This window comes from Pipistrellus kuhlii, unplaced genomic scaffold (genome assembly GCF_014108245.1).
Source record: "Pipistrellus kuhlii isolate mPipKuh1 unplaced genomic scaffold, mPipKuh1.p scaffold_m20_p_4, whole genome shotgun sequence".
Classification (NCBI taxonomy): Eukaryota; Metazoa; Chordata; class Mammalia; order Chiroptera; family Vespertilionidae; genus Pipistrellus; species Pipistrellus kuhlii.
The window spans coordinates 58,160,429-58,232,517 of record NW_023425540.1 but is presented as its reverse complement, the minus strand read 5'-3'; the positions used below and the strand labels follow the sequence as shown (position 1 = coordinate 58,232,517).

At 40.1% G+C, this 72,089-nt stretch overlaps 1 protein-coding gene across 2 annotated transcripts; it reads left to right on the top strand.

Annotated features, from left to right (window-relative positions):
- The first annotated feature begins 36,372 nt into the window (after positions 1-36,372).
- On the top strand, positions 36,373-64,436 carry LOC118703220 (neuronal regeneration related protein). Of its 2 annotated transcripts, XM_045571840.1 has the most exons (5): positions 36,373-36,596; positions 36,805-36,848; positions 38,219-38,280; positions 58,231-58,308; positions 62,682-64,436. In XM_045571840.1, the coding sequence occupies exons 3-5, from the start codon at positions 38,266-38,268 to the stop codon at positions 62,805-62,807; spliced, it is 219 nt and encodes a 72-aa protein (XP_045427796.1). In that variant the 5' UTR covers positions 36,373-36,596; positions 36,805-36,848; positions 38,219-38,265; the 3' UTR covers positions 62,808-64,436. The 2 variants fall into 2 exon arrangements, with proteins under 2 accessions (XP_045427796.1, XP_036265859.1); XM_036409966.2 differs by lacking the exon at positions 36,373-36,596 and having other exon boundaries at positions 36,748-36,846; positions 38,214-38,280.
- Positions 64,437-72,089: the final 7,653 nt, after the last annotated feature.

Genomic DNA, 72,089 nt, shown 5'->3' with positions numbered 1-72,089 from the left:
ATTGAGAGGTTGTAAATCAGGAGAAAAAGTCATCTCCATGCTCCCCCAAAGGGAAAACCACATTTATGCTTTGTTTAATCGAATACTTGAGAATAAAGTGTTCTGTTTTGTTATAAAGTGAGCCTTTTGATTAAAAAAGAAGAATCTCTTATTCTTTGATTCACTATGGAGGGACCTGGAGAGCATCGTGCTAAGTGAAATAATTCAGTCAAAGAAAAACAAAATATCACATGATCTCACTCATATATGGAATCTAATTAACAAAATAAATAAGTGAACGGAGAGGATCCAGAGACATGGAAGCATGGAATAGAGAGTGGAATCTTGGAGGGATGGAGGGTGAGAGGTAACCAACCAAAGACTTTGTATGCATATATGTATAACCTGTGAACCAGACAGTAGGTTGGTGAGGGTCTGGGGCAGGGGAGGGTACAGAGGGGCTGGACAAGGTCGATGGGGAAAAAAGGGGTCATATGTAATACTTTCAATAATAAAGATTTTTAAAAAATAATAAAGTGATCCTTTCCTCTTCTAGGCACCATCTTAATAGATTAGCTTTACTCATGGAACTGTAAAAATTTTATAAATGTCTAAGTGTGCATAGTAAGGCATGTTGTAAATGTTTTCAAATCGTCACAGAAATCTTTTTTTCTCTTGAAGTTCTTTAGTTTTCTTTAGGGTTTCTGAACATCCAAATAACTTTTACTTGATTATATCAATCCTATCTATTAATAATAATATTAATTTTTATCTTCTACTACTATTATTCTAAATATTGTCTTTAAAACTTGCTACCTTAAAAGTAATGATTCCTTTGTGATTTAAAAAAAATAATAATAATCAGCAGCGATTTTGAAAATGTATTTTCATGAAATTTGAACCCTTAAATATGATAAAATTGGTTGAATTGTTTTGATCAATATGCATTTACATAATATTTAGTAACTTCCAGGCAAGATTTCATCATGTTCATTACTTATTCTTTAGAGTCATCTGAAAGAAAGGTTAGAGTTGTTATTCTCCAATGATTGACTAACCTGAGGATATGTAATAAAGTTAGTGATTTTTTCCATCTTAGAAGAGAGTCTGCACTAAAATTGGGACTGGAATAAAGAATCTCTGACTTTGCAGCTGTTCAACATTGAGTCAACAACTAAGAGGTGTAAGATTTTATTTAGAGGGTATTTTTAAGCTATAGTCAGGTACATGAAGTTATTTTTTTAAAGATAAATAGTTTTAATTATCTTACATGTAGCCTTGTAAAGACATCAAAATGTGCCAGCCCACTTTTTATTTTAATAGACTTTCCAAGTAGCAAATTCCCCAGCACAGTCTGTTCCCTCTTCTCCAGCCAAAAGCCACATCAAGTCTGGCTCTCACTGGAGGTCCAGGCAGGACCAAAGCAGGTCTCAGGGCTCTGCTTCAGTAAGAATAATCTCGGAGGCCCTTACTCCCACACCAGAAACCTGTTACTAAACCACATCCTCCTACCCCACTCATCCACATCAGTTTGGATTAGATTTATAGCCCAATCCAATTTGGACCAGAATTTGGTCATTTCTGAGGGCAGGATCAGTGGAATTTATTCAAACATATAATAGAGAAGAACCGATTCCTCCCCCCAAAATAAAAAGGACAAATTTTTGGATTGGCACCAGAATCCAAACAGGCTTAGAAGGCCTGAATTAGATGCTTAGTCTCTTTCCCATGTTAGATCAAAACGTCAAGGATTAAAAAAGAATTCAAGGCTAAGTTGAAATACAAGGCTGGTGGTTATTATATATATATATATATGTGTGTGTGTGTGTGTGTGTATATATATATATATATATATATATATATATATATATGCTGAGTAATTCAACCCCCACCAATAACACTTGGTGAGAAATTATTTTCTTCCTTTTTCTTCTCCATACCCCTTGTCAAGGCTGCTAATTTGCTATGATAGAATATGGATGCATAATTATAAATCTGTTATTCCTCATGGAAGAGGCCTGTGACTTCTCTGCAATAGGCCTGTCATTCTTGATGAAAGGTAGCTCACATTTTTAAAACCACAAGAATCTCCTGTCTCTCCCTGTATAGCAGTACTCTGGAAGAACAAGGAGTATAACCATGTTGTTGTCATCAGAGATAGCGGGACATAATCCATAGGGTTAGTTGGGTATATGTATTCTTTGACTCAAGGAGGTGAGTGGTAGGACACATAGCAATTTCTGTCCCTAATATATAGGCCTATGCATATTCTTCTCCCCCAGCCCCAGCTCTTTATTTTGAAAAGTTTCAAAACTGTAGTAGAAAGGCAATAATAATATAGTAATACCCATATTACCATATTATTGATTTACAGATTTTTAGCATTTTTTTGTATTTACTTAATATATTTTCTTTTTCTTGGCTATCTTTCCATAATAAACACACACACACACATTTATTACTCTCAGTCACTAATTCATTTATTTGCTAATGCGTTGGAGAGATAATTACAGGTATTGTAATACTTTACCCCCAAATATTTGAATGTGTGTATTTAAAAAAAAAAGGACACATCCTATATAAACATAATATAATTATCACCTATGAAATTTAATATTGTACAATGCTATATCAAATGTACAGTGTATATGCTCCTTTCATTAACTGTCCCAGTAAGGAACTTGACAGTTGTTTTTTTCCTTTGTGAAGTATGAGCTCCAGAGCAGAGCAGGTATTGCATTTCATTGTCGTGTCTCTTTAGTCTCTTTTGCATCTAGAACAATTTCCCAGACTTTTAAATATTTTATCTTTATATGCCTTTGGCATTTTTAAAGAATCCAAGCCAGTTGCTTTGCAATTATTGATCAATTTTGATTTGTCTGATTGTTTCCTTATGATTATTCATGGTGGATAATGTCCTTCCCAGTGCATCAGGAAGAGAGCTCATATTTTAAAATTACTTATTTTTTTAAAATGTCTTTTCTGTGTAGCTATGCATATATACAGCACATATATTATTAAATTCATTCTTATTTTTTTCTTTTGTGTCTACCATTGCTTTTTATCTTCTTCCTTCCAAATTTCAACACTAATCCTGGTGGGGGACACAGCATAAATAGCATTGGGGAAAAAACTCTATAGGGAAATATAACTGATAATACATCCAGGGGATTTTTACTTGATAGGCTTATTAATAATGTTAATATCATTTCTTTGTGACAACAATAAATATTAATAGGTATTTAAAATATCACCTGTCTTTCCCACTTTCATCAACATAAACTTAACATCTGTTAGAAAGGGAGAACGCCGAACGTTAGAATATTATCATGTAATTAAAAGGAAATGGATGAGGAGGGAAGATCATTGTAAATAAGTGTACAGAGTTCAGTCACAGCAATTTGTTGTCTAGTTTCTGTGCATTTCAGACAAAATTTTTAGTTGGTTCCTGTGATTCTGTATTCATCTAAATTTTAAAAATCTCTCTGAATTAGTCTTCTCTACCTTTGATATGATCCCCTGTCAGTTTTTGCCAAGATCTTCTCTATTTAAAGCTTCTCCTTTAGAGGGTTCACCTACTCTATTTTACTTTATTTCTTATCCAGATAAAATAAATCCCTATTATTAGATTTTACCTAAGTAACAACTTCTTCCTCTGAACTCTGACTATTTGGCTGGTACCAATGGCACTTGCTAATTTCCACTGACTTGCTTCACAGCTATATTAAATTCACCTTACCTAAAACCAATTTTATTATTCTTTCTGAAATCCCAATTTTTGTCTTTGGCAACACCATTATCCCAGTTTTTTTATTCCACTGTTCCTTAGTCCCTTACAGTCAATCAGTCAACAAATTCTGTGATTCTTCCCTCATATTATTTCTTGCTTCTGTTATTTCAACTTCATTCTTTGGTCCTGTCTGGTCCAGTATTGCTCAAAGGGACATGCTTCTCCTCCTCCTCCTCCTCCTCCTCCTCCTCCTCCTCCTCCTCCTCCTCCTCCTCCTCCTCCCCTTCCTCCTTCTCCTCTTCCCTGTACTTCTTCTTTTTGTATCTTGAGAACATGTATGTCATGGGTTGTCTCTTCTTAGCTATAAAAAGAGGGTGGGATTTCTTTCTCTCTGCTGTCTCTTCGGTGGGTTATGTGGGTTACATTTAGGTTGAATGCTTATTTCAGTTAAAAATTGCTTTTTTTCCCCTCTTCTGTTTCTGTGGAGACTTTTTCTGGGTTGGGAGGAGATTTTATTTAAACAAATCTTCCTAATAATATTCACTTTGAGTTTGAATGAGCTCTCATGAACTCCACCATGAACACTATAAGCGAATGGGGACACACGGGATGACAGCAGACCACATGGCATGCAATGCCTCACTGTTCCACAGAACTTTACTTACAAAAAAACACAACTTCAAAAAAGTCAATAGCAGAGCATCAAACCAAATTCTTGAGCCTTTCTATGTGTAGGGCCCTGTGTGTCTGCAGTGGTTGTGTGTCCAAAAAGCATGTCCTATTGGTGATTCTGTTATGGATCCCTGACTAACAATCACTGGCTTACAGCAAATACTGTCTAAACCCCTGGCCCTCAGCTCTATTAAAATGCTTTAAACAATGAACATGCCAACAGCTTTCTGCGTGCTTATTACTTTTTAAGTTATATTCCATTAAGTATAAAATCTCATTACCAACAGTTTCTAAGAAAATGACAAAATTCTTTCCCTGCATTTCATTATATCTACCTTTCCAGATGTGAACTGTTAAGTTTGGAAACATTTTATTTGCAAATAATTTCCCAAGTAAATAACATCATCCATTACCTAGTTCTGAATTTATGGAACCAGAGTAAGTGACTATAGCTTCTGGATAACCTTAAATCAGAAATAACTAGTATTGTGCCCGAGTATATTATTCCTTAGTGGGGATTTGGAGCCAACCTCAGACTTTCATGCAAACATTTGTATATACAATTCAATAGCAGATTAGAAAAACATATAGGACATTTAGATAGTAGTAACAGCAAGACTTTGGGAGAAAACTAAAGAGAAAAAGGTTAAAGGAGTCATATTATAGAATCAATTATCTTAGGCCAAAGATTTTCAATATCCATCAGTCCCACTTAGGATTTACCACTGACAATGCCCAGGAAATGTTAAAGTAACTATAGTATTCCATATTGTCCAAGCTATGGAATTATATATTCCATTTCCAAAGATTCTTGTATTTCATTTTTTGAGGCTTACACAATTTAGTTTCTCATTTCTTATGTTTTTACATAAATAGGAGCTTACTTTAGTCATATTTGCTAAAATTAAATTTTACCTTTCATAATCCAGCTCCACCAAAAGAAATTAAATCCTTTTCAAACAACCTTTATAATTCTAATATTAAAATATCCAAATTAGTTCATTGCATGTATAGGGAAAACTATACAACTATCAAATTAATTCTTAAGTAATAGTGTAAAGTCCCAAACAATAGCAATGTATGAGAGCTACAAACTGAGTGATTTTCTGTTCTTTGCAGAGTTGGTGGTTTTTCCTATCAGTTTTTATTTTCTGCACGTTCTACACATTTCTTTGTTCTCCTTTTACTTAAACTCTACTTTCCTTCTTCCATGTGTTCTATTGTCTAAAATCTACCTCCCGCTATTAGTCTTTTTTCTAAGACATCCGATTTTTCAAAAGAGGATAAAGTCCCACACTTATCCTGGCTTTTGCATTCGGAAGGCTATTTCGACTGTTGAGGTTGCTACCAGCTCTCTCATGTCAATTATCTTATTCGGTGGACTCATTTTATTTGAAGATAAAACTGGCACAATTTCGTATTCATTTGACATCTGAGACCCTGCAATGCAGAGCCCGGCCCTGCTGGCCTTCCCAGTTTAGCTGCAGAGACTCTAAGAGCTCCAGCAAGATTATCGGTTTTATATTTAGTATCAGAAAGTGCATATTTAAGTGGCAGACTCCATAAATTCAACGGAAGACAGCCCATGTAGAACACAACACCTCTAAGGTCTGAGATCCTGCTCAAATCATCTTTTCCCCTCTAAATTCTAGTGGATAGAAGCCTGTATAACCATTGGGCCATTATTCTTCCATCTGATTTTGTTATAAGCAAAAAATCCAATTGCGAGAAAGTAAAATGTCACCATATGAATACAAGCTATAAGCTTTTCAGTATTTTTCTCTGGCACCTGCATGGTGCCTAGCACATATTAGGCACTCAGTAAATAGACACTTGTTGAATGGATGAAATATTGAATCTCTGTTTACTTTTCCACTCTTTTCCACAATCTCTGTATTTGCCACAAGTGAGTTTTTTTAAACTTTAATTAATTAACATCTTAATTTAATTCTGTGGATACTGCTTTTGTGTTTTCGTATCTCTTAGGTGAATAGTGATTCATCAGACTCCACTATTCATCTTAACAGTATTGATGCTACTGGTTCTTCAGATTTTCCTTCAATTATCTATTTTTACAGTAGGAATAGCAAACTCTTAAGTAAATTTAGTTCTTTAACAGTTTGGTGATTGTTTGATGGTTTCATGCAAGGTGAAATTGTCTTTGCAATTTTTTGAGAGCCGAGAAAGACACCACAAACCCCTTTGTCGTACCTATGTATAGGTCATATCAAAATATTGGTCGATTAGTAAGAGGTTATTATATTCTGAATGTTTGAGAGACTAAGACAAGTGAGTCATCAATTAGCAGTTATTTATTTACCCATCAAATATTTACCAAGCCAGACTGTGACACCAGTGCAGGTTTTGAGTAGGTATTTCTTTCTAAATATTTCCCTTTGCTATGACTGTCCTTGTAAACTCCATCTCACAATATGATGAAAAATAAGAATTATGTGACAAATTAGAAGATCTGATCCCTGTCTTGGCTCTGTCTTCTTGGCTCAGTGACTTTGTGATACCAATTAATGTGGTGGTTGCAGTGAACAGAATAAGTGCCCCTCAAAGATGTCCACATCCTAATCCTGAGAACTTGTGAATATCTTACCTTATATGGCAAAGGGACTTTGCATGTGCAATCATGTTAAGGTTTTAAGATGGGGAGGTTATCCTGGGTTATCTGGGTGGACCCAATGTAATCACAGGGTCCTTAAAAGATGGAAGAAGGAGGTAGATGAGTCAAGAAGATATGAGGACAGAAGCTAGAGTTGAGAGATAAAAAGAGAAAGAAAGAGGGAGGGTGGTAGGACAGGAAGAGAGAGATGAGAGAGATCTGAAGATGTTATACTGCTGCTTTGAAGATGAAGGAGGAGCTATGAGCCAACGACTGTAGTTAACTTCCAAAACTGGAAAAGGCCTGCTATATCTTGATTTTAGCTCAGTAAAAGCTCTCTTGGACTTCTGGCCTCCAAAACAGCAAGATAATACATTTGTATGGTTTTAAGGTTGTGGTCACTTATTACAGGGTCATTGAGGCTTTATTGTTCAAAGGCCTGGCTTTGCCTCTGGTTTTTTACCTCGAAATGGAAATAATGGAAGCACATCCTTCCTTAGATGATTGCTTAGTTATTCTTCAGTTTTAATACGTATTTCATTGCACCAAGCATCCTATATGTTTTCAATTGATTTTAAAACATCCATTATAACTGTCATTTATATATTTTTTACCCATTTAATTAGCTCTTCCTGGGAAAATTAGCGACATTTTACCAAAGCAATATACTCTCAAAGTAATTCATATATTTCAATGCATAGTTTCCTAAATAAAAATATAAATGACTGGCTTTCAGAGTTAAAAGATATACATTCTTTTATTTAATTATTAATCACAATAGTAACAAATTTACCTTTACCAAGTTTAGACAAAGTAAAAATTTAAAAGTCATAGTCTACATAGGGGAGCTGTAGCCAAATCACAAAGATGATTCAAGCAATTGTGGGAAAACTTTGATGTCAAGAGAAATGGTTCAGAAAATTCAGATTGATTGTCTACACAGCTTAAATTTGCCTAACGAAGGCCAAGCTTCTACCACGCTCCACTGTGCAGGGCTTCCTTTTGAAACGGCGTCAGCAAAATCACCTTGACGTTTCCTACAGGAATCAGCAGTCTTGCGTAGAATATAGCCAGTCCACTCCCTGGCTGCTGACATCTTCATTTTATTTATTCCTGTGTATTCATTTAGTAATCACCCATCTGTGCTTTCCCATCTATTCACACAAAATAGAAAAATTAAAAGAAAGCAAGGTAAAGGTACAAGAGGGTAGAATGTCAATGTTTCCTTATAAAAGTCATTGGAGGCCTGGTGCATGAATTTGTTCACCAGTGGGGTCCCTTGGCCTGGCCTGCGGGATCAGGCCAAACCAGACTCTCCGGCATCATCTGAGGGGTCCCAGGTTACTGGAGGGCACAGGCCAGGACGAAGGACCCCACCGGTGCACTGTCAGGGCCAGGGAGAGATGCATGAGGTTGGCCACCCAGGGAGGGACCGCAGGAGGGCTCCAGAGTTGTGTCTGGCCTGTCTTGCTTAGTCCCAATCGGCTGGACCCCAAGAAGCAAGCTAACCTACCAGTTGGAGTGTCTTCCCCCTGGTGGTCAGTGCACATCATAGCAAGCGGTTGAGCAGCCTTAGTATATCATTAGTATATTATGCTTTGATTGGTTGAATAGATGACCAGATACTTCACATATTATATAGAAATTATATAGGATAATAATGCTACTGGAATCAAAGATATTTAAACTATTTAACTATTTTAAGACAAGACAATTCATTACATTAAATTTTTATATGAATCTGAATAGAAACACTGATTAATTTCTGTTTGTTAAAGGGTCTGTCAATTGCATTTTGACTTGAGAACTTTATTACAATAGACATTCACTCATCAACTTTTCTTACTATTCTTAGTTATAAAACATTATGCAAGTAATGAGAAGAAAAAAATGTAATTTGGTTGGAAACAAATTTCATTTGAATTCAGAGCACCCAATTGACTGAGTGTCTTGTGGAGAGCTCAGTCATTTGACATACCTGGTTATAATTTTTAATCAGATTCCCTCTTCCTTTCAAAGGCCCGTTTGTGTCCTCTGGATAGTGATGCTCAACTTTGAAGACCTGTAAAAACTAGAAATAATAAAGAACTACCAAATAATATGAAGCATCATCCTAAAGGAACTTTTAAGTCCTAATGTGGTTTTAATATATGCAATGTAGCCAACTGCCATATTACAAGTGACACAACATATTACAAGTGACACAACAAAAACATAAAACAAAGTTATGTTTGAATTACCAACAGAACTAAATTTTGTTTGTTAATTTCATTCAAATATTTTTTTTTCTATTTTTTCTTCTCCTTTCTTTTTTCTTTCTTCTTTCTCTTATTTTCAGATGCTGAAAGACTGCCAAATGTTTTTTCCTACTGGGTCTGTCACATCTTCCCTTCTTCCTTTCTAGTGAATGATAGATAATATTTATATGAGCGAAGTATCTAGGAGAAAACTATGCTTTAAAGAGTAGGAGTAGAATTTAGTTATCTGGCTTCTTAAGACCATATCCTTTTTTGGGATATCAGCTCATTTATTTTTATTGTACACCCAAATTTAATCTGTGCAATCTTTATAGTATTTATCTTTTAATTTTAAGATGTTGGTAATAACATATATTAAGTATTTTAAAAAAATATAATAAAATTGGTTTAGTTGGTTATTTAATTATGGCCTATCTCATTCTATACAGGATGTCTAGGGTAGTGTAGCAGACTGTCAATAAGATAACACAACTTAAAAAATAAAAAATTTGACTAGGAGAATGAGAGTGTCAGTGCCTTTTTAAAGTATAACTTTATACAGACTGTAAGAGATTATATGACTGTAAAACCTGGACCAGAGAATGGGCACTAAACTATAAACTATGTGAATTTCTTATTGTCAATCCATTAAAATATATATATATATATATATATATATATATATATATATATATATATATTTTATATATATATTTTATATATATACTTGTTTGTCTAGAGAAGTAGTTTCTTCACACCTAGATCTAAAGCAAATTATTTATGAGATAAAAATTTCATTTCTCTTCCTCTCTTCCTCTCTCTCTCTCTCTCTCTCTCTCTCTCTCTCTCACACACACACACACACACACACACACACACACACACACACATAAACTCTAGGGCATTGGAGCTGATGTGTATGTGGCTTCAGAATCTTTTTCTACTATGACCACTGAGGAACAACAGTGACAGATGAGGAGTGATTGTGGGGACCTTAAGCAGAGAACACCACCTGTGGGGACTTGGGAGGGAGCACAGTGTGGGAGTATCCCTCAGGGTTGAAAATATAAGAGATGTTTCGTAAACCCACAGGTCTAGTGGTGCTGCTGGCTCAGTGTGGTCCACTCCTATAGATAAAATTCTGACCATTTCCTCCCTTAGGGGAGATTTAACATGGCCAAATCTATAAACATCCTAGTTGTCTGGAAGTACTATCTTTAGATGCAACCGTATTCATTTTGTGCTAGTATACTACATTCATTATATTTTCTTCATAATGAATTTTCAAGAAGAGTGCCAAATAACTTACATGTATTTAGAGGAGACTGATAAGTTGGAAGAGTTTTCTCAAATCTTCATATCTGAGGGGCATATGACAGGCTTAGTGATACATGGAGGAGAAAAAGAAAACAATTAGTGAGTCCTTAATATCTTTAAGTATTTAAGATAGTCACGTTGAAGATTTTTCTGTATCATTTAGGATGACAGGAGGGGAGCAGAATGAGAACCAATAAATGGAAGTAAGCACCAAGGACAGATATTTAAATAAATATAAGACAGGCCCCTCTTGCAACTAGAGTTGTTTGAAAATATAATGGGCTGCTTTAAGAACTGCATAAGCTTCGTGACATTGGAAGCCAATGATCGGAAGCTGAATGAAGATTAATGAAGGATAGGGATATTATTTTTAGAAGAAATTGGACAAAGTGACCTTTAAGACCTTTTCTGGCTCCTCAACAACTTAATAAATACATAGTGATTTATCCTTATTTTTCTCTCTAGCCTCTGTCCTTGCCCTCATCCTCCCTCTACATCTCCTTCTCTCTATCTATCCAGCTTCTTTGTGTAGCTTACATAGATAAACTAGGGGACTCAGAAAGATAGGAAAGTACATTAGCCTTACTCTTGCCCCAGTGTTGCCTCTCTCATTCCCCTCCATTCCCATTCATTGCCATCAATAATTGATATATTCCCCAATCTAATTAACTGTGCTTAGCAATCACAGCTTCAAATCCTCTTTCTTCTCCCTTCCACCACCTCACCACCCCAAGACATTTCTGATATGTGAATTCTGGACTCACCATAGTGTACACATATTTTTACCTACAGCAGCTTCCAAAACAAACGTGACTACATCAAACTAAAACATTTTACACAGCAAAATAAACTATCAACAAAATGAAAAGACAACCCACTCTATGGGAGAACATATTCACCAATGATCTATCTGATAAGAGGTTAATATCCAAAATTTATAAAGAATGCATACAACTCAATGCCAAAAAAACAAACAATCTAATTTAAAAATTGGCAAAGGATCTAATTAGACACTTTTCCAAACAGGACATACAGATGGTCAACAGACATACAAAAAGGTCCTCAACATCACTAATCATCAGAGAGATGTACATTAAAACTACAATGAGATATCACCTCACGCCTGTCAGAATGGCTATCATCAATATATCAGCAAAAGTGTTTGTGAGGATGCGGTGAAAAGGTAACCCTCACGCACTGTTGGTGGGAATGCCGATAGTATGGAGATTCCTTAAAAAGTTAAAAATTATGCTGCTTTATGATCCAATGTTTCACTATCCAAAGAAACACAAAATATTAATTCGAAAGAATATATGCACCCCTAGGTTCATTGAAGCATTATTTACAATAGCCAAGCTATGGAAGCAACCTAAGTGCCCATCAATAGGTGAGTAGATAAAAGAATGATGGGCCGAAACCGGTTTGGCTCAGTGGATAGAGCGTCAGCCTGCGGACTAAAGGGTCCCGGGTTTGATTCTGGTCAAGGGCACATACCTTGGTTGTGGGCACATCCCCTACAGTAGGGGGTGTGCAAGAGGCAGCTGATCGATGATTCTCTCTCATCGATGTTTCTAACTATCTATATCTCTCTCTTCCTCTCTGTAAAAAAATCAATAAAATATTAATTAAAAAAAGGTTTTGTGACTTAAAAAAAAAAAGAATGATGGTACATATGTATATACCATGGAATATTACTTGGCCATAAAAAAGAATAAAATCTTGCCACTTGCAATAGCATAGATGAACCTATAGGATGTTACACTAAGTGAAATAAGTCAAAGAAAGACAAATACTATATAATTTCACATATGTGTGGAATCTAAAGAACAATATAAATGAACAAACAAAATAGAAAAAGACTCATAGATATGAAGAACAGAGGGGAGGGGATTGGGAAACTAGGTAAAAAAGGTGAAGGCATTGAGAGGTATAGATTGGCAGTTACAAAATAGTCATGTAGATGTAAAGTATAAGCATAGGAAGTATACTCAATAACATTGTAATAACTATCTATGTATGGTGCCAGGTAGGTTTGAAAAGACGAGGGGAACACTTCATAAAGTAAGTCTAACCACTATGCTGTACACCTGAAATTAATACAAAATTATATTAACTGTAAATTATAACTTAAAAACTTTTTAAAAATGTCAAATTTAAAAAAGAGAAAGAAAATGAATAAAAAGATTTGAATAAACACTTCACAAAAGAAGAGATATGGATGGTCAATAAGCATATGAAAATATGATTAACATTATTAATCACCAATGACATGTAAATACAATGAGATACCACTACATGCCCATTAGAATGGCTAAAAAAGTCTTAAAAATATGATATTACCAAGCGTTGACAAGGATGTAGAGCAACTGCGGCTCTCCAGTGCTGCTATCAGCAGGTTTTTAAAGAGTTAAACTTATATCTACCATATGACCCAGAACTTCTAATCCTTGTATTTGTCCAAGAGAAACAAAAGCATATGTGCACACAAAGACTTGTACACAAATATTCATAGCAGCTCTATTTGTAATTGCTCCAAACTGGAACCAACTCTAATGTTTATCAACAAGTAAATAAATAAACTAATTCTGTTTTATCTACATAATGGGATATTACTTAGTAATGAAAAGAAAAAAACTATTGATGTATCTAGCAATATGGATGAATCTCAAAATCATAGAAAAAAGGCAGGAAAAAAAGAGTGTATGCTCTAGAATTCCATTTAACTACAGTTCTAAAAAATATATAAACTAGTCCACAATGACAGAAAGATCTGTGTTTGTATATGGATGGGATAAAATTGGGGAAGGCTTACAAAAGGTCACAACTAAACTTTCAGGGGTAGCAGAAATGTTTGTTATCTTGGTTCTGATGATGATTTCGTGGAGATTATATATATATATATATATATCAAAGTGGGTCAAATTGCATACTTTAAATATGTGCAATTTAATGTTCATTAATTACGCCAAGAAAAAGTTGAAAAAATTTAAATATAAAAAAATTTGGATTGGATATTTTCTACCTTATTTTACTTCATCAATTTAAAAATCAACTTGTTAAGATATGTAAAAATTCTACTGGAATTTCAACATATTGAGCCATCTTTTGGGCAAAATTGATTTAATCTCCAACAGATACCTTACCTAATTCTCTTATTTTGTTATATCCATTAAGCTGGTAACACGAAAGATAACAATAACAAATTGAGTTGAAAATATGAGCGAAATAATCTCCAGTTGCATATTTTCCTGACATATTGAATGTAAGAGCTAATCTTAGAAAGATTTTTAACCTTTTAAGGAAATTAAAATTTCAAAATATGAAACTAAAACAGGAATTCACACAAGGACACCTGAGCTGCCTTGAGGAGTCAGTGCATCTTCCCTCCTCTGTCTCTCCTCCCTCACCTGAGCTGATAGAATAGAGACTTTGACTGAAGGTATCATGACCAATTTGGTAGTTGCTAAGTCTATTGAAAGTGTCACCTATAGATTGGGGTTTGTTTCCTGATGATTTTGTGTTACAGTTAGGCCTTCCTACCAATAGTTCACCCAAAGCATAAAAAGAAAAAAAGTCTTCATTAAAAAAAATACAATGTAGTTCTTTGTTTTTCTACACCCACTTACTTAAATTTTCTACTTATGGCATATATTATAGGAAATTTCTGGTTTTTCTGTACTTTACTCATTTAGAACGTTCAGATGCCCAAAGAATCTATTTTCAGCTCTATTTTACAGAGGAGTCAAAAGTTTCATATGGTCAAGTATAAAAGAAACTAAGCACTCAAAATGTAAGAGTCTAATTTAAAACACAGATTCTTTCCAAGTTATAAATATGTTCCAAGGTTGGCAGAATATATGATTACATCTCTAAGGATTGCCATTTATATTCCAAACTGCACAGAGATTAATGTCTTTTTAGACTGGTAGCTAACAAATTGCATTAGGTAGAGCATTTTGAGTGAGTTCAATTTTGTGGCCAGCTTACAAGTTGCACTAATAAGCTGACAATTCCATATACTACAGAATTTAGTGATTTTCATATGGAAATTCCAGGGATATAGCCATAGAAATAGGAATGCAGAATTTAGTGATATGGATGAGCAGGTTAGAGTAAATATTTGGAGCACTACAATAATTATAGCTGTCATTTAGTAAGCCATTACATAACATTATGCACTGATAAACATATTAATAATGATATCTAACATTTATGAAGTGTTTATTCTATATAAGACACTATCTTAAACCTTCAAGAACATTTGCTTATTAATTCTCACAATTATAAACATGGATTAGCCTCATTTATAGGTAAAGAAACTGAGGCAAAAAAAAAAAAAGACTTATTTTCCAGTCACATGGTTAGTAAATAGCTGAATCTCAAGGAATTAAATCTTTAGCACATGTGTCAAACACAAGGCCCGCGGGCCAAATCCGTCCCGCCAGGCCTTGCAATGTGGCCCGCACCGCGCTGTCATCACTGCACTCCGCTGCGTTTCCATCACAATGACAGTTTATGACTGTTCAGTAAACCATTCGGCCCGCGATTTAGGCTGGATTTTAGATTTTGGCCCCTTCTCAGATTGAGTTCGACACCCCTACTTTAGTGCATCAAGCCACTTATTTTGTTCTTGGCCTCTGACTTTTTATTCCTACAAGCTGAACTACCCCTCCCCCTTCTGTCTTAGTCTATTCAGGCTATTATAATAAAACTAGAGGCCCAGGCACAAAATTCGTGCACTGGGGTAGGGGGTGTCCCTCAGCCCAACCTACACCCTCTCCAATCTGGGAGCCCTCGGGGAATGTCTGCCTGCCAACCTGATCACCCTCTAACCATTCCCCTTCCAGCCTGATTGACGCCTAACTGTCCTCCCCTGCAGGCCTGGTCCCCCCAACTGCCCTCCCCTGCTGGCCTGGTCACTCCTAACTACATTCCCCTGCCAGCTCGGTTGCCCACAACTGCCTTCCTCTGCTGGTCTGATTACCCCTACCTGCCCTCCCCTGCAGGCTTGGTCCCCCCCCACCCCAACTGTCCTCCCCTGCTGGCCTGGTTGCCCCTAACTGCCCTCCCCTGCCAGCCATCTTTTGACCACATGGAGTGGCCATCTTTGTGAGGGCATGACAATAAATTTGCATATTACCTGTTTATTATATAGGATTAGAGGCCCTGTGTGTTAAATTTGTGCACGGGTACTGTCCCTAGGCCTAGCATGCAATAAGGGCCATCTTCCCCAGCTGCCGGCAGCCAGCCCTGTTCCCCACTACCACCCACCCTGGTTCCCAGTTTGCTATCGGGTGATTGGAGCCTGATAGCCGGGGGCGGGGGGACAGAGAGGCCGGCTGGTCCTGCCCCCTTGTGGCCCTGCCCCCGCCGTGGGTTGCCCTCTGTATGTGGGGCGACCAGCAGGGCGGGGGCCTTTTCCTGGTGCTTCCCTCGTCCCCTGCCTCCCACCTCTGGGTCCCCATTTGCCTTTGGATGATGGGAGCCAGCCGGCCAGGGAAAGGGACTGAGAGGTGGTCAGTACACCTCACAGTGACTGGTCAAGCCTTCATTCTGGGCGTTCTGCCATTATGGTCACTAGACTTTTATTATATAGGATGCTACAGACTGGGTATCTTATCAATAACAGGAATTTATTTCTCACAGTCCTGGAGGCTGGAAGTCTGAGATCATGATGTCAGCGTGGAATTCTCTCCTGGGTCACAGATGTCTCATTGCCATATGGTGGGTCAAGGGGTAGAGACTAGGGAATCTCTGGAACCTCTTTCATAAGGCACTAATCCCACTCATGAGGGATCTATTGTACTTACATGACTTAAGCACCTCCTAAAGGCCACACCTACTAATATCAGGTTAGTATTAGAGATTGGGATTTCAGTTTATGAAATTTATGGGGACTCACACATTCAGATCATAGCACCTCTTATCCTTCCCTGCCCTGATAGCTTTTGCCTTTCAGGTTACAGAGCTCTTGAATTGCAAAGAAGAGCACTTGAGATCTAACAAGTGCCATGAACACAGATATGATCTGATTCTTTAAGCTTTAAATGGAATTGGTCTGAATTTCACAATGTTCTTAATTTTTTTTTTTTTCTGGAGATACTGGGAGGGTATATTATTTATCTATTGCAGCATAATATAACATAATATAATTTTTCCCAAAACATAATGGTTAAAGCAATAATACTTACTGATTACTTTTCATGATTTCTCTGAAATCATGTGGAGATGGCCTGCCCATACTGTACAATCTCTGGGCTCTCGGCTGGAAAACTTGAAGACAGAGACCAGGAATGCTCAGAAGACTTGTTGACCCACCATTTTATTTTTTATTATTTTTTAAATATATTTTATTGATTTTTTTACAGAAATGAAGGGAGAGGGAGAGGGAGAGGGAGAGGGAGAGAGAGCTAGAAACATCGATGGTCAGCTACCTCCTGCACACCCTCTACTGGGGATGTGCCCACAACCAAGGTACATGCCCTTGACTGGAATCAAACCTGGGACCCTTCAGTCCACAGACTGATGCTCTATCCACTGAACCAAACCAGTTTCAGCATTGTTGGCCCACCATGTTAGAAGTTGATGCTGGCTGGGTGATAAGCTAGGGCCAGATTACACACATATGGCCTTTCCATGACACCTGGGCTTCCTCAGATAATCATGGTGTGGTTCCAAAGAGAAAGCAGGAGCTAGGGGGAACCATATTGCCTTTTTTTTTGCCCTAGACTCAGAAGTCATGCACCATTACTTGCACCTCATTCTATTGGTTGAGACACTTAATAAAGACACACCAGGTTCAAGAAGAAGGGACAGACTCCATTTCTTGATGGAGATGTGTCACAGGGGGAGGGAAGGAAGAGGGGTGTGGACTTCTTTGTAAGATAAAGGTTACTACAGAAAGCAATAGTGTGAAATTAGAAACTTTTACAAGTCACTAATGACCCTTAACACCTTCTTTTGCTGAGTTAATTCCATTAATGAATTGTCTAGCTGATTTATATGCTCTCTTCCCATTCTATGCCACATATAAAAAGACTTGAAATCAGTCTCCTTCAATGATTCATGCACACAAAGAAACACACCCCTATCAAACAAGCACTCACAAACAAAAGCACTCATTAAAGTCTTTTCTTTGTAGCAATGGATAGGATGTACATTGTAGCCAAACAAATAACTAAAAATAGAATATTGAAAACCCCTAATCTGAAAAATTCTATAGGCTTTTCTCTTTCCTTGTTTCACTGTTTTCTTATCTGCCTTTTCTCTCTTAGGAGTAACAACTTGAAAAACTTCCCATTTTCTTATAAAAATTACTTTGCCTTAGCTCCCCTGAGTCTCCAGCACATAGACTCTCCTTTGTGTACAAAGACCCACTAATACATTCTGCTCAACCACAGGCCATTTAAACCTAAGCCTCACCTTTCCTCCTCCTTCACCTCTCCCACAAGGACAAGGATCAGCGAAGAGATTTAGTCCTTCAGTTATGTAAATTATTCCCTATTCCCACCCCTGTCTTCTCCATGGAAAAGGCAGTTGTGATTTTAAATAACATTTCCCCCCATCTGCATTGCACTGGCCTGCCTGCATTGAATTACAGCCAGCACTATCCACTTAAGTTTTCCATCGCTGATTTCCAAAACACTCAGGGCAAGCTTCAGCTTCAGACATTATAAATATGCCTAAGAACAGAGCTTTTGAGGCAAAAATCACCATTCAATCCAGAGAGAGCCTCCAAATCCCCATTTATATTAAACTGAATAAGTAAACTCCACTTTGTCCTCTTTCTTCTAGCACAATTCTGGGTCTGTTTGGTTCCCTTTCCAAAACCCAAGCTTAAATCCTATGAATTTTTAGAAATATACTAACTTAGGATAGGCCTTTATGGAAATATATATATGCAAATAGACCAAACGGCAGAACAACCAACCGAACAGCCAGTCACTATGATGTGTGCAGACCACCAGGGGCTACACGCAGAACATGGCAGATGTTGACAATAGGCGGCAGAGCATAGAAAATGGCGGGGGTTGGCCCTGGTGGGATGGTGGAGCAGGTGAGTTGAGGAGGGCATCAGACCAAGCTGTCATCAAGTCAAGCCTCTGGTGGTTACTAAAAATTCTTTGCTCCTGTACACCATGGTCCCTCCCAGCACTCACACCTGCTGCCAGCGCCTGGCACAAGCCCTGCTCTCTAGGCACCATCAGCATGTGCAAGTGGCAGCTGCCGGTACCAATCACCCCTCAGGGCTCCTCCACCTCCCACTGTTCTTGAGGGGTGATTGGGGCAGCAGCCACCACTTGCACCCACTGACCATACCAGCCCCACTCTTACCTGCTGATGGTGCTGGCCCCATTCGCTCCAGGCTGGGCCCCCATTCGCTCCGTGCAGTCAGTGCGTATGAGTTGGGCCAGCACTGTCAGCATGTGGGAGCGGCAGTGGTGGGAGTGGGGCTGTCAGCAGACAGGGGACTGTCATCACAGTGGGAGGGGCCAGGTGGGGGCATGGAGGATGGGCCCACCACAGCCTCATGGCCTATAGTTCCTTTTAAGGTGCATGAGTTCGTGCACTGGGCTCCTAGTCTAAATATAATAGAGATGCTCTCTGAACAGTCTCTAAACAGGCTCTGAAAGAATATTGCTTCCCACATGGCAGCTACTGTACAAATTCTATTTTCCCCATAGTCATGTCCTCACTGTTCCCCTAATCCTGTTCTTAGCAAGTCTGCCCAGACATTCTCCGCTTCATTCCAGCCCCACTGAGAGGGGAGCACCATGTATTCCCACACACCTGCCTACAGATGAATGGATCACTGGCTCAAACTAATCCAGTCAGATAGTTTTCCTAAGACAGAGGGATAAGACAGTAAGACAATAACTGACTGAACAAGGCAGAGCAAACCTCTCAGCAGAGAGAGAAGCACAAAGCAGATGCTAAGAGATTTGACATGGGTGAAAACCATTTGGCTTCCAGAACTGGAGAAAGAAATCTAGTTGTAAATGCCATCTCGTTCCTCCTTCCAGGCTCTTGAGAGGTCTGACTACTCCTGTTGCCCCTGGGGTTGGTTGGCTGAGAGAGCCCAACAATGAAACAATAGACTTCAGGTACTTTGCAGATGAACAGAGGTTATTTTACACAGAAGATGAGAAATCAAATGAAAAGATTTTTCGTTAATTTACTTACCTTTTTTTCTGGCTATATATGTTGTAAGTGGTCACGAATTATAAATCAAGGAATTTCCATAAAGTACTGATATTCCTCTCTGATATTCTGGGGCCATAAAAATGATAAAACATGTCTTAATACTGAATGAAATCTTGTCATTGCGAACTTATCCTAGGTAATCAAAGAACTTCTGTGAGAAATAGCATGCTGTTGAAGTACCTCTGAAAGCATTTTCCATACCTTAACCCTTTAGTAGGAAATTTTATTTGAGGGAGCTCCAGAGCAGGACTTTGTAAGATGGTAAAGAATATGGGACTTGTGAATTATTTTTCAAGAAATCTCTCCATCTGTTCCTTAGGGTAAGTGTCACAGCAAAACAAACAAACAAATAAAAACAAACTTGTAAAGTATTTCTGAGAAACGTGTGCCCATTTCAAGAAATGGGGTAAAATGCATATTAAATTAAGAAAAGTAATGGAGTGTAGGAAAAGCCTAAATCACAATTAAATAATTGGACTGTGTATAAGGCTGCATGTGAAATTCTTTTTTCTTTTTTCTTTTTTTTAAGATTTGATTCTTTTTTATTTCTTTTCTTTTTACAAAAAAAAATATTTTTTATTGATTTTTCACAGGGAGGAAGGGAGAGGGATAGAGAGTTAGAAACATCAATGAGAGAGAGAGACATCGATCAGCTGCCTCCTGCACACCCTTTATTGGGGATGTGCCTGCAACCAAGGTACATGCCCTTGACTGGAATTGAACCTGGGACCTTTCAGTCCACAGGCTGATGCTCTATCCACTGAGCCAAACCGGTTATTGCTGCAAGTGAAATTTTTTACAGAGATTCATTCCACTGGCCAACAATGGACCACATGATGCACAAACAGAACATGGTGCCGAGGAAAGGAAGCAGGTTCCACACTCACTATGAAGCAAGCTCCTTAAATTCGAGCCCGTTTCCTCATTTGGAATTGGAGGATTAGGCATTATTTTCTACAATGGGATGTTGTGAGGGTTTAACAATACAGTCCATGTAAAGCACTTGGCATGTGCATTGATGTGCTCAATAAATCTCATAATACTGCCGAAACCGGTTTGGCTCAATGGATAGAGTGTCGGCTTGGGGACTGAAAGGTCCCGGGTTCGATTCCGGTCAAGGGCATGTACCTTGGTTGTGGGCATATCCCCAGTAGGGGGTGTGCAAGAGGCAGCTGATCGATGACTCTCTCATCGATGTTTCTAACTCTGTATCTCTCTCCCTTCCTCTCTGTACAAAATCAATAAAATATATTTATAAAAAAATCTCATAATACTTGTTGTATAGCAGTTGTTATCTTCATCATTACAAATGTATCTGGAAATTCTGGTGCAGTTTTCCTGGTATCTGAGAGTCTGAACCTGGCACACCACCTGCCTGTGCTCACCAAGGCCATTTCCACCGCGCGCTCGCTCTCTCTCTCTCTCTCTCTCTCTCTCTCTCTCTCTCTCTCTCTCTCGCTGTGTGTGTGTGTGTGTGTGTGTGTGTGTGTGTGTGAGAGAGAGAGAGAGAGAGAGAGAGAGAGAGAGAGAGAGAGAGAGAGAGAAATCGATCTGTACTAAATCCTATGGTTTTGGCCATCATGTTTCAATTTCTTTGGCTATTTTTTTTTTTATCTTCAATCACCAGCAAAACAGAGAAGCTGTTTTGATATTTTACTGCCTAACCTTTAAATTTGTTAGCAAAACAGTCGGATTCCTGGACCTTCCCTACCCTATTTATCTTAATCATCCACCTATTTCACAGGCAATTGGATGACAATCAGACTAGATGGAAAAAGTGACCCAACCTGCTCGTAGAATATTATTGGAACCTTGCCATACTTCATGCCCCTGACATATTTCCTTTTCTCTCCTCCACACCTACAATCTGTGGAACTTAGCCAGACTTAAGTCATATACCTTATCTTCAGAAAGTTTTCTTTTTCTTCCTTAGATTAGTCAAAATTAATATAAACAGCATTTTGGACTTAAAAATTAAGTTCAATACGTTTCTGTTCTAAATACACAAGCAGCCACACCTTGCTTAACTTGCAACCATTCTGTGGCACCACCGCCTTCACTCAGGAGGGTCCCTGCCCCCTAGAGTATTTTCCCTGCCCCCTAGAGACAACATCTAATCTAACCTATCATCACAATTAGTTTTGCCTGTTTTGCAACTTCCTATAAATGAAACCATAACTCTATCTCCCTTCTGAGAGATTTTCCATGTCATTGTATACATCAGTTAATTTTTATTGCTGAGTATTATTCCATCATATGACTAAATCACTGTACCTACTCAGTCTTCTGTTGATGGATATCTGAATTGTTTCCACTTGCAGGATATTTTTAATAAAGGTACTATTATTGACTTGTAAATGTCTTTTAGCGGAGATAGACACTCATTTCTCGTGGGTGTGTACTTAGGAGCAGACTAGGTCATGGGATAGGCATATTTTAGCTTTAGTAAACATTGCCAGTTTCCAAAATGGTTATTCCAATTTTGCTCATTCTTTGTAACAGCTGTGTAGTGTTATATGATTTTTCCATGGTTTATTTAAACTAGCCCACTATTAATAGAAATGTAAGTTGTTTCCAAACATTTGCTATTACAAAGTATGTTCCAAATATTATCTTTTTACATAAATCATTTGTACATATATAAGTTTGCCTATTGGAAAAAGTATCAGAAGTGAATTTGCTGGACCCAAGGATATGTGTATCTGTAATTTCAGTGGATTTGAAAAAAAAATTGTCTCCTTGTGTTTCAACTAGTGCATACATATGCAAATATTGCTCCTGTCAATCAATATTTGATGTTGTCTCACCTCATCCTCATGGACTAGGTAAGTCATCAGATGTTCTGAACTTGCCTGTCCCATAGATATAAATCATGTTTGTTTGTAATTCTAATTCAAAGTCTCTTATTATAAGTAATATTGAGTATCTTTTCATAAGTTTAAAAGCATTTGTATTTCTTTTTCTGTGATGTCTCTTTTAATATACTTTGCCCATTATTCTATCAAATTGATGGACTTTTATTGACTCAGAGGAGCATTTCTCTCTAGTGTAGAAACAATTAATGCTTTTTCTGTAATGTGAGTTACAAATATTTCCCCAGATTGGTGATTGCCTTCTGAATCTATATCTATAAAAACCTAAGCGACCGAATGACCGGACAACAGGTCTACCAGTTCCTATGATTGCACTGACCACTAGGGGGCAGATGCTCAATGCAGGAGCTGCCCCCTGGTGGTCAGTGCACTCCTACAGTGGGAACGCTGCTCAGCTGACCTATGGGTGCCAGCTGCAGGGCTCATGGCTGGAGAGCGCCATTGTGGTGACATGAGCCTTTTCCAGTTGGGATTTACTGGTATGAACCCACAGCAGGTGCAGCGGAGCTGGAATAAGAAGGAGCTGCAGGCAGTGTTGGACTGTCAGTTTCAGCCCAATCTCTTCAGGCCACACTGAGGGACCCCACTGGTACACGAATCTGTACACCAGGCCTCTAGTCTATTAATAACTTGGAATATTTCGTTTATATCAGATTTCTAAAGCATTATTTCCAAAGCCCTTTCCTATACCACCCACAATATGCATCTTGATCATTACTCATGAATAAAAATAAATTATACCTTAAATGCACTCTCTGGATTATTAAAATAATCTTGCCCGATGTTGTTCAGTGGTTAGAGTGTTAGCCCACGCATCAAGAAATTGAGGGCTTGATTCCAGGTCAAGGGCATGTACCTGGGTTGCAAGTTTGATCCCCTTCCCCTTGTGTAGAAGGCAATTAATCATTGCTTTGGGTCTCCCTCACATCAATGTTTCTCCCTCCTTTCCTTCCTTCCACTGTCTCTAAAACACCAATGAGGAAAAAATATCCTTGGGTGAGGATTAACAACAACAACAAAGTAGTGCTCTTGCCCTAATGCACACTCCAGAGAATCAAAAGGAAGCCTGCATATGAAAAAGTGATTGGCAGACACACAGAACATGAGTGTGGCTGCTACCTTAACAATTTTTTCAAGATAGCAAAAGGCAAGTTGCATTCTTATTAAGATTCTATGTTAGGGACATTTGTTCAGCTTTGAAAAAATGTTTCTATGTAGTAATCAAACGCCTCACACTACCCTAGGGCAGCCTACAAGTCACAGAGAGATTGGCAGGCATCGCACACTGCTCCCAAACTCTTGGTCAACTTAGAGTATTTTGTAAAATGAGAGGTAGCCCTCAAAATGAGGAGAGGGACCTAATGCATTATTCTAAATGGTGATATTACTGAAATGCTTAAAACTATCAGTATCAGTCTTCCTGAAGATATCACTTCACCCACTGACCTCTCCCATTCAAATCCTAGTGTTATAACCTGACACTCATTCACTCATTGTCCCTTCCATTAGATTCTCTGCAGCCAGGGACCATTTATTTGCAACAATTTTCTATTGCTGCCATAGCAAGTTACCACAAATTTAGCAGTTAAAAACAGCCCCTATTTTTTTAATCTCACAGTTCTGCAAGTTAGACGCACAGGCCACCATGCCCAGCTGGATGCCTGCTCAGACTCTCTCACTACAGAAACCTGGTGTCAGCAGGCTGCTTTCTGGAGTCTCTGGGGGTGAATCCACCTCTAAGCTCATTCAGGTTGTTGGCAGAATGCAGTTCCTAGAGATTGCAGAGCTGAGTCCCTGTGTCCTTGCTGGCTGTCAGCTCCTTAAGGCCACCTGCATGCCCATCTCATTGCCTCATCCATTTTCAAGCCCACAACAGAGCATTGATTCACTCTTACATTTTGAATCTCTCTGAATTCTCCTTTTCATGGCATCTCTCCCTCCTCCATGCTGCTGCTTGAAGAGATTCTCTGCTTTTAGAGGCCCATGGGATCCAATGGGCATAACTAAATAATCCAGAATAAACTTACTCTCTTAAGGTCTATAACTTTAATTACATCCGAGAATTTCCTTTTATCATGTAACGTGACGTATTCAGAGGTTGTGGGTATAGGACATGGGCATTTTGGGGGGCCATTAATCTACCTACCATATTATTCCTTTTCTCCCTTTGATCTTCTCCTCCTCCTTCTCCTCCTCCTTCCCAGGTTGTGGGTTTGGTCCCCAGTGGGAGTGCCACACAGGAGACAACAGATCAGTGTTTCTCTCTGACATTGATGTTTCTTTCACTCTTGCTCTTGCTCTCACTCTCGCTCCACCATCTAGCACAATGCTGACATGTAATTTAAGGAGAGCTGAATGATATGCAGTTGAATGATATTTTTAGAATTCTTCATTTTGAGTCTTCGGTCTAAATTCTGGGAATATATATTGAATCAAGAGTTTGTCAGCTGGTTTATAAACTCCTAGAAAACGGGAGTAGAAAAAACATACAGGGCTTTTTGTCCCCTTTCCCCTGCAGCCTGGGGTGAGGGGCCTGCCTGGGTTCTGCGTCTCTGGTCGAAGCTCACCTTTGGGGTTGACCAAAGCTCCTGAAGGTTGCTATACAATGCAGGACTCTGGGGACAAAACAGATAAAAGTCTGTGATGACACAGTGCCAAATTAGGATTCACCAGGGTTTTTAGGAAAACAGAAAAGAATAGTAGGCACTTTAGAGAAAGCAATATATTTTTAAACAAAGAAATGTGTGGTAGAAAAAAATTTTAGATCATTTGAAACCTTAACTTTGGTTCTGGTGTGTTCTTGATAGAGAACACAGAGATGTCTTGCAAGAGAATTTTAATCATAATCTACCCAGAAAAAAATTCTTATTGATTTTTGTTGGACAACTGAAAAACATAGATTCTCACCCTTTCCCTACAAGTTTCACTAAAGACAAATCCTCATGGTTAAATATTCTCTGTGGAATAAATAAGCATCTCCAAATTTCTTGAGCACAGAAATTTGCTCCCACATTTTGGTTTGAATAAAATAAAAGCACTATATCATTTTTTTTGGCAAGGGCCAAGCATTAATTAATAACCTATAAAACTGTTTATTGTATTTGTTTTAGAGAAATAGGTATTTACTAGGTTTTTTATATGCTTATAATTCTGTCTCACCCCTATATTGTACCTTCCTGTAGCAAAGGATTCATCTGTAATCTAAGAATATAGTACATACTGTGCTGGGTACATAGTATTTTCTTTAAAATGTGGGGTTTTTTTTAATGGGTAAAGACTCAGAAAGCAGAATGAAAGTTATATGTACTGTAACTTGCATACTTTATTGTCTTGTAGATGCTGTATGAATATTCTATCTAATAAAAGAGTGACATGCAAATTAACCATCACTCTGCTACACCTACCAGCCACGTCCAGCAGCCAATCAGAGGGAGTATGCAAATTAACCCCAACCAAGATGGCTGCGACCACAGAGAGCAGGAGGGAGGCTTGGGTTTCTCTGGCAATGGAGGAAGCCAAACTTTCCACCTGCCCTTGCCAGCCTAGGCCTCCACTCAAGGGTACAAAATTTCAATTATACAATAGAAGATACATAAGTTCCAACAGAAATGGCGGCAGCCACAGAGCGAGCAGGAGACTTGGATCTGTTCAAGGCTACAAAGTTTCAATTATGGAAGATAAATTCCAGACACTTGGGTCACTGGGGGGCATGGCTGGCCTGCAAATCCGCCACAGGCCCCTTTCCCAGGCCGCCCTAAGCCCCAAGGGAACCCCCACCCTGATCTGGGACACCCTTCAGGGCAAACCAGCTGGCCCTCACCCATGCACCAGCCCTCTAACCTATCTAATAAAAGAGTAATATGCAGATTGACCATCACTCCAACACACAAGATGGCTGCCCCCATTCAAAGATGACTGCCCCCATGTGGACACAAGATGGCCACCACAAGATGGCCAGCAAGGGAGGGCAGTTGGGAGGCACAAGGCCTGCAAGGGAGGGTAGTTGAGAGGGGCCAGGACTGCAAGGGAGGGTAGTTGGGGGCAATCAACCTTGCAGGGGAGGGCAGTTAGGGGTGACCAGGTCGACAGAGAAGGGAAGTTGGGGGCAAACAGGCTGGCAGGGGAGCAGTTAGACATCAATCAGGTTGGCATGGGAATGGTTAGGGGGTGATCAGGCTGGCAGGTAGAAGCAGTTAGGGGCAATCAGGAAGTCAGGCAGGTGAGCAGTTGAGAGCCAGCAGTCCTGGATTGTGAGAGGGATGTCCGACTGCCTGTTTAGGCCCTATCCAATGGGCAATCTGACATCCTTAGAGGGATCCCAGATTGGAGGGGGTGCAGGCTGGGCTGAGGGAAACCCTTCCTCCCTCCCCTGTGCAGGAATTTCATACACTAGGCCTCTAGTACTTAATAATTGAAAGAGTTTACATGTAGTAAACTTCTGAACCTATCAATATTATGTTGACTTTAGTTGAATACAGATAAATATGGATCGTAAAATGGATCATCTAAATATCATTATCTACTATCTAATAAAAACTAAAACAGCAGCAACCATTAGTAACAGGATAACATTACTTAATCCCTTCTAATAGAAATGCCTATTCCCCAGGTCTTCCAACTGCTGCCTCCGTCTCACTCTTCATGTCTTCACTTAAGTATCAATTCAAAGAGGCCCTGGAGGAATACTTCTCCCCTCACCCTGTCCCCAGTCGTTCTTTGCCACATCACTTTCTAAAAACATTTTTATTTACTTGAAAATACATTACTCACTAATTTACTTATATCTTGGATTTGTTATTGTAATTGTAGAATTAAGTTCCATTAGTAAAGTACCTAAGTCTATCTTGCTCACTGCTCTATCTCCAGTACTTAGCACTTAGTCTTGAACTTACTAAGTAGATGCTCAATAAATATTTATTGGATCAAATGAATGGTGCCATAGGAGAACTAGGGCTGTCAGGGAAGCTTCACACAGGAGGAGTGCTTGACCTGAGGCTTGTAGGACCCTGTTTAGGATATAGGATTAACATTGTGTGAGTGAGTACCTGGAAGTATGACCATTGGCATAAACAGAGGACAGAGGATATTCCCAAACTTCCAAGGGAGATGATAACTCTAGTTTAGGATAAGGTGACTTTATGATGCCTGCGGGCCATTATGGTAGGGATATGCCAAGGGGACATTTAGACAAAGGTTAATGGGTCTGTGTTGGAGACCAGTTTCTGCTATTTTTATCTTGAAAAGCCACCAATGGAGTTGCCAGTGAACTACTTCTGAACATAGGTCTTTCAGGGACGACTTTAATATATAAGTTCCTTTTTTTTCTCATCTGCAGCACATATTGTGAAAATTGCTGAAAATGTGCCGAAGCTAGACTTTAAAACATAAAGCTAGACTTTGAAAAGCTTAAATCTTGTTTATCTCATTAATCTATCTCATAAATCTTTCTTTATATATGTTACAAAAACACAATTCCACCTAACCTCAGGTTTAGCCTACTTCAAGCTGAAGTATTAAAATTCTTGACTGCTTGGATTCCTGAGGATGGGGATGTGTTTATATATCACTGATTGAGGTTTTGTTATGTGTGTCCTTAAATCCCTGGTGTGGGGGGAGATGTTAAAGTAAATTGCAGCTTACAAAAAGTAGACAAAATAATTCAGGACACGTAAAACTGCAAAACTGTTAAAACTAGATTTGTTGACAGAAGAAACCAAGAAGTTCCTGAATTTAGCAACCAATGAAGAATTAGCACTCCTATCCTATATAATAAAAGCCTAATAAGCAAATTGTCCCTTCAGCAGTCATTCGACCGCTTGCTGCAATGTGTGCTGACTACCAGGGTGTGGTGAAGAACATGGCGGACGTCAGCAGTGTGGCACTGGCAGTGGGTGGCAATGGAGGCGCTGCTGGCCCCAATGGGCCCCATCGCAAGCAGGTCCGCGGCAGGATGGTGGAACAGATAAGGGGGCAGCGCCAGGCCAAGGCGGGATGCCAGGTGGGGCTGCGCGGCTGTGAGGCTAGGGGTGCAAGCTGGGGCCTAATCTCTGAAGGCCACCAAATTCAGGCACTGGGCCTCTAGTAATTTATAACAAAGGAAATTTTCTTCCTTGTCCAGCACTTTTAGGAAGAGAGCAATTACCCATTTCCTGGGCCTTTGGCCCTTCTCTCCCACCAGCATTAGAAGTACACCAACCTCCATGGAGGAGACCTCAATGGACCTCTGATTTGAACAAAAGGTTGTAAGGAGGAAGCAACAAAACTCTGGGGGAAGAAGAGGAAGAGAGGAAGTGGCAAAGCTCTGGGGAAGGGAGACCTAAGAAAAGAGGTTTCAGATGTGCATCTCTGGGTGGGCTCAGTATGTGGGAGGCAGCTTGAGATGGATAATAGAGAACCACCTTGCACCACCCTCACCACCCTTGTGTTATTGATTGTTGAACCCTAAGGTTTTTCTCTCTAATGAACGGCTGAGGCTTTCATTTTCAACTCTTCAGGGCCTAGTTAAGGATTACAGCTGGATGCTTTAAGGCACTGACTGACCTTTTGGTGTAAAATGAAGCAAATCTATGCAAATGGAAACCTGGCAACTTTCCTTGAAACCGTCCTGATTTCAGTGTCTTAAAGTGCTCATTCTCAGAATTGTCAGAGAAGTCCTAAGACCCATAAGGATCTTCCTAATCACAGAGTCAAATTCTCACTGTTACATTATGATGCCTTTGAGGACCAAAAAAATAAAACTTCATACTGTTTAAAAAATGGTTAAACACATTTTTTAACTCCAGCAAGGTGTTTAATTTACAATGTCAGGTCTATGTACAATACCAACCAAAACCAAGATAAACCTGAAGTTATGATATCTGTGCACCTTTAAAAGGAACAGTAATGATAGATATGTAAATGAATGTGTGTGTGTGTGGGGGGGAGGGTGGGAATTGAACCTTCTTTTTTCAGTGTTGTTTTCTGACAATATGTCATTATCAGTATTTAGTGGAATGATTGGCACATGGTGCCATTCAAAACCATAAGTTAATCGTCTCAAAAAATCACAAGCTGTTTTCGGGATAGTTCAGTTACCATTTTTACAAATTGTTTTGTCTGAAAAACGATTTCATTCCTATAAATTTCCAGAATTTATAGAGTATAAGACGGAAGATGAGTCTGAAAAAGTGGAAGAAGCCTGTTAGTAAGGCCAAGAAATTAAAGGAAGTCAAGGAGTAAAGGACTAGCTAGTGTCCATTGGATCTGGATATTTCTAGGCCTCAAGGCACAAAAGGAAAGGTACAAGAGTCTGGTGAATAAGAGCCTGGATTCTGGACTCAGACTTCCTAGGTTCAAGTCCCAGCTCCACTGTTTACATTGTGTTAGATAATTAGATGGCTTAACCTCACTCCACCTCAGTTTTTTATCTGTGAGATAAAGATACTGATGTCACAGAATTGATACACATGGGAAATGCTGTTTCAAATGCTATTTTCTGAGAAATTTGGGGCTTTTGGTAGAAAGGATGATGGTTTGTTTAGCTAGTACAATTAGTGTGATCCTAACTGACTCTATTTCATCATCTGATTCTTGTGGCTAATGATTAAATATATATATATTACAAGTTTAAAAAAATACAACAAAGAGGTGTGAAATTATTATTATTGTTAAACCCACACGTCTTTATTATTCTTTCATGTGTGTTTCTATGAATTCCAGGGATCCATGCCATTTCCATCTGAAGTTTACCTTCTTGAGTAGCTTCACAAAGAGAGGCGGTAAATTGCCCCCAACTTCCGAAAGGAAGAATCTTGTTCTAAAGGCAGAGTCTTCTGTCTTCTACCTAGTTTCTCTCTTGGGTCAGCCTTCTTCCGTCTCTACTGTCCACCAAGTGGTCAGGTGAGGAACATGCCTACATGAAGGTACCCCAGACTATAACCCTGGATATTTCAGCATCTGCTGAACCTTAGAGTCTGAGGAAGACAAATCCCACTGTAATGGGACAGAACTGTGCTCTTCTGTCAGGATTCTTGAATTAATTGCAAAATTAGATTGAGTATGCATAGAATTTTATTTTAACCACGATACAGTATTAAGGGGTATTTAAATTCAGAGACCTTTCTTTGTTATTCTACACACTCATAAGTGATAAGACAAGCACTACCTTCATATAGCAGAATAATATATATTTTGTCAGCTTCTTAGAACATATTTTTGCATTTCCCCAGTGTTGTGGAGAATATCCATTAATTAATCAATTTTAAAATTCTGAATTTCCAATGGGGGAGGCAAGAAACCATTCTTTTTTAAGGCTAATTAGCTAACACAGAGACTTGCACACACTGGGATTTTAAAATAATTTTCTTTCATTTTTTTGGAACAGCATTCACCACCAGTATTATTTTTAAAGTTTTATATCACCATTTGAGATAAGTTTTGAGGTAAGCAGAAGGCTAATTTTAAATGTGTTTCATATGGTCTGTTTTGCGTGGTAGGATAATCTGGGTAAACCTTCTTTTGAGACATTCCTTCCATTTATCTCTTTGTTTTCTCTTTGCTCAAGTAGCAGCCAGCTTGTTCTTCACCTCAAGAGAGCTAACTTGGCTTTTCCAGGGATTTTCAATTATTTCCAGATGTTGGACAAAACACAACATTAAGGATACCATAATTTTCAAAAAGTTTCTATATGTTTTGTAGTGTCATAGGTTCCAAGTCATCCTATATTCTCTTTCACATTCAGATTTCACACTTTACTAAATTTGCAGCAATTTTTCCTCCTTTCATTGCCAATGTCCCCAACATCAATGGCTCAGTTCTCGCCTTTTTGTGTTCTTCTGTGAGATTTAACAGAATTCTCAAGCATGAAGGCGCTTTCCTGAACCTGTTCTCAGTGTGGGTTTCTCAGTGGTGAGGTGGAGAATCCTTCTCATCCGTGCTGCCTTCAGCAGCTGTGTAAATACAGCTGGAAACTTGCGAGGGGACAGTGTCGATTGTAAATAGGTTTCCTTATGTGTTTTGGAACGCTGTTCTGAGAATGGCGAACCATGGATTTCAGTTGAGCCTTCATGGGCTGCAGTACAACTTTCATCCACCTATTAAATGTGACTTTCTGGTTTTGGACAAAGCCTTTCCCTTGGTGGACATATTAGTTCTTTAGCTTCAGGCTCTTTCTTGGACTTTCCGCTTTACAACATCCTAAAACCCATAGCCAACAAAAATATTACAAATTCTTTGTCTTCTGAATGGTTTGTATAAGAGAGGTGTATTAGTTTGCTAGGGCTGCCATAACAAAATACCACAGACTAGGAAGTTCAAATGACAAAAATTTATTTTCTTACAATTCTGGAGATCAGAGTTGGTGTCTTTTGAGGCTTCTTGGCTTGGCCGATAAATGGCCATCCTCTCCCGGTGTCCTCACTTGGCCTTCCCTCTGTGTGTGCCTGTGTCCTAATTGTCTATTTTGATTGGGACATATGAGATGAGGGCCCACCCTCATGACCTCATTTGACATTACTTACTTCTTTAAAGGTCCTATATCCAAGTACAGTCACACTCTGAGGTACTGAGGGTTAGGACCTCAACATATGAATTTTGGAGGAGATACAATCCAGCCCATCACAGAAAGAAAGCAAGAGGAAAAGAGAGATGGTGATAAGAAAATTACCTAAGGTTCGCTATGGAAATACTGAATATGTGAGTTCTACACTCAACAGATACAAAACTAAACTAATTATCACCCCCTTCTCCCAAATCCACTGTTATTCCTGTATGTTTCTGTTTTGGGAAAGACCAACATCATTGAAGCAGTCACAAAGCCCGGAACCTGGGATCATCTTGAACTCCTCTCCTGCTAATCTCCAGGACTCTATCAAGGTCCTAGTGAGTTCTGCAATTCTGCCTTCCTGCTGTAACTGTACTCCTTCCCTCTTCTCCTATCCCATAGTCTCTAGCTTAACTTGGGCCATTTTTAATTACTCACCTGGATTACTGTAAAAGCCTCTTAATAATCTGGCTGAAGAAGGTGATGCACAACCTAAACTTATGAAGAATGAACAGAAGTTAACACACTGAAGAAGGGGAAAGGAATAGCAAGTGAAAAGGCCCAAGAGCCATGCCTCAGAGTGACTCAGTGGAAAGCTGCACATCATTCAGGCTGACCAGAGAGGGACTAAAGATGAGGCTAGCATGAGAGGCCGGGGCATATCATATAGGTTTTATTTTAGCACGTACCTATAATACCTAGTGCTACCTTCTATGTAACACTAACTAAAATGCCAAACACTATACACAATTTTACATAATGCAACACTCTAATACTGTGGTACAAAGCTCACTTGAAAAACGAAGACACTGAGACTAAAAGGTTAACTGACTTCTCCAGGGTCACATAGACATGGCTGTAACCACGCTAATATGCAGCCTTTCACCTGGAACTCAAACTCACGGAATTTGTTTTAACTCCAATGACATGGACTGATAATAAACAAAATTGTGGGATAGATATTTGAGATGCAGTTGGATATATGAAGATGCATTTGAGAATGAAGTATCTAAGGAAGTTTGAAGGAAAAGCCTGTATCTACTGAACATCCTTTCATTTTGACCACATCTTCTGGTGGACCATAGTACACATGTCAGGGACAGAAGACAAGGGTCATGTTCTGGCCCAGGGTTCTTTGGTCCAATTTCTTAGCTCATGATCTGTCCCTGCCTCTGCCTAGAATGTCTCTTTCTCATTTTCTTCAATTTTCTGACTTTTATTCATTATCCACAAATTTAGTTTAAGCATCACCCCTTTTAGGGAACTTTCATTGAACACCTGTCTCATTTAGAAAGGAGCCTCGATGCTCACAGTGTACCCATGCAGAGCTCTGCCATTGACCTGACCACATTGCACCATCGCTTTGCCTTTGGCTGTCTCCCATACGTGTATTTCAGATTATAAATTCCATTAAGATAAGGATATTGCCTACTTCTTTTCCCCTTTTTCATAAGAAGGGAAAAAGAGTATGTTTATTGGGTAGTTGGATTGCTTTTATTCAGGTTTCTGTCTCTCCTGCATTCAGTCCACATATCTCAAGGGAGGTCACCTCTTTCCCATCTCAAGAAATGGATCTGATTGTTTAAGCCGGTGGTTCTGAACCACAGGTGAGTTGTCTGGACACATATTTGGTTGTCACAACTGGGATTTATTACTGACATGCAATTGGTAGAGGCCAGAGATGCTGCTAAACATGCTACAATGAACAGGACAGCCCCCTTCCTCCTCCACATTCTTCCCACCCCATCCCTTAGCCCCAACCAAGAACGATTCTTCCAGCCCAAAACATCTATCGTGCTGAGGTTGAGGCTGGTTTAAGTTAGTGTTTCCGTGACTTTGCTTCCTGACTGTTTATGGTCTAGGCACGAACATATGCCCTAAGTAATTAATCAGATTGAAGTGAAGGATGCTATTCCACGATTGGGGGAAAGATTAAAGAGATGGATGATAAAGCTAGAGGGTTAAATTTTGGTCACCTTGTGGTGAGTTCTGGGTGGAAGGCTAAGTGTGATCTTTATCCTGCTATGGAGCAGCAGGTACTATTATTAGAAAGGTGTTTGGGAGAGTGGGTATCCCATACAACCTCAGAGTGGATGGGAGGGGGCAGAGCATGATAGCCTGGAGCACTGTGAGGTAGTAAATGCTACAGTTCCTAAGTGAGGTGACATGGTGTGAATTCCTTTATGCCCCTAGCAGTTAGCACAGTCTCCTACAGGTAGAAAGACTCGAGTATGTTTGAGTATGTTTATTGGGTAGTTGGATTGTAGCTGTTTTTTTGGAACACAGTTGTAAATAGATTGTGATTCTGACCCCAGGAGGTCATGGTTTGATTCGTGGTCAGGGTACATGCCCAGGTTGCAGGACTGATCCCCAGAAGGGAGTGTGCAGGAGGCAGTGGATAGATGATTCTCCCTCATCACTGATGTTTCTATCTCCCCTTCTTCCATCTTCTCTCTGAAATCAATAAAAACATTTTTAAAAATCCATGTCATCTAAATGTCTTTGGTTACAATGAAGAAGTATCAACATATAATAAATCCAAAATTTCCATTTTGAAAGGACATTTTAGGTTAGGTAACTTTTACATAAACACTGAAGTTCATGTGTGTGTGTGTGTGTGTGTGTGTGTGTGTGTGTGTGTGTTTTATTGAAGAAGCAACTTTTGACTATAACCTCTTGGGATCGATTTTTGGTCCATGTGGCAGTGCCCTTGTGGGTTTCTTTTCAAGCCCAACTGAGACAAATGACGAAGATCTCAATATTGAGGTGCCCCTGACCCCTTGCTAGGACTTCAGACTTGCAGAAGCAGCTCAAGGCGTCTGCCCTCTTCCACCACCCTACTCACCATCCAGACCTTCCTTCATCATTTTCCTGCAGGTGAACTCTGGCTCCCAGAAGGCATTAGGGAACTTTAAGTTTTATGTCTTCCCTTTGTTCTCAGCAATGGCTTGGGGGAGGGGGGAGGAAAGAGGGGTGACTTGTTTTAGATTAATTCAGGGAAGCTCCTAGTGGGCCCCTTAAACATAATACCCACTAGCAGACTAGTACACATTTGCTACTGCAGTGGCTTTCATAGTGTGAAAGGAGACAGTCTTAGAGAATTTACTCTTTACTAAAGAGTGTAAAATATTGCTTTTTTAAGATATGCTATTTCTGTGCCCCCCCCCCAAAATACTAAAATCTAAAAAGAAGATATTTTATAAACATGTTTTTGTAAATTCTCTTCCCCTGCCCCTTTTCTTTTGACTGTTATAATAGAAAACATAGCTTTTAGTGATTAGATGTAAAATGTGGATGTCAAATTTAGAAGACAGTATGATCCTTCATATATATTTTTTTTATTGGCAAAGCGATTTAATTAGAAAATAATCTTCCTCTCTAACATCCGATACTATAAAATATCCCGTTTTGTTGGCAGTTTATAGCAAAATTTTGAACTATCACGTGACTATGAAAGAAAGATGTTTTAAATACGAAAGATGACTTTTTAAAAAAATCCTGATTTTAAAAAGTACTTTCTCAGTGGGGCAGGGAATGGAGAACATGCTAAATCGTTCAGGGAAGAAGGAATCACAGGGGAAGAGTGTTGGGCTGATCACACCCATCTCAGCTCTTGCAGCTTGTGCAGGAGCGCGCCCAGTGTATGTGCCAGTGTGTGTGCCCCCGTGTGCCCGAGTGTGCGCGCGCAGCCTGGGGCCTCTGGGCCGGGCGTGGGGCAGCCGGGCTTCCCCGCGGGCGGGGGCGCGTCCCGGTGGGGACCCCAGGGGCTCTGTGTGTCTGTGTGCACCATCGGCACCATTTCCTGCTCCGCTCGGGACGGGCTCGCCCCGGGGAGGCGGCCGCCGCCGTCCCCTTTCCCTCAGATGCCCTCTGCCGCGGGTTTATGATTACAGCGCCGGCCGCGCCCCCCCGCCGCCCTGGCAGCTCGCCGGGCCGTGCAGCGCCCTGGCCGCCTTCTCGCCTGGCGCGCCCCCAAACCGCCTCCCCCATCGCCTCCGCCTCCTTATTTGTCTGAAAAGCCACCGCACGTCGAGGCGGAGGAGCCCGCGGGGGGCGGGGAGGCCGGGCTGCCGGGTGGGTGTGCGCCCTGCTGGGGGCGGGGCGGGCGGCCCGCCCGGCGGAGGCCCCTTTGTCCCCGGGCCGCCCGGCGCAGTGGAGGGCGCGCGGGGCGCGCGGGGCCCGGGGCCCGGGGCGCGGGGTGCGGGCGGGGTGCGGGCCGGGTGCGCGCACGTTGGCCGCCCGCCGACGGGGCCCCGAGCGGCCGATTCCTGCCGAGTAAGCAGTCTGCTCCGCCGCCGCCGCCGCGGCAGCACAGCGGCTGCGAGGCTGGGGCGCTGGCGCCGCGCCAGCCCCATCAGAATTAGCTCATTGTTCACGAGCACACCGGCCGCGGAGCCGGGGAGGGCGAGAGAGACTCTTAGAGACACACACTCTCTAGAAGGCAGAGCACGAGGCAGGGAGACCTTCCCCTCCTTCTCTTTGTCCAGGGCTGCACTTCTTGGGAGTGGAGCCGGGTTTGGGTTTTGTTTCCCCTGCCCACTCCTCCCCGCTTTTCCTCCCCCCCTTCCCTTCCCCTCCTCTCCCCTCCCCCTGCCCTCCTCTCCCCTCCCCCAGCTGTCTTTCTAGCATGATGCCCTTTTTCATCCACATTTGTGTTTCAGGTGTAGAGAGGAGAGCGTGCACAGGGAGCGGGGCTTTTGTCTGTAAGTATCCGCCGTTCCCATCGCCGGCCGGGAGCGCTGCTTTCTCTTTTGTGTCCATTGCTTGCCTTTTAGACTCTTAGCCCGGACCCTTCAACCCTGCAGAGTTCATGCTGCTTCTTCCCTCTACATTTTTAGAGCTGCTGAAGCATGTACCTTGCAGAAATTCTGGTATTTTATTTTATTTTATTTTTTGGACCTGCTGCATCAAGACTGAAATTTACATTGGGCTTTAAAAAAAAGCACAAGAGAGAATTCTTTGGGGAAGGGGCGGGCTTTGTTTGTTTTAACGTTTTAATCTTTTGTTTGTTTGGTGCGGTTAATTTTTGTTCCTCTCGCTCATAAAGCTCAGAGTGGATGGTTGGGAACTGTTTTTTTGTTTCTTTGCATCGAATGCACTTTGCGGCATGCGCCCCCGCCCCCTTTTATTCCACGAATTTGTGTCTTCCATCTTTACACTTTATCACTCTTCCAGCGCTGCTGTTGCCGCCAAGGGTCTTTGGAGGCATTCAGTCTTCCGGCACCCTTTTCCTGCATTTTCTTTTAAAGCAGTTGAACTTTGGGGGGGGGGGGGGGGGGGAAGGGGCGGCTTAAGAATAGATCACTGCATTTTGGTTGATAATGATAATAATCTGGATTTGCACTTATATGTAGATATGGTAACATAGGAGAACTCTGAGAGCTTATGATACCCTTTTGGAGAACTTTTAGTTTCTCCATTCATCTTAATTTTTGTCCTAACTTACGTTAACAAAAGAATTGCATTGTGATGACCTAGAGGCTGAGAGGAAAATCACTGCGGTCTGTGCATTAATGTTGATTTGTTTAGGGAGAAGGGCATGAGGTGTATATTCCTGACTTTTTTTCCCCAATGTAGTTTTTCCCCTCCTAAACACGGAAGGTTATGTAATGTAGTGCCATTTCCAAAAATATCCACTCTGAGGCATTACACTACACGGTGGAAAGCTAATTCCTATTCTGCTGTCTTGATTGCAAATATACCGCCAGTAGTATGTCTGGGAACAAAGAGCAGCCAGAAAACAATCTATTTTTATCACTTGGTTCTACTTTTAAGTTGCTAAAGCTTTTGAACTGCAGTTTAAAAATGAACCCAACACTAAGAATAGCCCAGGGTTTTCTGCAAAGCCAGGTACCAAGGATTCCTTTGTCCCCTCTTTCAGCCTATAGACATGGGGGGGGGGGGAGCTCTCTCCGTAGCCCCCCCCCCCCTCCCGCAGTAACAGTAATTTGCATGTAACTTATCTTAACCACAGAAAGTGGTTATTTGTCTGTGACCTCTAAACAGGCATTCTTCATTTGCTGACCTGTGGTGAGGCGATTTGTCTACTGTGTTTAAACATATTTTGCAGGTTGGTGGTCTCCCTGGACTGAAGAGAGGGAGGGTGGAGGTCCAAGGCTGCTATGATTCTCAAAATGGTAAGAACTGGTTATCCAAGGAGATCCTCAGTCTCATTCCTGTCTTTATTTCATATAAATGTCAGCCACCCACCGTCACCCCGCCCCAGCCCTTCATTGTTCCTACCCCATCTGACCTTTACAAGCTTCTATCTCCAGCATGTGGGAGCTTTGCAGCGCAGTAATTTATATGAATTGGATGTGGTGAGTTAAATCTTTTGATTTTCAATCATAGAAAACTGAAATCCCTTTTTCAGAAGCGAAGACTTATTTAACTTGAACCAACAGAAACCGTTCTGTTCTTTAAGGAGAGTGATGTGTTGTGACATGTAAGGAAAGGCTGACAGCAGCAGGGCTCACACAAAGCAATGGGTCCTATGTTAGAGGCAGCCAGGACATACCCAAAAAGTAGGCGTCTGTGTCCAGCTAATCAAATTGCCATACTGTCTGCTGTCCTTATGAGCAATGTACATGAAGAACATGGACTTTTGTATTCATGCACTCTGTCTACTGCATCTCAAATATAATTAGCATTGTTTCTTTGTCGACTTATGAGAGACACATGCTCAGCTTGAGAAGTCAAGCATCTTCCTCCCCTCAATGAAAGGGAAACTGCACTTAACAAGCATTATGATCTGCAGGGAAGGCAGTTGAGTGTTTGATAGCTGATTAAAGAATTAGATGAAATACACATTAAATAAGTATATTTATCTTCTATGAAAATTTTCCTCTTTGGGAAAAAGTTGAATTGAAAAAAAAAAAAAGAAATATCATGAAACTTTTCAGATAAGTATAGTGTGTCCTCCTGCGGATGTTTTCCTCTTTAAATCACCCCTTTGCCACTTAGAGTGTGTGATTTCCAAATTTAGTTTTAGGGTTGTTTTTTTTTTTTTTTAATGAGGGCGGAATTTAATGGATCAAAATTGAATCTGATATGCTTGATGTTTTCTTTGAGCACAACCCAAATATAAGCTTCCAAGGAGAAAAATGAATCAGAAGCAATTAAGTGAGTTCAGTTTCAATCCTATTATCAAGTAGGCTCTTTATTTTTTTTGTGTATGCCTCACTTGTCATTTCAACAGGTGGATTTTGAAAGCACCAAATAAAATAGTTCTTGCTTGGACTTTAATAATGATCAAATCAAGGAGACTCGAGGTAGAGGGACAAAGGGGTGTGAGCAGATAATTAAACGTTTAAGGTTTTTTTGTGTCGATGGTTCCTAACTTCATATTACATTCCTAATTAGCCATTGTCCCAGAGAACCAGGTTGGTAATAAAATAAACTGCTGCAAAGTTTTTTTTTGTTTTGTTTATTTAATTATCTTTTACTGGGACTTGCCACATCACCTTATCCCAGAACCTTACTCTCTGTGTCACCATAGATGGCTGTAATATGTCAGGTGACCTGTTTGGTTAAACATAAATTCAACTGCTGACCCTGCCAAAAAAAAAACAACCTATAGATCAAGCTCAAGACATATCATGTTTCTGTAATCGTGAGTGGAGTGAGCTTTGTGGGAAGCAAGCATGTGAGCCAAAGCTGAGAATGAAAGTTGGAATGATTTGAATGCAGAAGAGCAAATTCAAATTTTTATTACATGTTGTTAATTTCTTACAGTTGTCATTTATGTATGGTGGCCGAATGAGAAATCACAGTTTGTTGCTCTTGGAAGGATTTTCACTCATGGAAAAATTCTTACAACTTTTTGGTGATCCTTTCATCAAGATGTCAGTTCCTTTTGGCACAAGCCATTGCCTGAAATGAAACCACCGACAGTTATTGTCTGTGGGTGATTCCAAGTAACTTTCTAGCAATTCTCTCATCCGGGAGGTCAGAGCTCTTAAAAATCTCTGTACATATTAATGCAAAAAAAAATTTTCAATTTTGTTTCTAAAAAACTGATATTAGATATGTTTTGTACCCCTACTTTCTCAGTTTTTGGCAAAATGAAGTCATTCTTTCCTTGATTAAAACTGAAATTACTTTGCTGATCTCTAATTAGCTTACTTAAAGACTTAGCCCACATGCAATAGAAACTACTGCTAGGGAAGCAGATTTAACACCTGGCTACCTCTAGAAAATATAAAATGCCCTTTCTGTTAAACATGTTATTTATTTGCATAATTTAAAACACTATAGAGGATCTAAAGGCAGTGTATTTACCCCAATTAGTAAAGGCTTATTCCAAATACAGATTTTTAATTGTCTCATTTCCCTAAAAGAATTCCAGAATTCAAGATAGCTAGATATTTTACATACCCTAAAATGATGCTTCACAATAATTTGAAAATTCACTCATGAATCCTAGAGTGAGTGCCTATTGCATTATCAAAAAGTACAACCACTTTGCTAGCTGTAAGAAGCACCAATCACATTGTATGCTGTGCATGGGACCCTCTTAAGCATAACTCCAGGAGGTGCCACTTAAATAGGTTACATTTCACCTGGGATTGTGCAACTCAGGAGTATTGTTTTGTATGGGTCCGTGGTATTTACTTAAGTGTTTTATTTTAAAGTTACCTGCTTTTGATCCATCAGTGAGAAGAAAATACTTCAGGATGCACAGATGGTTTTATTGAATAGTTTGAAAAATGTCAAGGTTAAGTTCTGATTTTCAACATGCCTACGCTCTGCAGGAAACTGAGTCTGTGTGTGCCATGGACTCACAGTGGCATAAAGCATGGGCTCATTCTGTTTTAACAGAGACCTAGGAGTTGGAACAATTTAAGTTCTCCTTAAGGCTGTTGCTGAGCTTTTGGAAGAGATGAGTTGACTCCATTGTATGGTTCATAGAGCTCTGCTTTCTGTGGTCTGTGAAGTGGCATTCATGGGTTTACAAGGAGACTCTTTGAATAATCTCTCCACTAACATACGGTTTTCCTGTTTAAAGAAAAAGACAACGATTGAGGAGGGATGTGGTTCTATTAGTAGCTTTGCCAGTGTGGGGATGCTGAAGAGTTCCTGGGAGGGTAATTGTATATGGTACTATCTTCTCTTTTTCCAGGCCGTTCAGCACACTGTAAGGGGGAGGGAGAATTGGGAATTGTTTGGGGAATTAGGACAGCAGGGATGGTCTATCTGGATTTAACTTCAGTCCAGCTTCCTTTTGAGCTACATAGATTATTCAGGCAGGAGAGGGTGTTATGTTAGCAGAAATCTTTGAATACAAACAGCTATTCAGAGTTATCACTCTATTTTAACCCAATACAGTTCTTAAAGACTTGTATGTAAATCAGATCATCATAAATACACTGAAGGAATTCACTTTATTTTAAATCCTAAGATGAATACTTTTAAAATAGGGAAAATAGACTTTTAAAATATGAATATGAGTAATCTCCAAATGTCTAGTTTAATACATTAAATATTCATCTACATTGGACTGGCTAAAGATTAGTCTTAGAGTGAAACAGTGTAACTTCCTTGGTTTTGCACATATTTTACTTAGTGCTGATTCTGGCTGGAAAGTCTTTTAAGGCCTTATCCTCACAGGGAAAGTGAAATGGAGGATTGAGATAATTATCTGAATAATTATGCTTTTTCTAAAAAGCCCCACTTGATTTTTGTCTGATTCATTTTGGTTACTTAAAATCTTGCAGGAGTGATATAGGAGTGGGAAAGATTTGCCTGAATTATTTGAATAATTCCTTTGTTATACAGGAAGAGACTAGAAGGAAGAAATTTTATCAGCAAATCCAATTAGAATATACCAGAGGAAATTGAATGCACTTGGACTTGTCATCTTGGTTGGTCAAGATATATTATATTAAAATATTCCAATTTTAAACTTCTCCTTTGCTTTGAACTGGAAGGCAGGTTAACCATAAATCTCAGCACATGTCTGTAGAAATTATGGCTGTTGAAATATGATTTATTGAGTCTAAATTTATATGAAATGGGTATTTCTAGACATATTTTGCACTTAGGGGTAGTTTCAAGAATATCTCATCTCAGTGGTTTCAAAAATAGCAGTGATTTTGAAATTGATCTTCTAATGCATGGCAAATGTTAGCAGCTCTAATGATTTAGGATTTAAGCATTAACAAGGATTTAGGCTTGCAAACTAAATTCTAAATATCAACTCAGTTATTAGTAGCAGTGACTTGGTATTAACCAGAGTATAACATTAGATTTATACCTCCCTGCATTATTTGTTGGTTGGGTCATATGCAATTCTTTCATTGACCACCTAAATTATAGGCATCAAGAAGGGTTATAAGTTTCATGTACATTGCTTAATAAAGTATTAAATATATGTTAGAAGATCAACATCTATTTGATCTATGCATGCTAACATTTATTAAGTTGGATATATTTATCATTAATGACTTAATCATGTTTGGAAGTCGTGTGTATCTCTACCTTCTAAAAATCTAGGAAGTTGATGTAAATTTATTGTAGTTTTTACAACAAGTTATTATCCATAATTTATTAACAGGAGTAGGAAAAAATTGTGGTTAAGCCATAAAAGCACTTGCCAAAAAAGAGTGGCTTGCAATTGCTCACCCTTACCAGCTTTTAATGCCACTCTGAGCAACCTGGTGAGATGCTAGCTCTCTAGGTTTGATCCAGCTGCAGCTCTCAAAGCTCACAGCAACTTTTCCTGTAGCACAAGGACCCCAGTACTGGAAATGTAAAGTCCTCACGAACTTGTATTTCCAATATATTCTGATTCTGAGGTGTTTTGAAGATGATATCAAGGACACAAAGATGCCGTGTCTGAAAGCACTGAAGAGACAAGAAGAGTTGGCAATAGGTTATGCATGTGATCCCATGCCAAGTGAACAAGGTGTTGTGTATTTTTTGTTTGTATTTTTCTTTTGAGCATTTTATTTGCGCTTAAGTCTTTGTATTATAGGGAGCACACATTTGCTCTGTGCCCTCAGTAGGTTTTCATATTAGATGTGGAAGGAAGACTAACAGGCATGAAAAACTTAACAGTGTAATATATTGTAGTATAACCTAGAAGAGTGCTTGAGGATTGGGGAGTGGTGATTATAGAGCTTTTTTTTTTTTTAAGACATAGAAATTAAGTAAGACCAAAGATGCCAAATATATGACTTAGATGTCACCGTTAAGTCTTGCTACACCTGTGGCAGACATTGCTAATCAACCCTGAGAGTCATTATTATTATTATTCAGCCTGAATATGATTTCAAAATCTTCAGTATAGTGCATCATTAGCAACCAGTTGGAGTTGGCACAAAATTTGAAACCTAGAAGTGCGCTATTTGCTCCTTGAGAACATGTGCTATGCCTTCTATTCCTAGAGCTTAGTGCCAATCCTTAATAAATGTTGAGTGAATGAAGAATTGAGGATATGTGGGTAGATTTAGATAAGAGAGAAGCATATTCCAGAAAAATAGAACCCATTAGAAAGTATTTCTGTGAGAGTGAGCATAGGCATTTTTACTGCAGTAGGGAATGTCCTTGACCACTTAGGGCCTATTTGCGATCAAGGACAGAGTTCACATACTACACCTAGAAGTCAAGGACTTGAGGTGAGTCTTAGGAAACTGCTGAGCAGGCATCTTAGACATGGCTAGAGGCTCTGACTCAAGGTTCCAAGCTGGCCAGGTTCTTTGCCTTTTGATTGTGCCCACAGAAAGGAGCACACACACTCACATACATTTTCAGGTGAAATGTAAACTTTCTTACTTCATTGGTATCTGCCTTTGGGCCTGGGTGGAGTGCTGGAGAGAAGGAAGGTTCCCAGGAAGAAGGACTTGGATGGGAGAAAGGAGCGCACTTAACCTTTTTCTTTTGTGGAAGTGGCAGCACTGCCATTGGCAAATCCCAGCAATGCAGAGGTGTCTGCTTGGCCAGAGACAGTGTTGCTGCAGCAGCGTGTTTCCCTTCTGGGAGGCGAGCTGGGTGTAGCCACATGTACCCAGCTGGTTCTCTCTCCCTCCACTTCTTCCTGAGTAGCCAGACATACTTATTCAAAATTCAAGCCAACACTTACACCATCATCATAAAGTTGTTTACAATTTGAGGTCTACAGGCTGTTAGTAATTTAGTCAGTAGTCTGGTGACCATCCAAAGGGAATCCCATCCCATGATATGCAAAATTTGGGGAAAGCCAAGAACAAGAAGGATTTTTTTTTCTGAAATTGCTGAATAGAGCGCAGTCTCCTATCTTAGAATGATGCATCAGCTACAAGATTTTCAACATGAAATGATTTTGTTCGCTCTTTTAACCCCGTCAGATGAGGTTGACTTATCACCGAGTCTCTCAATAAAAGTGACATAGATAAGCATTGCTCCTTGAATTCTTTCTGCCTACTCCCACTTCATACTTTCAAACAATTTTTCCCTCCAACTGCTGTGTTTAGACCTCCAGAAATTTAAAATTAAAAAAAAAAAATTTTTTTTTTTTTTTTGGCTGGGCAGCCATGCCAGGAACTATGGGAACTAATACTGTATTTCTAGCCAGGATGGATTATATTTTCTTAGAGGAAGCAAGCCACTTGTCATTCTAATATGCCCCAGGAGTCCCTCCTCTGTGCCTCTGCTTACTCAGTCCTAGAAAGAATGCTCCTCTTGACAAAACAAAGCTATTCTTCCAGACCGGATTTAAATGACAGCTCCTGTATGAAACTCACCCCAGTACATCCAACGGGAATCACCTCATGCTCTCTGTATACTCATTACACTTCCCACACACTACCTATAGCTGCAGCTTTTTTCCACCTTCCAAGATTGGGAACTTGAAATCAGAAAACTGACCCCTAGTAATTGAGCATTCTCTCTTTGGTAGCAATTAAGGCTGTGATGCCTCATTCTTTTCCTTTGCCTCTATTAGCAGGATGGTGAATTTAGGTGTGGAAAAGTGTCATCATTGAGAGGGAAAGCTAGTGAAGTTGATTGGCCTTTTCTTTCTATAAAGTGGTAGGAATCCCTGGCTTTCATTGGCATGGTCTGATAGGACCCTGGAACAGATTCCGTACCAGTGAACCAGTCTGATAGCTGCTCCAGTACCTGTTCAGGATCCCGCACATCCTCAGTGGTCAGTAAGTGACTGGAATAACCGTATGAGTTCCTGGTCATGGATACACCACGGAGATCCGCATGGAGCAGAACCAGGTGGCTCACCTTGAGATTTATAACTGTCCAACACATTGCAAAGTTGAGACCTTTCAGATTATGAAATATATAGATACACACAGATTTTGCATTTGCTACTAAAAGGTCCCTCTCACTGAACACTTCAGAAGGCTCAATGTTAGGGTGGTAATGGTGGGGAAGTGGGAGGGGAACTAAATGAAATCTAAATACATCTCAAAAACAATTTCTAAATTCAGTGCTCCCTTCTTTAACACTTGCTTAGAGAGAAGATGTCCTGAGAAGGTCCACACACTTAGCTTGGTCTGGTCTGCTGAAAGAGGAATCTCATTTCAGAATAGATTCACACATCCAAAGCCTTGGCTGTGGGGCGCCATTATGCACGAGGTTATTAATGGTGTTTTCCCAGCAGTTCCGCAGTTTGTCTCTCAGTAATCTGATTGAGGTATTCATGACAGTAGAGCAAAATCTACTCCAGTTTCACAAGGTAATGAAATCTTCATAAATAAAATTATTGCCTGTTATTACCTTAGAATGGTTTTCAATCTAAGCTTTTTGCCTTAAAAGCATTATGATTATCTAGCTGGAAATGGTTTTAAACCCTTGATGTTAGGCTGCTTTTTCAGTGTTCATCCTTCATAGACTAAAATACAAATATAGCTCACGGTTAGAAAGGAGAAGGAGATCATAAGAGAATATCGCCAATGAAAAGAAGGTCTGTTTGCCCCTTTTAAATTGAAATGGGGAACCAGAGCCATTGATTGGAAAGAAAGGAGAACAGCTGAATAGCCATTGCCAGAAAAAAAAACAAACAAGTAAACAAACGAGCCAAAGACTCATACCATTTAATAAGTAACTAAAACAAGGGGGGGATTCATAATGTGCACGGAAGCTTTGGCATGGCTGCCCAGTTCTAGCTCTTCTCCCTTCTCCGCTTTAGGCCTTACTCAGATCACCATCACACACCACTGTCCTTTGATGACTGGGGCAGGTAACAGCCTTCCTGTCTGAATTGTGTTTGATACCATTCCAGCAGGGAAAAGTACTGCAGTCCAATGGCTGAACAAGGAGAAATTGACACAAATTGTGCTTAAAATGGGTCTAGACATTTTGAGGACATATTCATTGGATAAAGTTAGTGTCAGACACAGAACCTATTCTTGGACTGGAAAGAGTAGGAATTAGGAGAAGATATTGCATGTTTGGCAGTTAGCATTCAGAACTGTCAAGGAAGGTCTATAGTCAGTAGTTAGACGGATAAAAATATATGGAGTAAGATGCTTATAAACATGAGCCCAAGTAAGGGATTATTTCTAAGTATTGTATTTTTTTGGTGTATAAGATGCTATATTTTTTTTTTTCTAAAATAGACTGAAAATTGAGGGGCTTCTTACACACGGAAATCAGCTGAGGAGAGAGCCATGCCGGTGCATAGCTGCCCATACCTTGTCCATCAGGCTTCCTTTAATCACGAGCCTTACTGTTACTGATGTCAGCTGATGTCTAATTGCAGCTGGAGGTAGAGTGTGCACAGATGCAATAGGGACAGGAGTGCTCTGAACCCATAAAGATGTCAAAAAATAAAAAGATAAACACTGGTTAGCAATTGTTTTACTCTGCAAAATTCAAATTGAGTGTAATCAGCTATGCAAAAGAGCATGGAGATAGAGCTGCAGAGAGATAATTTGGACCTCCTCCCACTGAGTGTATGATCAGACAGTGAAGAAAACAGGAAGAACAACTCCTTAAGATGCCAAAAAAAGAAGGCCTTAAGAGGAAAACCAGGAAAAAAGGTTTAAAATATTGATTTCTTAATTATGGGTTGGAAAAGTGGGGTTGTCTTATACATGGAAAAATATGGCACTTTTCCAAGATGTACTGTGTCTTTCCCTTCACAGTGTCATGGTAGAGAAAGTTACCCTAAATGCTATTGGGTCATGACTTCAAAGTTTGTTCTTTGCACATTTGCCAGGCAGTTGCTGAATCTCAGTGTGTGTGTGTGTGTGTGTGCACGCGCGCACGTGCATGTGCATGTGGTAGCACATGGTTGAACATTTAGTCTAGTGCCTGCTGCATTTTAGGGATATAATACCGGCTAGAAGAATGAATACTGTGCAGGAAATGGACCCACTATTTGAAACGGGCAATATCAGGGACTACAGTTGTATGGGTAAGAGACTTAGAATTTAAAAAGATGAATTAACTAGCCCATCACTTTCCCGAATAGATGTCCCTGGATTTGGTGGCTTAGTTCTAAAACATTTTTTGTGTTTTTTTTAATGTGTTTTCTTTGCTACTTTCGTACTTCCAGCTCAAACTAATGGGACACATTCTTTAATAAGATGTTCATTTTATAGGACTGAAAACTACCTAGCAAATATTCAATATGTTGCAGAAAGTAAGTACTTAGTATAAATATTTATTGCTTCATTTGTTGGACAAATGAGATTTTATACCCAGCCAATTCAGTTAATACAGCATCAGAAATTCTGCCCACATCTCTGGTTCCTTCTTCATAATTTTGATCTTTAATTACTAAGAGTTGACTGTTTCCAATGCCTGGATGCTCTGAACCATAACTGAGTTTCCATTTCATGCTGCCCTGTGGAGCCTTGGGCCTAATGATACATCATGAAATGACCCTAGCCTTGGATATTTTGCTCACTTCTCGATAATATAATCTTAAATTGTTCTGATCTTGTTACCAAGGTCTGGGAATCACGTTTCCACATCTTTTCATTTCATCTTCATTAAGCCTATCCCTTTTTTTAATGAGGACTGTCTTTTAAACTTTAATTTTATTATATAAAGCTCGACTGTCTATACTGTCATAATCAATTCAATCAGAAATTCAATTAAATTTGTTAATTGGCATCAGAGAAATAATTCACCTGGTCACGTGAATTTTTACTAAATTGATCAGGTGTTCTGATACTGTTTGTTCCAAGCCAGAGGACACCACAATTTAGAACTACCTGTGTTTCTACAGCATTGATGAAAAGTTTCCAAATGGAGTCAGGTTAAATTTGCTTTTTATTCCAAGTCACCATTCTTAGTAGTTTACACGCTGCCTCTCTGGTCTAATAAGTTCTTCCTCTTCAACTTGGAGCACTCTATATTTTTATGTAGTGTATAGTTTGTATATCTGCAGATCATTGATAAAGATAAGATTTTAATGTCCTCTAACTAAGCAGTATGTTTTTTAATTGGCTAAAAATTTGAAAAGCAAACGTACATACAGCCAACATGATTTCAGATGCATCTGATGAGAGAAAGATATTCTGAATTAGTTTGTCCATTGCTAGGCCATCTGATATTGATGCATTCCATCCTTGAAACAGCACTGTGAGGATTAAATGAGTGCACATGGAAAACAGGCCTAAAATTTAGAAATAAACAAAAAAACATGATGATGAATTCTATATTTATTTCCACAGAAAACCGTGGCTCCCAAATTTACACACTCTGCCTCTCTAGGTTCGAACAGGTTCCGTGTATTGTTCATAGTACTCTTCCTTTGGAGAAATATAGTTTTGATGATTGGTTTACGATGGAAGAGAGACAAAAAGATGAGGTAGAATTATTCTGTTGGAGAATGCAGTGGGGACTTGGAATGAAGGTGTGAGTTTCCATTTCTCTTTTTTTCATGTCAGAGGATGTGAGTCCCTTTCCAGGGAACTTAGCCCCACAATTTGGCATGCCTTTTGTAGTAATCTTCAGAACTCTTGAGATATTTGTTTCTTCCATGACTTCCAGCCCTGAAACATCTTACTGATTTGGGTTGGTGGCCACCATTTAGGTCTTCTCTGCTTCTCATGGTTCTGGCTGGCTGAGCCCTTATTGGAGCGAAAGAACCCTCCCACTGAATCGGACCATGCTCCACCCAGTGGGGTTGAAAATCCAGATGGTGTGCAGAGGTACATCCATCCCAATCTTATTCTGTTCCTCTTGCACTTTTAGTCTTTTCCAGTTTTCTTGGAGAATAGGTTATTGGAAGCCTTCTAGTGGCCACTTTGTGACTTGAGTACTTGAAGCATGGGGGTACAGATCTAGAGATATTTTCCCTTCTTTTAAAAGCAAACTTCTCAGGAAATAACCGAGACTCTGATTTAAACCCATTTTGAATAGACCCTTCCACAATGACCACTTTTTGTTGGAATTCTGTTATCTGTTGGGGTTCTGCTTGTGACCAGGAAGGACAGTGCGAGAGAAGCACTGGGCTGTGGAGCCACTCCTGGTGAATGCGGAGGGGTCGCAGCTGCCAGTGGAGAGGGAGCACTGAGCGATGGAAGGAGTGAGTCGTTTCCTTTGGAACATGCACTCTGGGAGAAAGTGCACACTTTCTGGAAAGCTCAGTCTTCCACATGTATGCAAGGGGAATGTTTTGAAATGTCCACAAACTTATCAATAGCAACTGTCTGTCTCAGATCAAGAAAAACCCAAAATCTGTATGTCTATACATATCTCACTAGCCTTTGATTGAGGACTATAACAAAAGAAATCTGATTTTTGAAGACATATTTTTCCATGTTGTTAGGAAATTTTTTCATAAGATTTTAATGGTTATTACAGTCATTTTAGGACACGAGGAAAGAAAACGAAGTATTCTTGGTGAGTAGAAATTAGACTACTTATAACTATTTAGTTGTAGGTGAGACCCAGCATACTTAAAATTATTCAAACCAGCTAATAAAAGCAAGTCTAGCTGTTTTGTATTAACCTTGGAATGTGCTTGGAAAAAGTCCTGCTATCTCCAGATGTCTAGTATTGGAAAGCATATCAACAGCATTATTCTCATTTGTGGCAAAGACTATACAGTTCAAATTAAAAGTGCAGATTGTTGTATGAGGGCACAATATAGAGTTTTTCTTCCTTTCCTTCTTTTATCTTAAAAGTAAGAAAAATATTACAAAATGTGGTGTTTTTAAACTCTTAATTACAAATGAAAACCAATTTATATAAGGGAGTGAGGTGGTCCAGACTTAGAACTCAGACGTGTTAAGTAAATATTTACTCTGGTTTCACTCCAGGGAGGGAGACGATTTTATTAACATATTTGGTGAGGTCATGAAGGCAGGAAAAGCTTATGCTCTGCTTAAATGCTTGAGGGGCCTTTTTTCTTCATTTTCCTGCTAGTTAACAAAGGCCATTTTTTTTTCCGCTGAAAAGAGCAAATATCTTGTTTCGTGGCCTTTACTTTTTATTGTTCATTCACAAACTGCTTAATCTCAAGCCAGGGCTTTAAAAAGTTGCTGTATTTTTTTTCCGCTTTGTTTAAAAAACTCTTCTTAGATATCCCTTATGAGATTGGCTTCCAGGCCTCACTCTTGTACTTTTGCTTCTGGTTCGCTTTGGGCTGTTATCAGCTCTTTGTGCTTTGTTTTGTCTTCGTCACTGAAAAGAAAAAGTCGCCCATTTAAAAGCCCAGATCTGAAGTGTGAACTTGATTCCTGGAGTCCAGTCCACAGTTTGGCTCTGTTACTGTACCCGGCTGACCTCCAGCCCAGGGGAGGGAATCTTGGCAGAAATCTGAGAATTCCTCGATCAGTAACTCCCTTTTTTGGATTTATGGAGTCTTTAGGTGGATTGTTTTGTGCTAAGCACGTTCCTCTTGGAAAGGAATGAGGCTGGGATGAGATGAGAGGTTTGCTCAGCACAGATGCTTGCTGCTGACCTGTTCACCATGCTCGGATTACCCGGCGGCTGCTGCACCCTGCCCTGACCCACATACCACCAAAGCCCCCAAAACTCCCCCAGCGAGCTGTTTTACATAGTGGTGAAAAAGCAAAGTTAGGCAATGTTGTTAACCTTCCGTGGCTTGCTCCCGACTTGATTCATTGCTTTTCTTGAAAGTCTTTGCTATTATTCTTAGAAATCAAATTTTAAAAGACTCGGCAGCCAAACAAGCCGAGGATTACATTGTGGAACAGAGTGACTCTGAAAGCGCTTTGTGCTGACAATTAATTTCACATGTAAACACTTTCGTTTTGTTGCCAGGAGATTTCCTTTTCCTTTCTCTGCCTCGTTGAGATTTAGAAATACAACCCTCTAGCTGTCTGGTTCCCATAAATTCACCAGTGGCCTCTCCATGTGGCCTTGTGCGAGCAGCGTGAATTTGGAGGATTCCAGCATTTAAGTTTACACAGCCTGTTCCAGACACCCACATCTGACACGTAATGTTGGGCAGTAACATAACCTGCTCTGCAATATTTTTAAAAATGGGGGTATTTTCTGTGCCCATAGCGGACATCTGCACCCAAAGCCCAGCTCATGCCAACGGGCTTACCTAATCTGCAAGGGATCACCACCTTCCTCCTTGAGCTGTGTTGTGTGCCCTCCCCCCCCTTCCTCCTGGTTGAGAGCTTGTCAGGCCCTGGAAAAGCAGAGAATGTCAGCGCATGTTGTAACACAGCGCTGCCCTAAAAGGCCTTCCTGTCCCTTCTGGCAACAGGACATTTATGGCTGAGAACGTTTTGTAATGCTTTCTCTGTAATTACCCATTGTCACCACAGCCAGCTCCTGTGTGTGTGAGTGTGTGTGTGTGTGTGTGTGTGTGTGTGCACGCGCATGTGCACGCCTGTGTGCACTTAAATTAGGTCTCTGCATGTTCCACTTAGTTCCCATACCAGAATGATTGCCAACATGCGCACCAAGTAACACTTTGACTTTGCTTTCCAGAACGTCCAGAGTGGCTCAGTGTTCTGCCTGTTTATCCTTTGTCTTCTGGTTACAATGCATTTCCTCCCCTGTGTGCTTCATCTTCAAGCAGCGCGCACAGGGCTAGGCAGGTCTTTAAGTCTGGTCTCCAGAGAGACAGTGCATCATCTCTTGGCCCCTCTCACTGTTGATGCAATGCTGTTCAGAGAAAACGATCCCTGTAACTCATTTATGGTTTCAGTTTACATCCTGCCCTCTCACATGACTAGTAACACCTGGGCGCAGAGTGGCTTTTGAGGGAGATTCCTAAGAGCGCCACTTCAAAGGATATTTGCAGAAATGAAGTGTGTGTGTGCACGTAATTTCCCCTTGTACTGCAGTACCGGGTTCCACAGCCTCTGAGCCAATTAGACAGCATAGAGCATGTATACATGCAGATACACACACACACTGTTTAATTGGCAGAGAGATTATGAAATATACTTCTTTGCTGCTCAAAGAATTAATTATGCAGGTTGGACACCTGCTGCCCTAGTCCACTTTCCTAATTACCTGGGGGAAAGCGGGGGGTGCACCTATCTTTGTTAAGACATAAAAAGGCCATGTGTGTGCATTCTTTTGAGCACATAGATCTTCTTCAAGGAGAGAAAATATAATTATGGTCATTAACAATCAAGCCATGCAGCATCTTAGCAGGCTTTGGAGACAGCATGTTAACCAACTAAGTAAACAACATATATGTATGTGGTGTATTTAAGCTCTGAATAAAGCTATGAACCTACCCTTGAGGATCCATCTCCTCTAACAGTTTCCCTGAAGCAATAGTGATAAAGACAGTAAGTAGAGGAAAATACAAATTTAGAAATAGGTAATAGGTATCATTTAAATTTTACTTGCAATAGAGAAGTGATAAGACATGTCAATTAGATTGATTCTGTATGTGGACCATTCTATGGGAAAATAAAGTTTTGAAATGAAAAGCTGAAAAGAGGTTAAGAAATAATGTAAAGGATAACATTTTTACGGCCTTGTAGGAGTACTCTCTAATTCTCTCCACGTTTTATTTTTCTAATTGGCCTACCAAGTCATGATCATTGCCACCCAATTACCTTATAATCTTAAAAAATGAAATTTTTTTTTATGTTGCATCATCCAGAAAGGAAAACAATCCTTGAAAGACTTAAAAAGGCAAAAACTGTGGGCATTGTGTTCTCAACTTGTATGCTGTGACACACAATGGAAAGTTAAGTACCCAACCATTACATACATTTAAGAGAATCCGTAAGAAATAGTGCATTTTCACCATTAAACTATAAATATATTGTGGGTTTCATATGTTCAATATACTTGAAAGTAAAAAATTGCTTTTACCTAAGAATTGCTCATGGATATTTAAATACATATCTATATAAATCATGTGAGGGTTTTTTTTTTCATGTCATTTTATTTTTTAAACGTAGTCATTAGTGACATAAATGTAGCATTGTAGAAAAAGGTACATTAACTAATATATTTAGTGACAAGCATAAACACTCAACCTTTCCCAGAATTTAAGCAAAACCTTTGCGTGTTCTGCAATTTAAAACAACAAAATTTTCCTTCCCCTCTATGTTTTCACAGTGTTTTCTTAATTGTGCGTGTATAGCTTGCTTCTCTGATTTCTCCCATAACAGAAGTCTTCTAGGAGCAACAATTTTCAACCCTTTTCATCTCATGGCACACGGAATCTGGTTACTAAATCCTGCAGCACACACACAAAATACATTTTTTTGCAGTTGTGACAAAAAATAGGTATAATTTTGATTCATTCACACCAGCAGCTATGGTTATGTTGGCTGTTTTTTTATTTGACAGTCCAAGGGGAAAGGAGGTCAGTGCCCCTGACTAAACAGTCAGGCATTGCATATTTTAAAAATTCTTGCAACACACCGCTTGATAATTGCTGGTCTAGACTCTAGAGGGTTCTGAGGATTTTACTTGAGCAAGAGCAAACAGTTGCTTATCTATAGATGGGAGACACTTTGAAAAGGACACTTCTCTTGGGAAAATTAGGGCACACTTTGGCTTACTTATTTAATAAAACAACAGTTTTGAGTTATTCCCGTGTGGATTCCCCAGATGACTTACATTTCTGAGATGCACACCACCACCATAAAGAGAGAGAGAGTTCAGTGAAGTTAAAAAAAAAAAAGAAAAAAGAAAAAAGTTAGTTTAATTGCTCTTCATGAAAAAATAAAAACTTGAATCCAGAAGCACCCCTCCTACTCATGAGAACGTAGAATTAGGCGCAGCTAAGCACAGTGCAGTGCATATCCCCACCAAACTCCCCTGCAATGTGTACCCCCACCAAACTCTTCCCATACCCCTGGGGGTACGCGTACCACACTTTGGGAAACACTGGTTTAAGCCATATGTCCGCCTTCAGAGCATCAGTTGACTAGTATCAAGAAGAACCAACAGCTTTAGGGTCCAGCAAGAACAGGACTCCAGAAAGACAGATCAACTTATCTTCGTGCTTCTGACCCACATGTTGTCAGTACTCAGCAGCCTCTATCACAGGGTCTGTGTCAGCTCCTAATATTCTGAACTAGATAAAAACACAGGACACAGCAGCCAGTGGAGTCGCTGCCTAAGGAGTCGCTTCCAGATCTGCTCACTGCCATCCACATTTCCTCTGTTGACACTGTGTTTTGCTAAACATTGGTTGTGTTTGTTTTTAGTCTATTGATACACGTTCCAACAGCTGGTACGTTTGACATGACCTATACTTTTTTAAAAATTGCACTTAAAGCACTGTATGAGTTTGCTAGGGCTGTCAAAAAAAAAGCACCACAGACTGGATGGCTAAGCAGAAGTCTATTTCCTCACAATTCTGGAGTCTAGATGAAGTCTGGGATGAAGGTGTTGGCAGGATTAATTTCGTCTGAGACTTGTCCTGTAGATAGACGGTCCTTTTCTCCCTGTGTCTTCACATCACCTTCCCTCTGTGTGTGTCTGTGTGTCATTCTCTCTTTTATGAGGACAGTCATTGGATTAGGCTCCCCATAAGGACCTCTTTACAAACTCTACCTCCAAATATAGTCACATTCTGAAGTACCTGGGGTTAGGACTTACACATTTGAATTTGGGGTTTGAGAAGATGTCATTCAGCCCATAGTACATCCTTTTCAAATGATCTTTTAGAAGCTCGGTCACCTCTGCTAGCTATTTGAACTAGAAAGCAAGAACTAGCTTCTCTTATTGCAGTCCCCAGAATCCAGCACTCCCCAACCATTGCAGGTGATTCACAAACTCATGGTGAATGCATGCATGACAAAGGTATTTTGAATTATTTGAGAGCAAGAGTAGTAATCGTCATAGATCCTTCCTCTGCAGTCTTTCATTTTAAAGTTTCCAAATAACACTGGTATAAGAAGGAACAAAGCTGTAATGTAAGGGGCATATATTTCCAATAATTTACCACCTTTTCCCTAAATCTAAAAAGCAAGTTTAGTGTCTCCTTTAGATACCATTTCCAGGGATATGCTCAGTTCTTAGAGACCAGGCAGGCAGGTTTTCAGAAGGTAACAGACCCCTCTCTCTTTGGGCTTAAGGTTCTGATTCTGAAGGAGACGAAGAATTTACCACAAGGCCAAAGTGACACTTATTTTTCCTAAAGGATGCAGATTACTTTATGATTCAAACACTAAAATATGCCTAATTAGAAATGCTCTTGGCAAATCTGTGGCTAAATTAATGTTTCCAAAGAACAAATTTGAGGTAGCTGGGGAAGTTTGCTCAGTCACAGGTTTTGCTATCAAATACTGGTGATCCTGAATTCTTTGGCCAAACAAGTCACTGACTGTTTTTCTTTTTAAAAAGGCAAGTTCTTGGCAAAATAAATTTTAAGAATAAGTTTAATAGTTTCTGAGAAGCCAGCTATTTTTTCCCTACAAGTCAGACTTGGGTGGCTTTAGAATTGAGGCTTTGAAGTAAAATGCTAAAGCAGTGTGATTTTGCTAAAGTAGAATATTACAGAAAAATCACAAGAACACAGATATAACATTTACTTGATTTTGCTTTTCATTGCATCCATGTGCCTACTGAATTTCGACATGTATTTTTATCAACATGTTTGGTTTGCAGTGCAACTTTATTACTCACGAATATGTGTAATATCTTCAGTGGTACTTAAAGCATGCTTTTAGAAGTAGTAACGAAGAAATGTAATAATTTTTACAAACTTATAATAAGTGAACTGATGGTTGAACTTAACTTAGGTCTTCTAAAATTCAACCCAAACTGGGATTTTGTGTGCTGTGACCTTGTTTTAAGCTTTTTAAAAAGCATGTTTTCTTCCCCCATTCTTGGTTAAAGGGCATATGAGGATGGTTCTCTTTCTCAAACAAGGTAGATGGTAGAATTCTCCCAGAAGGAGCTGTTCAAAGCCTCGAAAGCTGCTGAAACTGGTTTGGCTCAGTGGTAGAGCGTCGGTCTTTGGACTGAAAGGTCCCAGGTTCAATCCCGGTCAAGGGCATGTACCTTGGTTGCAGGCACATCCCCGGTAGAGGGTCTGCAAGAGGCAGCTGGTCGATGTTTCTCATTGACGTTTCTAGCTCTCTATTCTCTCTCCTCCTCTCTGTAAAAAAATCAATAAAAAAAAAATTGTTAAAAAAAAAAAAAAGCCTCGAAAGCTGAGCAAGAGGAAGGAGGTTGGGGGAAAACACATGGCCCGGAAAGCAGACCCAATGCAAAGTCAGAAAACTGGCCCAGTTCTAACAGAATGAGCTCTCAGATATTTAAGACCGAAATGTATGTGTTGGTTGTGGACTGTGTGATTTTTGAAAGAGAGGTGGTAGCAATTTGCATTCTGGGATCATTCAAGAGCTTCCAGTTAGTGGGAAAAATTGAAGTTCAGCATCTGGAAACCAGGTTTGAGTGTAAGTCCTATCCTACATTGACTGTGTGGCTTTGGGCAAGTTGGTGACCTTTTGAGTTTCAATGTTCTCATCTCTGTAATGATAAGACCTATTCCCAGGCTTCTTGTCAGGATTAATTAGTAAATGTATGCAAAATTGCTTTGTGGACTGGGATGTGCCATAAAAGTTACTGGGGTAGGTCAAAGTTACTGTTAAACTACCCCAAGGAACTAACACGGCCATCCACTTTCCTACCTCAGACCTCCACACAAATGGATTGACTGGGACATTGAAAACTTCCCAGTTAGCCCAGTGATTAGGCTACCACATTTGGTGCTTTCAAAAACAAAAACTGCATGTAAGTCTGTTTGTTAATTTAATGCAATGTGATTCTTAATATTATTTATTAAATGTGAGGCTTATTTGTAGCATTTAGAGATCCAGATCTGGATGAAACCTTAACTAGTTCCCCCCCCCCTCCCTTCAAGAGGGGCCTTATAACAAATGTGAATTAGCTCTGAGTTAGGTTGTTAAATTCTGTTTCTAAATTTCTTAAAATAGGTTTCACATTTTTTTCCTCTGCTAAGATCTTTCTTACAGCTGACCTAAATCTGTAGTTGTAATTTAAGTCCTAATCCCTGACTCCTGTCTTTACTAGAGACGGAGAACAGCTGGTCAGCAAACTTCTTATGATAATAACCCTTGTATATGTGTTTAAAGAAGAGTTCCTCAGTACGACTCACTCTCTCCACCCCATCCCACCCCTGCCCCCCAACCCCCAAATTCATCAACTAGTATTCTCTGTGTCATTCGTGGGGATGTTGCCCCTCTCCCTGCCCCTCTCGCTCAGACGCTTTGCTGTTTTCAGCTGGGCAGGGTGTTGTTAGTGGCTGCATGGACCCGGGAGAACACAGGCTGCTTCTTCCTCCCCTCCTAAGAAATGATCAGGATAACCCCTGACAGTGTGTGATGCATGCATGGCACATTATGTCATAAACATGGGGCTTTGTAGGGATTCTTATCATAGGTTGTGTTGAAAGCGCCTTAGTTTGCTCAGCCAGTCGTGCCACGAAGCTGCCACTTGGTGTGCTAAAGATAACGGTGATGGATATCCCATCTCTATTGGACCGAGCCTTGCAAGACATGGAGCTAAAACTCTCCTGAGTGCAGCAAACATGCAGAAGCACACTAACAGCCTGAAGGAGGTGGAGGGCTTCCCCAGCACTTTAAAGTTGCCATGGGGAAGTAAGTGATCCTTGAGAAGGTTTGAGCTCATTAAACTGATCACTGGTGGTTTCAGTGTGGATCCTGTTCTTAACCTAAATGTGTGTGCTCTTATGTCTCTTACAGGATTATTACCCAGAGCTTTCTGTCTGGGTCAGCCAAGCACCATTTCCAACTAAGGAAATGGAGGGAAGGCTTCCTAAGGTAAGATCCTTAAGCTGCTATTTTGTTAGTATTTTAAAATGTAGAAGCAATTAAAGTTAGATTTATCCATTTTTCATTTTAATACCCAATATAGTCAACTCTATTAATTCAGTTATCTGATACTGTTATGACTTTAGAAATAATGTATCCTAAAAAAAAAAAAAATATCCTAAGTTCCTGTGACTCTTAAATTTCACATTATCTTCCTTTCTTGACAAGCCCAAAGCAAATTTTCATTTAATAATCATGGAAGCAATGTATATTTTACAGATTTTTTAATTTGTTCCATTCCTGGGTAAAGTCAAATATGATGCTCAGACTAAAAGATATCTTAAAAGGATAAGATGATGACAACTTTGTCTGGTAATAATGCCTGGATATTTGATAAGATTACCTGGGAATCAAAACAGAAAGCACATTAAAAAAAAAAACTGTTATATTTTTTCCTTTTAATTTTTAGGCCTAAAATGTGTTCTGTAAAATGCTTTCATTGTGTTTACATCTTAGATGTGACAATTCTCTGCCTTAAAAAAAAAAAAATTGTAAACTGTACATTTTAGATTTTAGCCCATTTCTGAAGGGAAAAAAAAATCCAACACAAACATTTAAAAAAAAAAATTTACCAGTTTTTACTATAGATACCTTTGGACTTTGTCTTTTAGGGTAAATATCACTTAAGCAAGAGGATTGTAACTTTTTACCACTTACCTGCTGAGTTTGCAACTAATAAAGAAAAATAGAGTCCATTGAAAATAAAAATTAACATTTAAAAGTTTCATATGTGTAATTGACCAATGATGAGAGCTACCCACCTATGACTGATATTTCAATTTTGAAAAACTCTCTTATTTACACTAAACGGTTTCAGCAATTCTCCACCTTTTACTGGCAGCCAGAATTAAAGAGATTGTGTTAACTGGCAGTTTGCATTGAAAGAAAGCATTTTTAAATCACTTAATTTTTCAGAGAATTTCTGAAAGTCAAGGTTTAAATCATTGGCAGGAAAGTAGATGAGCAACATGATTCGGACCCTGTCTGAGCCAGACTTGTGCTGATCTTGTGGAGTTGGAGTGGTAGTGAGCTAAAATACTGGAGCTTCACTTACAACACACCTTTAGCCTACCACCTCACCACCATAGCACCACCTTCAGCAGTGTAACTGGTGACATTCTTGATCAGGACGGCTCAGGGGAAAATTCTCCTGAGAAGCTAGGATGAGACCTGATAATGGAAGGAGCAAGAGAGAGTGTAGTCTTTTCATTAGTTTCTACCCCATGCGGGCATCCTGAGACCCTCTCTTTGATACTGGTGACAGCAAGACTAGGCAAGTTCCTCAATGAGGCCAATAGTGCTTCCCCTTCCTTTTAGGCCAGTCCAGGCCCCAGGCTTTGCCTACAATGAGGCATGCTTCAGGGGTTGGCACAGTGGATCCTGCAACTGAGGTCTTCTGTTAATTTTAACTTCTTTCCTCTCTAAATATATGAATAGTATCTTCAGCATAATATATTTATCCTATTTTTAGCAGTTTCCTTCTGGAAAAGCATATCTTTGCATAATCATAAAAAAAATAAATCTTGACTCACTTGGTCCAAGTCACATTATTGAGTAACTGGGAGATTCATGTACTGACAGTCATCATCAGAGAAGGCATCCAACCTGAGGTAGGTCAGCGGTAGGGGCATCCAGGAGAGCTGGTCTGTGGGAGCCAGTGGACATGTCATTCCCCTCCTCCAGCCTTCTAGATGATTCTAGTTCCCAATCCTCCAGAGATCACTATGTGCTGGACGATGGGAGAAGATATGCTTATTTTCCTCTGAATTTTTATAAGGCCTGACATGGAGAAATAAGACATCATTGTGTCCTCCCTTCAAAGTGCCTCCTTGGAAGCCTACAATTCCTTGAGTGGGGGCAGGAAGACTGGACTCTTCTCTTTTTTAATGACCGAGAGGAAGTAATGATTGAAATCTAATAAATTCTAGCCTCCAAAGAGAAAATGGGTAGAATTTTATATCCCCAGAAGCTCCTCTCCCCACAGATATGTTGGGTCATGGCCCCTCAGGTTGCTTCAGTAACATATGCCCTGCATGGGCTACGCCATTGCTTTGCCTTATCCCTTTGTACTTGGCCATCTCCCATACAGCAATTCAGTTAAGGGCAGGATAGGCAGCAGGGACTGTTTTCATCTCTCTTTTAGTCTTCATAGGCTTAACATCTAATAGAGTACTCAAGCCATAATGGACTCTCAGAACATGAATAATAAATGAAGACATGAATGTTTGGGAACCTCATAAGAGAGAAAAATAGTAAAACTTTTGATTCCCATCTGAAATAATCTTCACGTTCTTTTTTTTTCTTTTCCTGGAAATAACCTCTCCCCAAATTGTTGAGATCCCACTCAGCTCTTCATTTCATTTTGTTAAGTATTTTTCAGGGAGGTACCAGGTTAGTAAGACTGAGACTTAATATAGAGACAGAATAATGTTCTATATATTCACTTTGGAACAGAGTAACTCTGGAGTTAGCAATTTGAAAGTGCAGTCATGTACAGAGGATAGTTGAGTGAAATAATGCTTAATGAACTTTTGATCTTCCGTCCTGGCCTCTGACAATAAGGAAACATTGAATTCTTCACTTGTCTAAAACCTAAGTTTGCCATATCTCAAACCATGAATGCTAACTGGTTGATGGGGGAGGAGGAACAAATACTATTTTAAAGACACCAGGCCCTAGCCAGTCTAGCTGAGTGGATCCAGTGTCTACCTGTGGACTGAAAGTTCCCAGTTCAGTTTCAGTCAAGGGCACGTGCTGGGGTTGCAGGCTCGATCCATGGTGGGGAGCTTGCAGGTGGCAGCTAATCAATGATTCTCTCTGATCATTGATGTTTCTCTCTCTCTCTCTCCCTTCCTCTCTGAAAGCAATAAAAAAAAATATTTTAAAAAAATGGGCACCAGGGTCACCAGTGGGTTTCTTTTCTTCTTCTTTTTTTTTTAATCTTGGGATTGCATGCCAAAAATCTCAAGATTAAAATTATTTTCATAGCTCAGAGAAACATTAAGTATTAATACATACTGAGTGGATTTGATATACGTCTTAAAGATGTTGTACGCTCTCAATGTCTAAGATTTTTAAACACAAAAATGGGCACACCAGATGTTTAGTATGAAAAATCTATAAGTGAATAAGACTTCTTGAAGTTGAATTATTTGTGACATTTAGCTCACCCAGGGGCTGATGAAAACATTGAATCAGTTTCAAGTTATTAGGAAGTTCCTGATGTCTGAATTCTTCTTACTAAGAAATTGAAAAGGGATTATTTATAGTCACAAAGCAAGATTATCACTTTAATCCAAGTTCTTATATCCAGTCAAATCAGCTTATTATAAATGTCCTGTTAGAACATGTGACCTGAGAAAAAAAAAAAGGGGGGGGAGGGGGAAGATCTTTTAAACCACAATGGGTAATTTCTTCCAAAGAAAACTCCAGTAATCAATGGTTTGTCTAAAGGAGAAATATGTCAGATCACTGCTTTCATATCTGATCGGAGCATATAATGTATTTGTGGTAGACAGGACCTCTGTTTTATATCATCCAATGGCAAATGGAGTTCACTGTCCTGTCCTGTGCTGTTTGGTCGCTATGGAGAGCTCCTTCGCATTGGTGCCCATTGTGGTTTGATTTTCTTAGAAACACAAAAATCTCACTCATTGGGATTGTGATGAGAGGCTTAGAATAGCCCCAGTCAGTCCCAGCTCACTGACTCCCTCTTCTGCTCTTGGGTTTCATGCTATCCTCCTCTTTCCTGCAACACCTTCCCCCTGGACCCCACACTCTTTCCTCCCAGACACGCCACCTCTGGTCCTCATTCTGATTCTGACCACAAGGCCCACATGGATTATAGAACAGACCTTATATAAATTACATTTGTGCATGCTGAGATATGCTTTTAAATATTTTTATTATATATTAGAAAAATGACGATTGCCCTACTCCACCACAGCCATTGAACTTGGTTTTCTTTTTTCAATACCGCTGTGAGCACCTCTCCTCACCCAGCCTCATGTCAGGCCCCACCTGACACTAGAAACTGTCCCTGGAAACCCGACTCTTGGGGAATGCTGCCTCCCACGTGGCTGGGCAGAGCCGTTAGAGAAGCACTTGTTTCTGCTGAAGCCAAGGTGGCTGGTGTTTAATTACTTCATACCCCCTCAGACCTAATGTTTACCTTCAGGTGTGCTGTGTTTAATGTGTAAACTCTGCAAAACATTGGGAGTTCAAGGATGAAAGGCAGAAATTTCCAAATGCTTTCAGAAGTATGACTAAGTGTGTCTCTCTTTGTGTGTGTTCCTCTGTGTCTGGGCCCACCTGCCTTTCAGGGAAGACTTCCCGTCCCGAAGGAAGTGAACCGCAAGAAGGACGAAGAGCTGGAGGCTGCCTCCCTGACTCCACTTGGCGGCGATGAACTCTGCCCCCCGAGCATCCGTTACCTCCACTCTTTTTAATCGTAACACCTCCATTTGTATTACGTATGGTGTATGGGTATTGATGAGGTTATGGTATCATATATGGGGTTTTTTTTTCTGTGTAAATCATCAAGTATAAGAAGAAACTATGGGACTCTGAGCCTTGCTTTAGAGAATTTACAGTGGACAAATAGGTATCATCAAACCAGTTTTTAATCTTTCTGACTCAAGTGAAAACGCTCAGAATTTCACACTGTGAATCCACGTTTACAACCCTTACAGGTGGGCCTTCAGGCCTGGTTCGCTCCGATGACGTCTTCCACAACTCAAACTCCCACTGCTCTCACACAACCGGTCCACTCCTGCCTGGTCACTCATACAGCTCCCGACTGCTTCTTGCAGAGGCTGAGAGTCCCCATTTTTTTTTTTTTTTTTTCTCATTTAGATGTAACAAGCCTAGTAGTTTATGTTCATCAATTGTCTGTATATCTCTATATTTTATCCATGTACTCTTTTGATGTATAGAAGTAGTTTGAAACTCATTGTTTCCTTGTGGTAAGTGACCGAGATGCTGCCACAGGACCTGAGACACTGATGAATGGTGCTATTTTGGACTTTCAACATGCTCCTTGGCGAGGTAGCTCTGATGGAGTTATTTTTTATTTTCATGTTCTAAGAAGGTGTTGGTACTCTTGTTTCCCTGAATGTTGTTCTCTAGACTGGATTGACCTGTTTTCCTTGTGTCTTCAGTGTGGCTTTCTTCTTCAGCATTGTAGGGTGAGCGAATGCTGCCAGAGAGAGCGTGAGAGACCATGTCTCACTGGCTGGCACTCACGGGCCCGAAGTCCCTGTAGCGGGAGCAATCACAAAACTGTAATCTACTTACCAAATCTCTTCCTTTTGGTAGCCTCGCCTGCCGAACTTAGAGGAAAAAAAAAAAGCAATAATTGGACAGGAGTTTTTTTTAGGTGTCTCTCTTGGTTCTTTTTGTTTGAAAGAATTTTTGGGGGGAATGGGAAAACTTTTTTTTTTAATAAATGACCTCTAAAAAAAATCCAAAAAAATCACCTGGCATTTGAGTGGAAATAGGGAAATTACACTTCCCCAAATATTAGGTCGGGAAAAATATCTTTGCAAAATGTAAAAGAAAAAAAACAAAACAAAAAAAGGTAGATCACTCTTTTTGATAAGCAAGGTATAGATGTTACATTTTTGTCCTTGCTCCCAGTGGAATGGGTAAACAAACAAAAAAATCAGAAATACCATCTACTCACGGAATGTTGTTGCGTTAGCCAGTCTGAAAGCCTACCTTAATTTTTTATATAACTGTCTTTTAGCGCTTCCTTTGACAGGGTAAGCTCTGTGCTGAACTGTTCCCGCTTCTGACTGTTAAACATCGATGATGCATGCACTGCCCTTCGTCCTCCTCTTGCTCCCTTGTTGGCCTGAGTTCTCGTGCATTTCCCTTCTTCCTCCTTTGTTAGAATAGGTTATCAGCTGTGTAAATAGAGCAAGAACAGTATTCTGCATCTGTGGCATTTATGTAGTTGCAGTTGTGTACTGAAAATGCAGGCTTTTGTAGCAATGTGATCTTTACTGATGCACTCATGACAAGTACCCAATGTATTTTAGTAGTATTTGTTCAATAAATATACAGGCTGTAAGGTACCTGGCGTGGCTCGTCATTGGAAAGGCCTGCTTTGGAGTGCTCTCACGGGTTCATGTTAATGCGCGTGTTCTCAGAGCACCCCCAGTAGGCGCAGGGGCAAATATCAAAAGGGATGGAATCAGCTCTGCCTTCCACACATTTTCCCTTTGGAGGGTTTTAAGAGATTAGGGGCCTGGCACTAGCTCATTAGGGTGGAATTTGCAGAGCTGCCTCTGGATACAAAGAAGAATTAAACCCCAACCCTTTTATTTCTACACTTTTTTTTTTTTTCTTTTCCCTTTTCAGGGCACTCCCACACACCTCAAAACTTAATTCTCTCTTACTCCTTCCTTACCATTAGAAATTACTCTGTGATGTTCTTTTTATTTTTTATTTTTAAATTGATTTTAGAAAGGGGGAGGGAGAGAGAGACAGAAACATCAATGATGAGAGAGGATCATTGATCGGCTGCCTCTTTCATGTCCCCTACAGGGGGTTGAGCTTGCAACCTGGGCATGTGCCCCTAACTATTGATAGAATCAAACCTGGGGACCCTTCAGTCTGCAGGCCCAAGCTCTATCCACTGAGCCAGACCAGCCAAGGCTCTCTGGTATTCTTTATGCCAAAAGAACAGACCAAAGGTTTATATTCATAAGAAGATTAAAATTTGAGATATAATTTTAAGTCATTAGTTCATATGGATCTAGCTACCTGAAATTTTGCAGTTGGTAGATAAGATGGCATCAGCAGGACCTTCTGGAGGTCTCACACAAGAAACCCTGCAATTCAGGAGATTCACTCTCCCGGTGCATGAGAAGTGCCCGCTGCTGCTCCCTTCTCATCCTAATGAGAGTGAAACTTCAACTGGAATTACACAAAAGTTGCTAAATTGGCTGGTTGGATTCAGATGTTTGCCGGTTCACCTTAATGAAAGCTAAGGAAAAGGCCCTGAGGTTAGAGGCAGTGAGAAAGGGAGAGGAACAAAAGGTTGCTCTGCCCCAATATTTACCCTGAACTTTAACCTTATTGAGAGAAAGGAGCCTTAGGGCAGAACTAAATCCCAGCTGCCTAACAGATAATCAGATTTGTTCAATCTGAAAAGAAATTCTTAAAATGGAGTGACCAACTACCTCTTTTGGTAAACCCATCCAGAGATTATTACTGGTGAATGTAAGAGAACTCCTCCTTAAACTGAATTCCTTTTCATCTTATAAACAATCAGTTTTCTTCACCCAACCAGCTCCCATCCCCTGCGTGTTATCACAGCCGTGAGGGGGGTACATCTTGCCTTCCTGCCCTTGCTAAACGGAACAACAGGAACAACAAAGGCCAGGCCGTTTAGTTATTTATTAGTTATCTATTTCCCATCTCTATTAGTTATCTATTGCCACACGACACCTTACATCTCGAAACACAACCTTTACGGATCTCACAGATTCTGGTCAGGAATTCAACAGCAGTTTAGCTGTGGGTTCTGACTCAGGATCTTTCATGAGTTTGTAATCAAGATGTCAGGTCTGCGGTCATCTGAGGGCTGGGCCAGGGCTGGAGGGTCTGCTCACTCATGTGGGCGGGAGAACTCAGTCCCTCCATGTATGGGCCTCTCCATAGGGCTGCTTACACGTCCTCATAACCTCTGGCTTCCCTCAGAGCAAGTACTTCCAGAGAAAGTGTGGAGCAGGCCATACTGCCTGTGACCTCAGAAGATGCCGTCATCATCATCCTTTTCTATTCATTAGAAGCAAGTCACTACACTCACAGGGAGGAAATTAAGTTCTACTTCCTGAAAGGGTGAGTATCAGAGAACTTTTGGGTGCATTTTAATGGTGGCACACCACCTTACATAAAGTGCTCAGGGCAGTTGTAGGCCATAGATGGACAGTGGGTGAAGAGAGCAGCCAGACACTATAATATTGGGGCTGCATTGCCTTCATTTACAAATACAAGTGCCATTGGCCCCGAAAGGAATATTTAGAGAATGTTATTGGAAGCCATAAAATCAGGAAAGCAAGGATAAATGATGTCTAAAGTTCTATCCAACTCCTTGGACTTGAGTTTGCTGATCACAGCTCCCTTGGCCTCCATGAAGCTTGACCCTACCCTTCACTTTTAAGTAGCAGGACCCATGTGAGAAGACCAGCTGAAGTTAATATTAAAGTTAATAACTGCTGAGATAGCCCAGAAACTCGAGCTCTAGATGGAGTCCAAAGTGTTGGACCCAAACTTTGTTTAAACACTGTTTTATTCTCTCTCTGAAGGCAAAAATATCACAATGTTGCCTCCGGGCAGAAATTGATAACCCATTGCCATGTGCCAGATATGACCTGTAGATTAGTTTTGTTTTGCCTGCTGTGTGTTTTATAAAAATGTTGATTTAATTGCCAACATTTACAAATGGAAAGATTTCACATGAAAATGCAAGTTCCCACTTCCCTTGAAAAGTGGAGATGTAGCAATGATGGAGTTGTAACTGAGTAGCAGCCTCCACTTTTGGTAAAGCATGACCCCTTCATAATCCAATCCTTACAATCCTTTTAATTTCTTATAAACAGTCTGCTTCACTTACATCACCTGCCTTCTTCTGTTGGTATGTGAGTTTGCAACACTGGTCCTCTGGTTTCAGTGGATGGTGATGGGCTTATTCACCAACAAAGGGCCAGGAGACCTTCAAGATCTTTATGTTTGACTAGAGGCCCAGTGCATGAAAATTCGTGCACTGGAGGGATGGTCGCTCAGCCCGGCCTGCCTCCTCTCACAGTCCGGGAGCCCTGAGGGGTGGGAGGCGACCTAGTGATTAGAGGAAGGCAACACCCCATCACACCTCTGCTGCTGCTATTGCCAGCAGTACAAGCCTTAGCCAGCCCTGGTTACCTGAACCTTGGGCTGGCCCTTGGTCTCTGGGCAGCTGCCATCTGAGGCTTCCCTGAGCCTCAGGTGTTGGCTGGGCTGAGGGTACTGGGTGCCGTCATCTTGTGGCTGTGGGTGCCACCATCTTTAAGGGCATGGCAGTCAATTAGCATATTCCTTCCTTATTGGCTGTGGGTGAAGCCATCTTTGCAATGGTGTGAGGGTCAATTAGCATAACTCTTTATTAGATAGGATAGTATGGAGCACTTGCAGGTCTATGAACACAAGATTGGAAATAGGATCCTCATTACTGTTCCCCAAACGGGCTGCTACAGGTTGTCTCTATTTCTGGGCCTTTTGAAACTCTTCAGTTATACCACCCACACTCAGATGGAGATCTCCATGGTAAATAATATTGTACTTGGTGAGATTAGCCTACAAAGGTGTCTGATAAATTCATCATTTTCCAATGGGTAGGTGTACCTCAGGGTTACATGAAGTCTTTCCAGATTCTATATACATACTGTATTCTTTTTTAAAATTGACTTGCTGAGAATGAATCTGTGTTCATAATAGTCCCTTTCCCCACATTATAAAAACATACAGAAAAGTTTCACCTATCCCAAATCTTAAGGATACATCATCCTTAATCTATACTAATAAAAGCCTAGGTGGCATCTCACCCTTGCATCATCACAAGATGGCTGCTCCCATGTCATAACAAGATGGCCACCCCCATGTTGTCACAAGATCAGAGGAGGGCAGTTGGGGGTGAGATCAGGCCAGCAGGGGATGGCAGTTGGGGGCGATCAGGCTGGCAGAGGAGCAGTTAGGCATCAATCAGACCAGTGGGGGGGCAACTAGAGGATAATCAGTCTGGCAGGCAGAAGTGGTTAGGGGCAATAAGGAAGGCAAGCAGGCAAGCAATTAGGAGCCAGCAGTCCTGGATTATGAAAGAGTGTAGGCTGGACTGAGGGACACCCCTCCTGCCTAGTGCACAAATTTTGTGTACCAGGCCTCTAGTATGACATAAAAACCCCAGTTGTGGAAAACAAAGAGAAAGGTTCCTTTAATGATTAATCACAAATCCATAGAACTTTGGACTTTTCCTTTATATATATATATATATATAAATGCTAGAATACACAGAAATGAAGTGTTTCAACTCATATTGAATTTTTAGACTTCAGATATATGGTAAAGTGGAGAGATGGAAGTAATTGAAATTTTTATTTAAGGGCTTTTCCTCTTCCACCTGATTCCTGCTCTTGAGAGAGAGTCCTGAGAGAGTGATGCAAAGGGAAAGTCAGTAGGTGACATTAAATACCAAAACTGTATTCATGTCATTGTAAGCAATTATTTTCCACTATACTTTCTATTCTAGGATATACCTTAACTGGGAGGAAAGGTAACTTAGAAAAACTAAAACAATATTGGTTTGCAATGCTGATTGCTTTAAAAGTAAATAAAATACCTTTGGGCAATATCAAATTTTTATAAAGCAAAATAGATAAAACCAAAGGATAAACTTTCAGTGGTTTCTTCTAGATTTGACATTCATTAGTTAACAAAGTTGTCAAAATTTGTTGTATCAAATCATTGCATGAAATTTTTATTTCAAATATAATAAATGATCATCACATTCCATTTTTTAAAACTCATTAGAGGCCTGGTGCATGACTTTGTGCATGATTGGGGTCCCTTGGTGTGTACTGAGGGATTGGGCTGAAACTGGTAGTCCAACGCTGCCTGCTGCTCCCACTCATCCCAGCCCTGCTGTGGGCTCACACCCAGTCAGTCCTGACTGGGAGAGGCTTGCACCACCACAGCAGTACTTACTAGCCATGGCACCCATCTCAGGGGGGGGCAGGACATCATCGGCCCTGTGTGTGGAGGGGGGAGGGGGAAGTAGGATGACCTTGCTGGCCTAGGATTCGGATCCTTCCCACTGACGTGTGCGCACGCTGTTGGGAGCCACCTGGAGGCTGCTTTTACATCTTTTCTTCCTTGCAGAACATCTAGGGAGGGGAAATGGTCCTGGTGCCCAAGATCAACTTCTAGGCGGTGCTGGTCTGTTGGTGTCTGGACCTGCAGGACTACTGAGGGAGTGAGTGGCTGCTGTTCGGCTGGTGGGCCGCTGGGACTACTTGGTCAACTGAGCAGCACTTCTGCTGTGGAAGCACAGTGACCACCAGGGGGCAGTTCCTGTATTGAGCATCTGCCCCTGGTGGTCAGTGTGTGTCATAGCAACTGGTCGCTTGGTCGCTTAGGCTTTTATATATATAGATATTCTTTTCATAATAACAACAAAAATATTATGTGCTAGACCTTTTGTATTACTAGTGGCATTTCTGATTTTTACACTAGTTCCACTTATTCTCCAAAGCAGTCAGCAGCATCCAAAGGCCTCACCCAGTTTCACCAGATATTTATTTACCATTCTCTTTATTAGCATTCTTGTTACTTTTTATGAAAAAGAGTGTGTTGATCATCTTGGTTTTAGAACTTATTTAAGCATGGAATAACTAATTATGTTGGATCTTTATCATTTTGATTTTTTTAGTGATCAATTTCAAAAGATGTGCTTTTAATTCCCATATTTTTAGCAATCAATTTCATAAGACATGCTTTTAATTCTTATTAATTTTGTAATAATACTTAATATAGCTATTTGAATTGAAAAATGAAGTCGAAGACTTTTTTTCTGACAGAAAGTGTATCTGATTTGGCTAGTTGGTTTGACAGTGATGTTAGCCAACCTGAAATGGGATCCATGCAGGCATTGTCCATAAATGAGTTAAATCTGCATCTTGAGAGTCATAGTTATATATTTAAAACAAGAAATAAGTTCAAAGTATTTTATCAAAAAACATTGTTTTTGCAAAATGTAATGAAATTAATTACAAAATGTATCATTTTTTAAGATCTGAGATTTAAAAAGGTTGGTCTAAGTGAAAGCATTACAGCATAATTAACAATAATTTGATAGTTTTAGTAGAGCTTTTTTGGTATACTTCCCAGAAAATGAGAAAGTGACTTATTCTAATGATGAGAACAAATCTCTTTATAAGTCAGGCGCTTTCCAATTCACTGTTTATAATAAAAATGAAGAAGGACCTAATCAAGTTGTCAAGTGACAGAAGATTAAAAATATTTTTGATAAGAGATCATTATTTGAAATTTGGCATACAGCATCAAAGGAGTTCAAAGAATTGCATTATATTGTTGTAATAAAACTTTCAATTCTTAGGGCTTACATCTATAAAAAAAAATTATGAGTAGAATTGATGCTGAACCCTCTCTCATTCTAGCAATAAGTAATATTCATCTGCAGATACATGAACCAAGTGGAAAAAAGTTTGTCATCTCATTAAGAGATGCATTTGCAATCTTTCACTTTTTGCATTTAATAATTAGCATAGTATATTCATGTTGTTTTAATCAGTACTGTATTGCCAATAATGATCCAATCACACAGATTTTTTTAAAATGTTTAAAGATGAGTGGTAATAGAAAACAAAAGTTTAAAATTTAATCTAGATACCTTTTTGTTGAAGATAAATGTGATAGCGTCATCAGTGAAGTCCTTTCAAGCAAATATATACATTAAGGTGAACTTATTTGGGGGAAATAGACTAAAAATTTAAGTGCAATGAGACAAAGAAAAGTCAGAGAAGTGCTCGCTTTTAAAAATAAGATGGATAGCCAGGACCGGTTTGGCTCAGTGAATAGAGCGTCGGCCTGCGGACTGAAAGGTCCCTGGTTCGATTCTGGTCAAGGGCATGTACCTTGGTTGCGGGCACATCCCCAGTGGGGGGTGTGCAAGAGGCAGCTAGTCGATGTTTCTCTCTCATCGACGTTTCTAACTCTCTGTCCCTCTCAATTCCTCTCTGTGTAAAATCAATAAAATATATTTAAAAAAAAAAAATAAGATGGATAGGTTATCAATTGTTATAGTGTTTAGATCTGATTGTATAACATTGACAAAAGAAACAACTTTCATTTTAAAATAGAAATATTTACAGTATGATCCAAATTACATTCCTTGAAAACATTAAAGTTATGATGAAAAATTGTTATTAACTTAAAAATTATATGATGGCACTTACTTTATTAAGATCCCTTTAGAGGGTAGAATGCCCCAAAAGTTTGAAGACCTCTGAGTTAGACAAACCAGCTACGAGCTGATCGCAGCCTTGGCGGTTGCTGGTCATGAACCTACAGCACTGCAGGGCACAAGACCCTGAGAGCACCCAGTGCCAGTGCATTTTGCTGGGGACGTGAAAGAAAGGTGCAGGCTGCCTGTCCGGGGCTGGCCCACCTGTATGCAGGCCACATTGGGGAAAAGGCCTGAGGAGGGTCCCGGAGCTCTGTCATCCTGGGCTGCAAATTCGAAGAGTCTATAAGAGATTGACAACTTTTCTTAGAGCCTTTACTTCATTCCCTTACAGCGAACATCAACTCCCTTTAACGCTAATATCCATTTTCTCTAGATTCTCCCAAACACGCCATTATCTTTCTACCCAGCAAATCCAAAAGAGCTGGTCCATAGCCGAGGAGAATTGGGTTCCTGCCCTGAGAGAAGTGGGGTTAGCCAGCAGGCTCCCAACCTTTTAGTCCTTGAGGCCCCAGGAGCCCTGAGAAAAAGCCCTTAGAGTGGCAAGCAACTGGTGAATCAGAGCAGAAAAAGGAGGTCATCTTTCCTTTTATGCATGTGTCCATTAGGCTTACCTCTGAGCGTAACTACCTGGGAGCAATATGAAATTAATCTGTTCCCTCACACAGCACACTGCTGCTAACGCTCAGCTTAGCTCTCTCACCCGGGG

Coding starts and splice junctions, on each gene's coding strand:
- LOC118703220 (XM_045571840.1), top strand. Junction 58,309..62,681: donor TGGAGGGAAGGCTTCCTAAG/GTAAGATCCTTA, acceptor CCTGCCTTTCAG/GGAAGACTTCCCGTCCCGAA.